At 45.6% G+C, this 72,089-nt stretch overlaps 1 protein-coding gene across 3 annotated transcripts; it reads right to left on the bottom strand.

Annotated features, from left to right (window-relative positions):
• Positions 1–39,301: 39,301 nt before the first annotated feature.
• Positions 39,302–70,956, bottom strand: LOC134614394 (caspase-3-like). 3 transcript variants are annotated; one of them, XM_063458131.1, is made up of 6 exons: positions 70,774–70,956; positions 44,396–44,494; positions 43,316–43,444; positions 42,580–42,755; positions 40,521–40,638; positions 39,302–40,027 (listed from the first exon to the last, which is right to left on the bottom strand). In XM_063458131.1, the coding sequence occupies exons 2-6, from the start codon at positions 44,490–44,492 to the stop codon at positions 39,771–39,773; spliced, it is 777 nt and encodes a 258-aa protein (XP_063314201.1). In that variant the 5' UTR covers positions 44,493–44,494; positions 70,774–70,956; the 3' UTR covers positions 39,302–39,770. The 3 variants fall into 3 exon arrangements, with proteins under 3 accessions (XP_063314201.1, XP_063314200.1, XP_063314198.1); XM_063458130.1 differs by lacking the exon at positions 70,774–70,956 and adding an exon at positions 45,812–46,726; XM_063458128.1 differs by lacking the exon at positions 70,774–70,956 and adding an exon at positions 45,080–45,335.
• Between the last annotated feature and the right edge of the window lie 1,133 nt (positions 70,957–72,089).

Below are 72,089 nucleotides of genomic sequence, written 5' to 3'. Positions count from 1 at the left end.
CATCCACTACACTAACACATGCACACTCTGCATTCACTACACTAACACACACACACTCTGCTTCCACTACACTGACACACACTCTGCATTCATTACACTGACACACACTCTGCATCCACTACACTGACACACGCTCTGCATTAACTATACACACAGCATCCACTACATAAACATCCTGTATTCACAGTACACACACTACATCCACCACACATTCAAACGCTCTGCATTCACTATACAGAGACACTGCGTCTAATACACACACTACATCCACTGCATCCACTAAACACATTGCATCTAGTACACACAAACACTACATCCACTACACAAACACACACTACATCCACTACTCAAACACACTCTGCGTTCACTATACATACTGCAGCCGCTTCACAAACACACACTCTGCATTCACTGCACAAACAGTATCTAATACACACAAACACTACATCCATTACACACATTCTAATTCACTTCCGCTATACACACCACATTCAGTCCTGCATCATTTGCAGCGGACTAGGTAGGAGTCCTGTGGGCGGACTCGTGGGCGGGCCGGGCCGGGGGGTCCAGACCTTGTGCTTTGTCAGGGGCCCCAAAATTTCTGGTGGCGGCCCTGGCTGGAATTGCAATTGCCTGAAAACAAATGCACCGGTCTACCTGCTATGCTTGCTATGACCAATAAAGTAAAGTATAGTTTACAAATAAAAAACAATAATACGTGATGCATACTGGAATAAAGTCCCCTTGTTCTTTCACATATTGATTAGAACAAGTTAGCAGTTAATGAAAGACCCGAGTCCAAAGTGGTAAAACTATTTTAACAGAAGTATATATTAACAATTCATTTTACTTTCAAGCCATATATTATTACATTATAGAACATATACTAAATAACATACATTACAGAAATTGGCAAGGGAATTACAAAATGTAGGTTAAAACATCCCAAATATGAAATACTATCAGTTTAGCTGTTTTCCATTTTGGGCTAACATTCTCCCCTTCCCTTTTGGTAAATAAACCCCACAGTTCAGAGATCTGATAAATTTGGGGTGTCCTTAACATACCTGTAAGATAACGATATAGATCTCCTAGCAGTACTGATAACACAATGCACTAATGCACTGCCTTTTACTGCTTTCTAAAAATACTTTCACTTTCAGATTTCAGGAAATTTAAATATGGTGATTCATTTCAAACAGAAGAATACTTCTAGTTTGCCCTCTGACTTTAAAATGTAAAGAACACCCACAGCATTTTTTTTTTAAATTTCAAGAACAAAAATTCCATGAAAAAAAATATAATGAGCTTGTTGCTACTTGTGTTTTTTCCACGCAATTTTTGCGAGCTTTCAAAAATAACTTTCTAAACATTGCTGCTAAAAAAAAAAGGGAAAGATTTGTAGCACTTACCAAATGTTTGCGATTAGCAGACAGAAGAACTTAAACACTCATGTGACGCTCTGCACTCTGCGTGCATGAGAGAAATAGATGGGATATGATGCACACGACACTGACACCCATGCAGTTACACAGACACATACAGATATATAGACACACAGAATGACATACAGATACACGTACCGGCACAGATACACACAATGACACTCATACAGATACACATACAAACAGATAGATCCACAGACACACATGCAAAATGTAGTTTTTTCTAGCCACCTTCCTGTTTCCTACCTTTTGGCTGCAGAAGGCTTTCCTGTCGGTGCTCCCCTCCTCTCTGCCTTCTCCTCCTGTGTGGCTCAGTCTGTTTGCTGCCATCATTAAAGGGGCTCGGTCGTGCTGTTAAAGGGCTGCAGAGCTAACCTGACTGAATATACATTGTCACCTAAGTGCATGGGTCACCCGATGGGCCCCCTCAGCATTCGATCTCCAGTAGAGCCACACCAGCATTGGTTTCACCACTGGCATTCCATCCTCGGCATCACAGTACCAAAAAAAAGCACCTAGACCACTTCATCTCCATGAAGTGGTGTTAATGCCATTTCCAAATATACAGGAAAAACATGCTTTGTGCCTATTATGAGAGATGTGGTTCTACCTAGAGGGGCTCTGTGTAGTAGGAGTGAGAGTCCAGATCAGTATGGGTAGTTGGAAACATGCAATAGAGTTAGACAGTATGCTTTAATGGGTGGATGTAACAAGGCTTTCTGTCTCTCAACCTATGCCCATCAGCGGCAGGGCACAGTCCCATCTAATGGTGCTGGTCATTCAGGTAGACATTGTGAGAGCTGGCAAGATGGCACTTAGTTGGTATGTCAGGCAGTGCATGATAATCTGCTGTCTGCGTCTCAGCTCATCCCCTTTGCGAGAGCCCTGAATGGGCTTGGATTTTCCCTTCCACAGCCCATGAATGTGTACCGCTTTTCTCCAGCTCTGTCAATGCTGTCTTCGTTGCCTGAGGCGGGCCGCCATAGGGCAGGTAGCCGCGTTTTGGTCGTGGGGATTTCGGTTTGCCTGTGTGGGTAATTTTGCAGGAGGGACGTGAGTGGCTGGCAGGAAGTATCTGTTTTTTATCTTTCAGCCAAAATGCTGTTAAGTGGCTGTCCAACCGGAGTAGTAGTCCGGACCGCTCCTCCTGGCGTAGCTGGGAGCATGCGGCCGCCGCCATGTTGGGTACGCCGTTCGTCACTTTAGCTTGTGTTTCGGCAGTACCACAAGTCTCCCACAGAGATGAGGAGCCCCCCAGGTGGGGACCGGGATAACCCCCACCAATCCAAAGGGGGATCGGGGCGGGGTAGAGAGCTCGTCTTGAGGCTGCTCTGCATGAAACAGGAGAGCGAGCGCCTCTCCCGTCCAGAGGTTCCACTAGGCCTCACCTGGCTCCTCTGGAAAAACAAGCAGACCCTTCCCAAGGAGTACAATGTGTGACAGAATTTAGGTAAGTCCCAGAGGATGCTTGGGGACAGCGCCAGAAGACGGTATTTTGCAGGGAGTAGCAATTAGCGGGGGAGCACTTGCAAGATGCGTCAGACCGCCATGATAGTCAAGCCCTGCCCCCGAATACGACCTTTTTGTGTCAGAACTTGTGTTAAATATCAAGCTAGGGAGAGCCAAGTTGGCTGCCGAATCGAGGCCCAGCTCACTCCAAACCCCCATGACGCGGGCCACCCAGGAGGACCGCATCGCCAAGGCCTTTGAGACATTCTGGGAAAAAATATCAAGTAATAACCTTACTGAGAGAGACACAGAACCGACCCAAAGCAACTTACGAACCGACAAGAATCCAAGTCTGGAACAATTTAAGGAAACCACAAGGCAGCCGGAGAGAAAGCAGACGCAACGCATCAGGCGGAGGGGCCACCCAGGGCCTGACCCGGTCTCACCCACCATACCAGCCTCAGTATGCCACCATCTGCGTTATTGCACCCTGCAGACTAAATCTAGAGCACAGAGGCCTATCGCAATTGGAAAGTGCAAGTGCCGCTTTGCCTTTAACCCCTTAAGGACACATGACATGTGTGACATGTTATGATTCCCTTTTATTCCAGAAGTTTGGTCCTTAAGGGGTTAAGACACTCGGTTCACCTTCTCTTCCATTGGCTGTCCACCCTCACTCTCTGCAAACTTCGTGACCTGACGGCTGATGTCAACAACGTCTGCTGAGCGGCAGCTGGTGCGTGCTTCAGCAAGGAGTCAGCAAGGAAGGTTCCAGCTACAGATAAGGAGAGTCGGAAGAGCAGACAGGCACAGGCTCCCCAGGACCCCAGCTGAGTGATTTGTGCAGGATCACGATGAGAAAAGCAAAATGTATACACTCATTCACTGCACAGTACTGTGTTATATTTCTGCGGAGTCTGTGATACACTCATTCACTGCAAATTACTGTGATAAAAACCACAGTCACACTCCACATCAAGAAGGACACTGCAGTGCTTAGCAGGCCAGGGGGAAGTAATCTTCACTGGCAACTTTAATACTGGGAGGAAGTGCCTGTTACAGTTACTTGTCTCCCCAAACCATGTCCATGCAGTCCTGGCAGAACTTAGGCAGCCTGTTGCTGCTTGCTCTATCAGGTCTTCCCTCTAGCCCAGGGGTAGTCAACCTTTTTCTACCTACCGCCCACTAATGCATCTTTCTTGATGGAAAAATTTCCTTACCGCCCACCAGTTTTTGCGCAAGTGCGGAATATTTTTTAGAAAGGAGGGTGTTTTTAAAAATAAAATAAATGTATGTACATTTATCTTTTTATTTCTACTTTATCCATGTTTATAATGTTTTTTTTAACTTTATAAAGTTTAATGAGAAAACAATAAAGTAAATTGAAATTACCTTTACTAGTGATTAATGAGGTCCTTGAGGTTGATGCTGCGAGACTAAATATTATCTGGTTCGATTTTCGTAAGGTGGATGGGGGGGCTGTAAGGTGGGTAGGTGTTCTGTAAGCTGGGTAGGTGTTCTGTAAGCTGGGTAGGGGTTCTGTAAGCTGGGTAGGGGTTCTGTAAGCTGGGTAGGGGTTCTGTATGGTGGGTAGGGGTTCTGTATGGTGGGTAGGGGTTCTGTATGGTGGGTAGGGGGACTGTATGGTGGGTAGGGGGACTGTATGGTGGGTAGGGGGACTGTATGGTGGGTAGGGGGACTGTATGGTGGGTAGGGGGACTGTATGGTGGGTAGGGGGACTGTATGGTGGGTAGGGGGACTGTGAGGTGGGTAGGGGGCCGTATAGTGGGTAGAGGGGCTGTGAAGTGGGTAGGGGGACTGTGAGGTGGGTAGGGGGACTGTGAGGTGGGTAGGGGGACTGTGAGGTGGGTAGGGGGCTGCATGGTGGATAGGTGGACTGTGAGGTGGGTAGGGGGGCTGTGAGGTGGGGAGGGGGGCTGTGAGGTGGATAGGGGGACTGTGAGGTGGGGAGGGGGCAGTATAGTGGGTAGGGGAGCTGTGAGGTGGGTAGGGGAGCTGTGAGGTGGGTAGGGGGCAGTATAGTGGGTAGGGTAGCTGTGAGGTGGGTAGGGGGGCTCTATAGTGGGTAGGGGGCTGTAAGGGGGGGTAGGGAGGCTCTATAGTGGGTAGGGGGCTGTGAGGTGGGTAGGGGGGCTGTGAGGTGGGTAGGGGCCTGTGAGGTGGGTAGGGGTCTGTGAGGTGGGTAGGGGCCTGTGAGGTGGGTAGGGGCCTGTGAGGTGGGTAGGGGGGCTGTGAGGTGGGTAGGGGGGCTCTATAGCTGGTAGGGGGGCTCTATAGCTGGTAGGGGGGCAGTATAGTGGGTAGGGGAGCTGTGAGGTGGGTAGGGGGGCAGTATAGTGGGTAGGGGAGCTGTATAGTGGGTAGGGGGACTGTGAGGTGAATAGGGGGGCTGTATAGTGGGTAGGGGAACTGAGGTGGGTAGGGGGGCTCTATAGTGAGTAGGGGGCTGTAAGGGGGGTAGGGAGGCTCTATAGTGGGTAGGGGCTGTGAGGTGGGTAGGGGGGCTGCATAGTGGGTAGGGGGCCTGTGAGGTGGGTAGGGGGGCTGTGAGGTGGGTAGGGGGGCTGTGAGGTGGGTAGGGGGGCTGTGAGGTGGGGAGGGGGGCTGTGAGGTGGGTAGGGGGGCTGTGAGGTGGGTAGAGGGGCTGTGAGGTATGTAGGGGGGCATTATAGTGGGTAGGGGCATTATAGTGAGTAGGGGGTCAGTATAGTGGGTAGGGGGCTGTTAGGTGGGTAGTGGGGCATTATAGTGGGTAGGGGGGCATTATAGTGAGTAGGGGCATTATAGTGAGTAGGGGCATTATAGTGAGTAGGGGGCAGTATAGTGAGTAGGGGGTCAGTATTGTGGGTAGGGGGTCAGTATAGTGGGTAGGGGGCTGTTAGGTGGGTAGTGGGGCATTATAGTGGGTAGTGGGGCATTATAGTGGGTAGTGGGGCATTATAGTGGGTAGTGGGGCATTATAGTGGGTAGTGGGGCATTATAGTGGGTAGGGGGCATTATAGTGGGTAGGGGTCAGTATAGTGGGTAGGGGGGCTGTATAGTGGGTAGGGGCAGTGAGGTGGGTAGGGGCAGTGAGGTGGGTAGGGGGGCAGTATAGTGGGTAGGGGGGCAGTATAGTGGGTAGGGGGCTGTGAGGTGGATAGTGGGCTGTGAGGTGGATAGTGGGCTGTGAGGTAGGTAGAGGGACTGTCTGTGAGGTGGGGGCGTTTGAATGGTGGGTAGGGGGCTGAAAAAGGTAAATACCTTTCAGTGTCCTCTTGGTACGGTGGGCAGCTTCCCAGTAACGTGTGGGGGTGGAGCTTGAGGGCAGGAGGCAGAGCTTCTGTTTGGGGGCGGGGCATGCGACCGGAATGATTTTAGAGTGTGCAGGGAGACTGAGAGGTCTCCCTGCAGCTGCTGGCAGCCACACCAGCCCCCAGCTCCTCCCTCCTTCCTCCCCTCGGACTGACAGGCTGGCACAGTCTGAGGGGAGGATTAATCAGAATGATTAGGTCTGTCAGCCCAGCCCCAGCCCCACCAGCCCAGCCACCCACTCTCTCAAACAGAGGATTTAGCCGCCGAAATCCCTACCGCCCACCTGGAATCCTGAAACGCCCACTAGTGGGCGGTAGGGACCAGGTTGACGACCCATGCTCTAGCCTATCCTGCTGGCTACTCTGTTTCATTTTTATATATAGATTATCGTTATGCACTTTATAGGTATAATATAGGTTATGAACTCTTGATATATTTGCCTCATTGTGGATGTCCAGAGTGATACGTGCGTCTGTTAATTCAGTCAGTCTCGTTAAACCTTAACCAATGAAAGAAATTACAGTTTACACAGGGTCCCTGTTCTTTGAGGAAGGTGCAACAAATAAAATACACGGACAAGTGTAATAAAAGAAATGTATTAGGTGTAAAGGTAATAAATTTACTGATAATACATCAGGTTAATATACAAGTCACAATGTATCACACTTGCCACAAATACAATATCTCAAATAGCAATCAATTAAAGCAACCACAATGCATATATTGATTAATCACTTGCATCATAATAATAAACAGTTCAATACAAAACAAAGACCAGTCATAAACATATAGCACTCAGCAATAAATGCATTAACTATTTGCTCTATAGTATAATACAAAGCAAATATACAGTTAATGCAATAACTCCACCTGCTCTATAATCTAATACACAGCAAATATAGTGAGGTTAAACCAAAACAACACACAATTATATAAAAACAATATAGCACCACAACTAGCACAGGAATCTACCAAGTACCACAGTCAAATATAGTTACCGAAAGAGTGTAGATCTGTATATTAAAGTCTCCCCTGGACCGGGCGCGTGTTCACAAGGGAACAATGGTCCAGGGCCTACAACATACACAAGGGCAACACACTGTGCGCCACACACCTGGAAACCATCAGAAAACTCCAATACAGGTGGTACCTTGTCCCGGAGCGGTTAGCACGAGTGTTCCCGGGCACACCCAATGTATGCTGGAGATGTGGTAGACACGGGGGGTCGATGACCCATATATGGTGGTCATGCAGCGCCCTACGACCATTCTGGGAGGGGGCCCAGGCCATGGTACAAAGGCTGTTCGGTAGGACATGGACCATACAGGTGGAGCAGGGTATCCTTTTCATGTTCCCTATATCCAGGGCTCGAGTCCTGCAGGAACGCATGGGAACGGCGTTCCTGCACTTTTTCCAAAGCAGGAACGCCGTTCCCGTTCCCAGTCCTGCAGAACCGGCCCTGCTACCTGCACACAGGGCCCATCACACGCTGTGTTTCCTCTCCAGCTCTAACTCTCGCGAAACCCGCGGCTGTCAGAGCGTTACCATGGCAACGCTCCGCACAGGCGAGTCTCGCGAGAGTTAGAGCTGGAGAGGAAACACAGCGTGTGATGGGACCTGTGTGCAGCACCTGGCTCCCCCACCGGACCACCAGGCGATCTCCCCCCTCCCTGACAAGGTAAGAAGCAGGGAGGGGGGAATAAACTAAAAAAATACACACATAAAGTTTAAAAAAAAAAATGCTCCCCTCCCTATCATCCTGCACACACACACACACACACACACACACACACACACACACACACACACACACACACACACACACACACACATCATCCAGCACACACACACACATCATCCAGCACACACACACACACACACACATCATCCAGCACACACACACACCATCCAGCACACACACACACACACATCATCCAGCACACACACACACACACACACATCATCCAGCACACACACACACACACACACATGATCCAGCACACACACACACACATCATCCAGCACACACACACACACACACATCATCCAGCACACACACACAATCATCCAGCACACACACACATCATCCAGCACACACACATCATCCAGAGCGCGCACACACACACACACACATCATCCAGCACACACACACACACACACATCATCCAGCACACACACACACACATCATCCAGCACACACACACACACACACACACACCATCCAACACACACACATCATCCAGCACACACACACACATCATCCAGCACACACACACACATCATCCAGCACACACACACACATCATCCAGCACACACACACACATCATCCAGAGCGCACACACACACACACACACACACACACACATCATCCAGAGCACACACACACACACACATCATCCAGCACACACACACACACACACACATCATCCAGAGCACACACACACACATCATCCAGAGCACACACACACACACACACACACATCATCCAGCACACACACACACACACACATCATCCAGCGCGCACACACACACCATCCAGCGCGCACACACACACACATCATCCAGCGCACACACACACACACACATCATCCAGCGCACACACACACACACATAATCCAACACACACACACACATCATCCAACACACTCACACACATCATCCAACACACTCACACATAATCCAACACACACACACACAAATAATCCAACACACACACACATCATCCAACACACACACACCATCCAGCGCGCGCGCACACACACACACATCATCCAGCACACACACACTGCATTCATTATACACAATCTGCACTAATTACAAACACACTACATTCATTATACACACTCTGCACTCATTACAAACATACTAGATTCACTATACACACTCTGCATTCCTTATACACACTCTGCACTCACTACAAACACACTACATTCACTATACACACTGCACTCACTACACACACACACACACTACATTCACTATACACACTTTGCACTCACTGCAAACACACTACATTCATTATACACACTGCACTTACTACACACACTACATTCATTATACACATTATGCATTCACTACAAACACACTACATTAATTATACACACTATGCACTCACTACAAACACACTACATTAATTATACACACTATGCACTCACTACAAACACACTGCATTCATTATACACACTGCACTTACTACACACACTACATTCATTATACACATTATGCACTCACTACAAACACACTACATTAATTATACACACTATGCACTCACTACAAACACACTGCATTCACTATACACACTTTGCACTCACTGCAAACACACTACATTCATTATACACACTGCACTTACTACACACACTACATTCATTATACACATTATGCACTCACTACAAACACACTACATTAATTATACACACTATGCACTCACTACAAACACACTGCATTCATTATACACACTCTGCACTCACTACAAACACACTACATTCACTATACACACTTTGCACTCACTGCAAACACACTACATTCATTATACACACTGCACTTACTACACACACTACATTCATTATACACATTATGCACTCACTACAAACACACTGCACTCACTACAAACACACTGCATTCATTATACACACACTGCACTCACTACAAACACACTACATTCATTATACACAATCTGCACTCACTACAAACACACTGCATTCATTATACACACACTGCACTCACAACACAAACACTACATTCATTATACACACTCTGCACTCACTATAAACACTACATTCATTATACACACTCTGCACTCACTACAAACACACTACATTTATTACACACACACTGCACTATATGCATAGGAGTGTAAAAAATTTTTTATTAAGGGGGAGGGGCGGGAATCTTGGGTGAGTTCCCACACTTTTTTCCCCAGGACTTGACCCCTGCCTATATCCCTAAGCAGAATTGAGGAGCAGATGCTGTTCCACCTGCTAATCTCGTCGGTAACACTTATAGCCAGAGCCTGGAAATCCCTGTCGATACCCACAATGGGAAATCTGCATACGCAGATCGCCCTGAACTGGAAATACGAACTCATGGCCAACAAACATCTCACCCCGAGAAAACACACGAGCATAGCCGAGGAGAGGTGGGAGAAATTTAGAGAACTAGAGGCAAGTGACGACACAGGGGGTGGGGGGGCGGGAGGATCTAACGAACATCTAACGAACAACTAACAGCACAGATAGGGCAAAAATAGCCGGGTCACAACAACTAGGCTTCAGAAACACCGTAGCCAAAGGAAACAAGTAACAAAGGGAGGAAAGGTCAGGGTAGCTAAACACAGGTGTCGCTCGAGCTCCCTACCAGACAATGACGGGAGAAGGTTAGGTTGTATATGAAGTTTCTGTATATGAAGGTTATGCTTATGGTGAACTGTACAATGATTTAAGGATGTAAAGAATGTGCAACACCCCAATATGTAAACACTTTACCTGCATTTTCCCCCTTTTTTCTTTCTGTACCCTGGCGAGCAGGCGACGACAAATTGATTGATATGGCAAAAATAATAATAAAAACACCTTCAAATTGAAGAAAAAAAAATTCTCCCCTGGACCTCTGCTTGGTAGTCACTCCTTGAAGTTCCTACCAGAACTGCCCTGTCTCTAGCCATTTTGGGCCTACATTTATACAGATTTTCCTTTTGAAGTTTCTCCCTCCATTTACCCATATCTTCCCTCAATCTACCTAAATTATATTGGGGGCATGTGATGGGTTTGGGATCAGAAGCTCAGCAATAAACTCCTTATTTCTTGTTTGATGTAAGTGGTTCACAATGGAAGTAAACAGCTATTTACCATTTAAATACCAGTTGGGAAAAACTCATAAACACCCTTTTGATAACACAAAATGAGATAAACGCAGGATAAAAACTGGTCCAATATTGTGTTCTTAAGGTATGCTTTGTTAACAGTTAGACAAAAGGCCTTTGATTTTAGAATGGATAACCCCAACTGTCCCATCTAAATTAACAGTTCGATCAAAGACTCTTTGTCCTGGAAATTACACCAACTTGTTTTTCTGATTTGCATGACACTTGTAACCACTCCTTTTTATATTAAAAGGCCTAAAGGTCAATCAAACAGATTTACATTCTAATTCTTACATTTGATTTACCTTCTAATTTAATTTACATTCTAATATTTCTTACATTTAATTTATACTCTAACATTTCTTACACCAAGATTTATTGAACATATTGAAACACTGTCTGTTATTCTGAAAACCATAATTGTGAGATACAGAATTCCAAAATATGGATCGGTTTGTTATCAAGAAACCAAAAAAAGCCAATCCCTCAGACTCATTGGCTAACACTGTGCCTCAGTACGTTGCTGATAAAAGTACCAATATGTACCAATTGATGAGGCAGTGTGTAGCAGTGTATTACAAGCCTAGAAACATAGAATGTGACGGCAGATAAGAACCATTCAGCCCATCTAGTCTGCCCAATAGAGATGTCGCGAACATAAAATTTTCCGTTCGCGAGTGGCGAACGCAAACTTCCGCAAATGTTCGCGAACGGGCGAACCGCCATAGACTTCAATAGGCAGGCGAATTTTAAAACTCACAGGGACTCTTTCTGGCCACAATAGTGATGGAAAAGTTGTTTCAAGGGGACTAACACGCAAACATGGCAAAACTCTCATGGAAAATTACATAGTTGATGCAGAGTCTGGTTTTAATCCATAAAGGGCATAAATCACCTAACATTCCTAAATTGTTTGGAATAACGTGCTTTAAAACATCAGGTATGATGTTGTATCGATCAGGTAGTGTAAGGGTTACACACGCTTCACAGTGACAGACGAAACTCCCAGTTTAACGCACCGCTAACAGTCCATTTGCACAACTGCAAACTCCCCATTTGCACAAGGTTGGATACCAAGCTAGCCATGTCCCGTTCCTTGTCCTCACTGATGTCATTGAAGGTCTCTTCTTCCACCCAGCCACGTACAACACCAAGGGTCCCCGAAAGGTGACAACAAGCCCCCTGTATTTTTTTTTTAAAATGTACACTACTGTTACACCAGATATGAGTTGCACTGGTGTGCCCTGGCAGGCCCTGAAACGCACACGTGTGAAGGAAATTGAATGCTATTATATTACAGTCTTTTTTTTAAATGCAAGCTATTGTGACACCAGATATGAGTGGTGGCACTGGGCAAGTGGGCACAGTATACGCTGTGAGCCTGACACACACGCTGGCAGGCAGGCAACTGCAATTAGATTACACAGGAAAAAAAAAAAGCAGACTGATGTTCTAGCCCTAAAAAGGGCTGTCCTTACAGCAGAGATCAGATGAGTCCTTCAGGACTGTAGTGGACACGGCATACACTAGCCTAGCTATCGATTTCCCTATTAAATCAGCAGCAGCTACACTGTCCCTCCTCTCACTAAGAATGCAGCTTCCGGGCCTGGGGCCTAGCTGTCATGGAGGAAAGACACTTCGTGTGAGCTCCCTCAATATCTCACTTTAAGCAGCTATCAACAAGCGAATTTCACCCCAGAAGGGGATGACCCAGCAATGTTGCTCCTACCTGACCGACTAGACATGCTTAATAGCGGTCAGCAACTCGACAGAGTCTTACTTACCTCCGTGTGGCAAGTGTGGCCTGGTGCTCACCGGGCGGGAGAGGCGGCCGATCTCCTGATCCTGGGATGCGCAGGAGCAGCTACCTCGGTCCACCCCTGAGAGGCTGTCTGGAGCTAATGGACGCACAGAGCACAGCCGCCCAGGCTGACATACTCATCTGCAACTCTCCCAATATGGCGGCAGCCGCGTGTCCTCCTGGTACCAGCAAAGCATGGCAGGATATTGAGTCTAAGCTGGACAGACTCTTTAATCAATTTTGGAAGCAAATAACAAGCAGGAAGCCCCAACAAGCTCCACCACAGCCCCAACAAGCTCCACCACAGCTAAGCGAAGCAGTCCCCATTAAAATCCACCAACGCAAAAGGCGTCGAAGACGGGACCGGAGGCACAAACAGAAATGCAGAGCCTGCCCCACGTGAAGCACTCGCCTCCACCTTAAACCACCGCAATCCCGCACCGGATGTGAAGCACCACTGGGACAGATCTGACCACCCGACAAAACAAGCTTCCACCACCTCAAGCCGCGAACCCGGCACTCAGCCAGAGACTTGCCTTTGTTGTTCCAGGTATCAGGGACTCCCAGGGTCTGCACCTGGTGCCCGGAATGGATCAGATGAGCACAAGCAGTAAACAGCAGCCTGCCAAGCATGTCCCACTATAGCCGATCCTCCACACCATGCCTTTGATCACATGAACTGCTCTCTGCACATTAACTAATCATAAAGTAGCAAGCATTTAAACATGTCATTATTTCACCTCCTAAAGAGTTTATTGTCGTAGTTCCTTACATGCCTTTACCTTAACCGTTCATGTATTATGTTATTCACTACATGGGGCGACTCACACTTGATTTATAACTAGTGGTGGAGCTGCTGATATAAATACACAGTTGATAACGTGCAAGCTACACCCTAAACATGACAGCCATCTTTCACAACAATGTACTGCTATATACTCATACCTCAGTGCAAATAGCCATGATATACGCACGTTCAGCCTAGCATGCTCAAATATAACACACTTCTGTCAAAAAAAAAAATTAATAAAAAAAAAAAGAATGCAGCTTCCGAATAAATCTAAAATGGATGCTGTCCAGGAGCTGGGAGGGTCTGGGAGGGAGGGTCTGCTGCTGATTGGCTGGAATGTGTCTGCTGACTGTGAGGTACAGGGTCAAAGTTTACTCAATAATGACGATTAGGGGGCGGACCGAACATTGCATATGTTCGCCATCCGTGGCGAACGCTAACAAGCTATGTTCGCCAGGAACTATTCGCCAGCGAACCGTTCGGGACATCTCTACTGCCCAATTTTTTTAAATACTTTCATTAGTCCCTGGCCTTATCTTATGGTTAGGATAGCCTTATGCCTATCCCACACATGCTTAAACTCCTTTACTGTGTTAACCTCCACCACTTCAGCTGGAAAGCTATTCCATGCATCCAGTACCCTCTCAGTAAAGTAATACTTCCTGATATTTTTAAACCTTTGCCCCTCTAATTTAAGACTATGTCCTCTTGTTGTGGTAGTTTGTCTTCTTTTAAATATAGTCTCCTCCTTTACTGTGTTGATTCCCTTTATGTATTTAAATGTTTCTATCATATCCCCCTTATTCGTCTTTCCACCAAGCTATACATGTTAAGATCCTTTAACCTTTCCTGGTAAGTTTTATCCTGCAATCCATGAAGCAGTTTAGTAGCCCTTCTCTGAACTCTCTCTAAAGTATCAATATCCTTCTGGAGATACAGTCTGCAGTACTGCGTACAATACTTCAAGTGAGGTCTCACCAGTGTTCTATACAATGGCATGAGCACTTCCCTCTTTCTACTGCTAATACCTCTCTCTATAGAACCAAGCATTCTGCTAGCATTTCCTGCTGCTCTATTACATTGTCTGCCTACCTTTAAGTTATCAGAATAATCACCCCTAAATCCTTTTCCTCAGATGTTGGTTAGGACTCTATCAAATATTCTGTACTCTGCCCTTGGGTTTTTATGTCCAAGATGCATTATCTTACACTTATCCACATTAAATGTGACAAGCCCATGCTTAGCATATACTCAATTGACTACAACAACCCTCTGTTGCCTGTCACTCAGCCACTGCCTTACCCATTCAACAATATTGGAATCCAAACTTAAAGATTGCAGTTTATTGATAAGCCTTCTATGTGCAACAGTGTCAAAAGCCTTATTGAAATCTAGGTAAGCAGTGTCTAGTGCACCACCCTGATCTATTATTTTAGTTACCCAATCAAAAAAATCAATAAGATTAGTTTGGCATTATCTCCCTGAAGTAAACCCATGTTGTCTCTGATCTTGAAATCCATGTGTTTTTTTACATGTTCAATAATCCTATCCTTTAATATGGTTTCCATTACTTTCCCCACTACTGAAGTAAGGCTTACTGGCCTATAGTTGCCAAACTCCTCCCTACTACATATCTTGTGAATGGGCACAACATTCGCTAACTTCCAGTATTCTGGGACTACTCCTGTTAACAATGATCGGTTAACTAATTCTGTTAATGGTTTTGCTAGTACACCACAAAGCTCATTTAATAACTTTGGGTGTATTCCATCAGGTCCCCTTGACTTATTTGTCTTTACTTTTGACAGTTGAAATAGAACCTCCTTCTCTGTAAACTCACATGTAACAAATGACTCATTTGTCATTTTTCCTAACTAAGGCCCCTTTCGTTCATTTTCATCTCTGAACTGCTCACTGAGAACATTTGTTCCCTTTTGAGAAAGATGCAAACCATCTTTTTTTGTACAGTTTATTTCCATTCCAAACAGAGCTACCATAAGAAATAAAGCCAAATCCTTGCTCCCGACACCATTCACAAAGCCACAAGTTAACGTCTCTAAAACCGCATCCGCCTGTTGTTGAAGTTATGCACATGCAGAACTTCAGAGAATGACAGCGTGGAAGCAATCTGCCGGATATCATTGGCAAAAACACTAAACATTTCCTTTACCTCTGAAACCTCATTGCAAGCCAAGTCATTTGTCCCTAGATAGACAAGTACAGCCAATTCCCCTTCCTGCTTTGCTCACTTAAAAATATCACAAATACGTCTCCTGTCTCTGTGAGCAGTAGCTCCGGGAAGACATCTCACAAGACCACAATTTTCCATCTCCACACCTCTTATGATAGAATCCACCAACAATAATTGCTTTCTATTAGGAATCACCATAGTCTCCAAGCCTGTCTCCACACCACCTCTACCCTCGGGGGCCTGAGCCTGTCTCCACACCATCACTACCCTCGGTGCCTGAGCCTGTCTCCACAACACCACTACACTCGGTGCCTGAGCCTGTCTCCACGCCACCACTACCCTCGGTGCCTGAGCCTGTCTCCACACCACCTCTACCCTCGGTGCCCGAGCCTGTCTCCACACCATCACTACCCTCGGTGCCTGAGCCTGTCTCCACAACACCACTACACTCGGTGCCTGGGCCTGTCTCCACACCACCACTACCCTCGGTGCCTGAGCCTGTCTCCACACCACCTCTACCCTCGGTGCCCGAGCCTGTCTCCACACCACCACTACCCTCGGTGCCCGAGCCTGTCTCCACACCACCACTACCCTCGGTGCCCGAGCCTGTCTCCACACCACCACTACCCTCGGTGCCCGAGTCTGTCTCCACATCACCACTACCCTCGGTGCCCGAGCTGGTCTCCACATCACCACTACCCTCGGTGCCCGAGCTGGTCTCCCCACGACCACTACCCTCGGTGTTCGAGCCTGTCTCCACACCACCACTACCCTCGGTGCCTGAGCCTGTCTCCACACCACCACTACCCTCGGTGCCCAAGCCTGTCTCCACACCACCCTCGGTGCCCAAGCCTGTCTCCACACCACCCTCGGTGCCCGAGCCTGTCTCCACACCACCCTCGGTGCCCGAGCCTGTCTCCACACCACCCTCGGTGCCCGAGCCTGTCTCCACACCACCCTCGGTGTCCGAGCCTGTCTCCACGCCACCACTACCCTTGGTGCCCGAGCCTGTCTCCACATCACCACTACCCTCGGTGCCCGAGCCTGTCTCCACATCACCACTACACTCGGTGCCCAAGCTTGTCTCCACACCACCACTACCCTCGGTGCCCAAGCCTGTCTCCACACCACCCTCGGTGCCCAAGCCAGTCTCCACACCACCCTCAGTGCCTGAGCCTGTCTCCACACCACCCTCAGTGCCTGAGCCTGTCTCCACGCCACCACTACCCTCGGCGCCTAAGCCTGTCTCCACGCCACCACTACCCTCGGTCCCTGAGCCTGTCTCCACACAACCACTACCCTCGGTGGCTGAGCCTGTCTCCACACCACCACTACACTTCAAAAATACAATCTCCTGCCGCAATATAGAGAACTGTCTACAGATTAGACAGCATCCAAATCTCCAAAAAGTGGAAAGTGAAACAAATGCATAACAACTATTACACTGAACTTAGTCTGCCATTTTAATGAGGTGAATTATTTAAAGCAAACAAATCTTAATTTTATTTATTTGTCCTCCTGAATACCTGTCACACACCACCCCTGCTCCTGTCAGAGGGCAGCATGGGTCCCGGCAGGCGCATATCGCTACGGCGGTATTCCCACAAACTAAGGGGAACACTCCCAAACACTCACCAGAGGTGACCTCTCCTCTTTCAGCAGCCGGGTCTGTATCATTAAGGACGCCGCCCGCTGCAGCTGTGAATAATAAAGGGTTTCCTGTTTAACCCTTAATGGGCCAGATCAATTAATTTAATATAGGTGTGTTACACACATAAGCTTGATCACATGTTTCCCTACAGCCTATCAGGAAACACCTTTTGCTATTTGAACCTAGTTTGTCCATTTCTCAGTGCCCTGTCATGATTTCCAGTTGGTTATCCGAGAGCGCGTTCCTTGTATTGATTTCTTGTGTATCTGACCTTGGCTTCCCTTATTGACTATCCGACCTCTGTATTCCTTGACTTTTGGCTAGGCTCCTGACTATTCTGATATCTCCATTCCTTGACCTTTGGCTTGTTTATCGTTTGCGTTATACCTTTGTCTTTGCTTTTCTCTATCTTGTGTCTTTTGCCTTTATACGTTAAATCCGGCCATTCTAAGGTCCGGTAATACGTCTTAGGTATTTACTTTATATTCTACTTAAGTTCTGCGTGTTGGGCATCTACAGTAATCCTGACAATACCTCAGATTACCTCCAGTGTATCTCCAGAATATCTCCACTCACACACTTAGATGCAGCACTATCCAGAATATCTCCAATCACACACTTAGAAGCAGCCCTATCTAGATTATCTCCAATCACACACTTTGTAATTCTTTATTTTTGTGTGCTAACGTAAACATAGCAACTCACAATGCCACAGTAGCATTTGCAAATCGGAAAGTATCACAGCATTTCATAGGTACGGCATTTAAATATTAGCACTATTAGCACTTTTTTTGTAAATTCTTTATTTGTTGTGCTTAGGTTTCAAACAGGCACTTTGCTGCCATTTCAGTGGTAACAAGCTTATACATATGTATACAGATAATGTTAAACGAAATAAAACATGGCATAAGGTTAAAAGCACATTTTCAGATAAGGCGTAACAGAAATGGGTAACAGTGAAAATTAGTCACAGTGGGGTTGGTCTAGCTGTGTGTGGTAGTCGGTTAAGTAGTCTGTGTGAAGCGTTGTAGTCTACTATGGGACTAGCTGTTTGTGGAACGGCTTGCATGCTGGGCAGTCTGTGTGGGTTACAGGCCCTACAGTAGCTTCCGTCAGTAGTGTAAGAAATGAGATAGGTTCTGGCGTGTTAGGGCTTGGATGGTGTCGTGGTGGTGCGCACTGCCTCGGCATGGGGACAAGACACCCCTGACCATGGGGGGGTGGTGGGGGGGGGGAGGGGGTTGTGTTTGCTGGACTATGTGTCCAGTTGGGTGCTTTTAAGGCAACCAGTCTTAGTGGTAGTATAACTCAAGTAGCGTCAGCGGAGTATTCCGTCCTACAGGTAACGATATAGTAACGTAAAATAAAAGGCATTAGAAACATAATAAAACATAAAGTCCATCGTAATTAAATCTTGTGTTATATCAACCGGTTAGTGTTCATGTGCCCAGTGCCCCCAGTTCACTTGTTCCCGGGGTATCAGGAGAAGCGGTCATGCGTTCTGTGCGTTCTCCTTGGCGTTTCGGGGTCTGGTGCCGCAAGCCAAGGGTTTTAAAAAATTTGGAGGCTTCCTCAGGCGATGAGAGGACGTGTGTTGTCCCTGCGCGGGTGACTTCCATAGACCCTCCTGCTCCCCACTTGTAGGCTATGCCTGCGGCACGTAGCTGTGTTGCTGTTGGGCCGTATGATTTGCGCCACAGTAGTGTGGCCCTAGATAAGTCCTGATAGAAGGTTAGCTCCGTGTCTTCAAAGGGCAGTGGCGTTCGGTCTTTAAGCGCTGCCATAATATGGAGCTTGTCCTGAACCGTGACGCACCTTAAGATGACGTCTCGTGCTGCCAGTGTTTTCAGGTGAGTGTATGTCGGGAGCCGGTAGATGCCGTCTATGGCGATTTTCTTTGCAGTTGCGTGGGGGAGTATGCTGGCTAGAAGACGCCTTACGTAATGAGGCAGTTCTTCTGCAGTGATTGCGTTTGGAATTCCCCTGATTTTGATGTGCATTCTCCTTTGCCTGTCTTCTATGGTCGCCATTTTAAGTGCCATAAGTTTTTGGTGATGCTGTATAGTGAGGACTTGTTCATCTAGTGTTGTCAGGTGTGTTTTAACCTCCCCTACTTCTTGCTCTGTGGTAGTTACCCTATCTGTAACCAGTTGTACCTCTGTCTTGAGGAGGGCAGTGTCAGCTGCTAAAAGCTTGTGGATGTCAGCAAGCAGGAGTTTAAGGTCCCCCTTAGTGGCTGGTGCTGCATCTTCAGGGGATTCAGGCTGCTGTACCTGCGCTGGCCGTGTGGCCTGGGGATTCTCCTGTCCCCTCCGCTCCTGGTGGTGAGCGTGAGCTGGCTCCTGTTCTCCGCCCGCAGGCATGGGAGCGGGGCGCGGTGGCGCCGGGCGTTGCAGCAGCGCGCCGATATCCCCTCCATCAGGTGCTGGTTTTTGGGATCTGCGTCCCATTGCAGATATGAGCGCTGGTGTATCAGTGGGTGAGGGGGGTGGTGGAGGTCCTACCCTCTCTGCTCGCGGCCGGAACAGAAATTCCTCCAGGTCCCGGATCACCGGCGAGGTGTAGGCCCCGGTTTTGCGTTTCCGCTTGGGGAGCTTGTGGGGATGCAAAAAAGGCATCTGCCGGTGCCTCTTGCCTTGCTGGTTCCGATTATGTGGGTTGTGGGGCTGGATGGGTGCCCGTTTCGCCGATTTTGCCTGGATTGAGTTGTAGGTTCGGGAGAGATGAGAAATGGCGTCTGGTGCCGTGTGCTAGCAGGCTCCGCCCCCCTATTAGCACTTTTTTAGGTTGAGAGGTAAACAGGCAATGCATAAACGTTGAATGTTTGCAATCACACACTTTGAAGCAGCACCAACTAAAACATATGTGAGGAAGGCTGAACTTCATGGACGCAAGTTTCTTTTCAGCTATAAAACTATGTAAGCTAATGACCACAACCCTTATATAACTCCTTAAATCACCACCTTAAATCACCACCCACTAGGAATGTTTAACACCTGGGTAGGCCTACGCTTATTTTGCAAACAATAGCTAATTAACCAGCAATCAATAGCAAACACCTAGCTAATCAAATGCCTTACCAATTGCTAGATATCTGAGTAACAGCATCCAGAATGATTCCATTATGGCCTTACATAATACTGTGCAACAAAAAATTCTGTCAGCAATAAATGGAATATATGTGTGTTGGTTATTTTAAACTTACCAATCAGAAATTTTCACACTGAACCAATGAGAGGGCATTTCCTCTTATTTCAATACAGTGCTCTGTACCGGCCGGTTCCCTTCAGATGAGTCAAGGTCTGGCGAAACACGCGCTTCAAGGGGTCCATGTAGTGCTACTCTCAATGACTGTAAACTAGCACATGGACTTGCTACCGCACATATGTTATCATTTGTTCACTTATTTACTTCGTGATCGTACTATATCCTCGTAGGGATCAGATCTTAATAACCTAGCAGGACTAGCAGTAGGTGCCCTCGAAGGCACGGGAGATAAGTTGTTTAGCACAGGGAAGCTATTGGTGGGAAATTTTCTTATTAGGGGAGCAGTGTTCTATTTACCCATCATCCACTGAGCTTTTTTTCAATCAGTTATCACAGCAGACGAGGATTTCATATCGATAGCCACAAAGCTACCAAGCTCGGTCACTACTTATTTAATACAGGCATACCACTCCCCTATACTAGACTTCAGGAGTATCAACAGGGACAATACATGATTAGCCATGGCAAGTTCTTTCCTTTTCTACGATCATGGAAACCAAAATGATTTGAGCATAGAAACATAGAAACATAGAATGTGATGGCAGATAAGAACCATTCGGCCCATCTAGTCTGCCCAGTTTTCTAAATACTTTCATTAGTCCCTGGCATTATCTTATAGTTAGGATAGCCTTATGCCTATCCCACGCATGCTTAAACTCCTTTACTGTGTTAACCTCTACCACTTCAGCTGGAAGGCTATTCCATGCATCCACTACCCTCTCAGTAAAGTAATACTTCCTGATATTATTTTTAAACCTTTGTCCCTCTAATTTAAGACTATATCCTCTTGTTGTGGTAGTTTTTCTTCTTTTAAATATAGTCTCCTCCTTTACTGTGTTGATTCCCTTTATGTATTTAAATGTTTCTATCATATCCCCCCTGTCTCGTCTTTCCACCAAGCTATACATGTTAAGATCCTTTAACCTTTCCTGGTAAGTTGTATCCTGCAATCCATGAACCAGTTTAGTAGCCCTTCTTTGAACTCTCTCTAAGGTATCAATATCCTTCTGAAGATATGGTCTCCAGTACTGTGTACAGTACTCCAAGTGAGGTCTCACCAGTGTTCTGTACAATGGCATGAGCACTTCCCTCTTTCTACTGCTAATACCTCTCCCTATACAACTGAGCATTCTGCTAGCATTTCCTGCTGCTCTATTACATTGTCTGCCTACCTTTAAGTCCTCAGAAATAATCACCCCTAAATCCCTTTCCTCAGATGTTGAGGTTAGGACTCTATCAAATATTCTGTACTCTGCCCTTGGGTTTTTACGTCCAAGATGCATTATCTTGCACTTATCCACATTAAATGTCAGTTGCCACAACTCTGACCATTTTTCGAGTTTACCTAAATCATTTGCCATTTGGCTTATCCCTCCTGGAACATCAACCCTGTTACATATCTTAGTATCATCCGCAAAAAGACACACCTTACCATCAAGACCTTCTGCAATATCACTAATAAAAATATTAAAGAGAATGGGTCCAAGTACAGATCCCCGAGGTACCCCACTGGTGACAAGCCCAAGCTTTGAATACACTCCATTGACTACAACCCTCGAGTTGCCTGTCACTCAGCCACTGCCTTACCCATTCCACAATATTGGAATCCAAACTCAAAGATTGCAGTTTATAGATAAGCCTTCTATGTGCAACAGTGTCAAAAGCCTTACTGAAATCTAGATAAGCAATGTCTACTGCACCACCCTGATCTATAATTTTAGTTACCCAATCAAAAAAATCAATAAGATTAGTTTGGCATGATCTCCCTGAAGTAAACCCATGTTGTCTCTGATATTGAAATCCATGTGTTTTTAGATGTTCAACAATCCTATCCTTTAACATGGTTTCCATCACTTTCCCCACTACTGAAGTAAGGCTTTCTGGCCTATAGTTGCCCGACTCCTCCCTATTACCTTTCTTGTGAATGGGCACAACATTCGCTAACTTCCAATCTTCTGGGACTACTCCTGTTAACAATGATTGGTTAAATAAATCTGTTAATGGTTTTGTAGTACACCACTAAGCTCTTTTAATAGCTTTGGGTGTATTCCATCAGGTCCCATTGACTTATTTGTCTTTACTTTTGACAGTTGAAATAGAACCTCTTCCTCTGTAAACTCACGTGTAATAAATGACTCATATATCCTTTTTTTTAACGGAGGTCCCTTTCCTTCATTTTCAGCTGTAAATACCGAACAAAAATATTCATTGAGGCAGTCAGCTAGACCTTTATCCTCATCTACATACCTTCCTTCTTTTGTTTTTAATCTAACTAATCCTTGTTTTACTTTTCTTTTCTCATTTATGTATCTAAACAAAGTTTTGTCCCCCTTTTTTACTGACTGTGCTATTTTCTCTTCTGTGTGTGATTTGGAAGCTCTTATAACTTGCTTAGCCTCTTTCTGCCTAATCTTATAGGTCATTCTGTCTTCCTCACTCTGGGTTTTTTATAATTACTAAATGCTAACTTTTTGTTTTTTACTATTTTTGGCCACATCTGCGGAGTACCACAGCATTCTGCTCTAACAGCATTACTCCCACTTTTATTTATTTATTTATTGGCATTTATTTATTTATTGGCATTAAAATTCTGCAGGGTCAGATTGAGATATAATACCTCTAGTCCCATTGGGGATTGGCCCACTATTATTAGTTGTTTTTTTTTTTTTTTTTATCAAGGCACAGACGTGTGCATGATGATACCTATATTGGATTTACTCTACAGCTGATCATGACCCCGTAACAGGGTATGTTGTTATTAAACCTTTACTAGTCCACCACAAAACAATGTGAGGCAGCCTATCTTATTCTTAGGCTAGTTAAATTTTGAGATCCATTTTTAGTAGCTATAGTGACATTTATGTTAATGTAACTGGTTTAATTTCATAATACTGATTACTTTGTTCACCTTTTGTACATGAGCACTTACATATACTATACTTATATATATTCTCTTATTTTTACTATATTTAATTTAAAAAAAAAAGTCTTCTTTAATTATGATCTATACCCTAGTTCCTAATCTGGTAGATATTCTGTAGCTATTTAGTACTTGCATTAAAGTACACTCTATCTATCCCAGTCCCTACCGCTGTTTGTTAGTTGGGGTTACCCCCCGTCCCTCAGTGTACCAGGTATTGACACTATTCCAGTTTCTCTTCTTTCAGTCAACAAGAATATACGATGAAAAGTATCTATAAGGACCATACGGGGGACAATTGTAGATTATGCTAATGTAGTGTACCTATAATCTTAATTTTAATAATGACAGGAGGCGAGTATTTTGCATGACTTTCTTTACTCATGCTTCCAGCAGCACAAGTCAATCATCAAAACTTGAAACCAATCATAACAGTCTACATAACCGTATATAAAGCCCTGTGTGTCACATGACTTCCTCTTTCTTTGGTGAGAGATTAGTCCATGTAATGTCTAGGAATAAACCCAAAGTTTGTAAAAATATAACAGTCCAAACTTGTTCCATGGTAGTCTTAATTTCCTTTAATCCAACTTCAAACTGGTAACTCATATCGGTATTGAAACTTGATTCGAGAGTTTCCACAGCCGATGTGTCTTATCTGGAACCAATAACGGCCATCACGCTGCAAGAAACAGAAACGAGTGTAAGAGGATGGAAGTAGACTTATGTCCACATGATATCATAGTTACAGTATCTATCCATATGTAATATCATAAATAATAACCTATCTTAATATACTATATTGAACACCATTTAAAATTAACCTATCCTCATCTATTAACAATAAACTATAATATCAGTAAATATTCATCTATTACCTCAAACTTCTTATCCCTATCCTCCTGATAAACTATAACAGTTATAGCTGATCTACAGAAACGTTGACAGAAGACAACCCATATAAACGGGAGTGGAGGGAGGGAAAATACTCGCCTCCTGTCATTATTAAAATTAAGATTATAGGTACACTACGTTAGCATAATCTACAATTTTATTACATGACAGGAGGCTTCCTATTTTGCATTTTTAAAGCTGAGGTAATAGTGAGAAAGATGCGTGTGTGGTTTGACGAAAATAAAATAGCCGGAAGGTATCTTCCCGTGTCCAGTCCGCGGAACGTAATATATCCGCTAGGGACGCTCCCGCCGAGAACGCTCGCGATGCGGCCGCGCCCCTAACAGAGTGAGCTCCGAAACACGTTTCCACTCCTGCTAAGGATAGGATCCAACGAACCCATCGCGCCAGTGTAGTGGTGGTAACCGGTTTATAAGGTTTGGTGTATGACACCAACAGTTGACCTCTATTACAAGCCCGAAGGTTTGTAGTAACCTCCACGTAACGAGTAAGTGTGGAAACTATGCATAAACGGGGGACCGTAGGAAAAAAGGGATAAAATATAGATGTCAAATTCGTTCTGGTGATATAGAGAAACCGTCCACGTCGAACGCTCGTACATCTGAAACTCGTCGAAAAGAGACGAAACATAGAAGTAAAGTGAGTTTGGCTGACAGCTGACGTAGGGATAAGTCTGCGTTGTCTGGCCAATTCCTAAGGAAACTGAGGACCACCTCTACGTCCCACATATGATTATACTTAGGTTCCGGTGGTCTGGATAGTTTGATGCCTCGCAGTAGGCGACATACCAAAGGATCCTGACCCACCGGAGAACCCTGTATTGGCACATGTGCCGCTGAAATCGCTGATCGTGCCACGTTGATGGAACGATTGGATTTTCCCTCCGTGAAGAGGTGTGACAAATAATTCACCACCGTGGGAATAGATGCTGTAAAGGGATCACAATCCCTTCCCACACACCAGCGGGTCCATGTATTCCATGCTGATATGTAACTGCGTCGGGTACCCGGCGCCCAGGAATCCCATAAAAGGTCTTTAGCTGGTTGCGATAGTCCTTCGACGGACCAGGTTCCCCTGAAAGACTCCAGGCTACCAGTTCCAGATTCTCTTGTAGCACTAGTGGATGTGGTTCCCCTTGCGGATCTGTCAGTAGGAAGGGGAAATGGTAGAAGTAGGGGATGGTCCTGTGTTAGGGCCAATAATTCCGGAAACCACGCCTGACTTCTCCATAATGTGATGAGAATCATCGAGATCTTGGTCACTCTGATGCAATGGATCACTCTCGCTATCATCGCAAATGGTGGGAATGCGTACGCTCCCTTCGGGGGCCACTGTTGTAGGAAAGCATCTACCGCCTCACATTGAGGGTCCGGAAGCCAGCTGTAATATCTTGGTAATTGTGTATTCGTCCGAGATGCGAACAGGTCCACGACCAGTGGTCCCCTGATGTCTTTCACCGCTGAGAATATTGACGTGTCCAGTCGCCAGTCGCTGCCGTCTCTCCAGTGTCGAGAGAACCAATCCGCCGTGAGGTTGTTGATTCCCGGTAGATATTCTGCCTTGATTGTAATGTTGCGGGGAATACAAAATTGGTATATCTCTTTCGTCGCCTCTGTCAGGTTTTTTGATCTTGCTCCCCCCAGGCGATTTATGTATTGGACCACTGAAATGTTGTCCATGCGCAGTAAGATGCAGCAGTCCGTCATGTCCTTGGCTAGACTGCGAATCGCAAAATGATCCCGCGATCAGTTCCAGACAGTTGATGTGGAGACCCTGTTCCTTTTGGGACCATGGACCTCCTGTGGACGCGTGGGCCCAGTGGGCTCCTCAGCCCCAAAGGCTCGCGTCCGACTCCAATACAAAGTCCGGGTTCTTCCCGAAGATGGCTTTGCCGTTCCAGGCTTCCATGTGAAGTAGCCACCATCGAAGTTCCGTCCGAGCTTCTGTGGAGACAGGAATCCAGTGATCGTATGTGTGTCCTGCCCGTAGGTAGTGAGCTTTCAGCCTCTGCATGGCCCAATAATGGAGCGGGCCCGGGAAGATCGCCTGTATTGATGAGGAGAGTAGGCCTACTATCCTCGCTAGTAGTCTGAGGGGTATGGTGTCCCTCCTGAGTATGCGTCGAATTTCCTTCCGAATGGCTATCTTGGATGCGGGGAGGCGTAGAACTCCCGAGTTGGAGTCTCTCGAACCCGAGGAACTGGACTACCTGTGATGGTGTCAAGGCGGTTTTCCTCTGTTCACTACAAACCCTAGCGATTCCAGAAAGTGAATGGTAAATCTCGTCTGAGATTGAATTCTGGATTTGGATTTTCAGAAGATCAACAGGTCGTCCAGGTAGATGAGACAACGTATTCCCCTTCCTCTCAGATGTGCCATGACTGGTTTGAGGAGTTTCGTAAAACACCATGGAGCCGAGCTGAGTCCGAATGGGAGACATGTGAATTGACATGGGCGGCCCTTCCAGTTGAAACGGAGGAAGGGTCGACTCTCTCTTGCCATGGGGACCGACAGATATGCGTCTTTTAAGTCTAGACGTGTGAACCAGTCGTGTTCGTTCAATAGGTCCCTCAGGAGATGAATACCTTCCATTTTGAAGTGGCGATAAGCCACAAATCCATTGAGTTCTCGTAGATTGATAACTGGACGATAGTCTCCCGTCTTTTTCCTGACTACGAACATGTTGCTGAAGTAACCCTGGTCGTCTGCGGCGAATTCCACCGCTCCCTTTGCGAACAGGGCTCTTATCTCCGTGTCTATGATGCGTATCTGATTCTTGGACACCCGTATAGGCGGCGGTCGTCTGGTCTGAAATGGTGTATGGGTGTCAGGGTACCTGAAGTCTCTACCTCCGAGAGAGGTAGAGACTTAGACGCTCATCCGTCCGGACGGGCTGTTTCCTCTGTTCCTCGCGGTCCATCCGGTCACGTAAACGCCGGCCGCGAGGGACTCACTTCCTTTTCTAGCATGACGTCCGGAAACCGACGTCATGACGCCAACCCGGAACGACCTGTCACTCAATCCTTCAGAGACTAATCAGGACTCGTCGGAGGCGTGTCTACCCTTCCGAGCCAGGGTATTTAAACTTGCTTCTCCCATTTGCTCATTGCCCTGTCGTGGTTCTAGTCTGCCTAGTCACACAGTGCTCTTGTATTTCTGTTATCCCTTTGGTTCTGACCCGGCTTGTTTGACTTACTCTGTTTATCTCTGTTACCCTTGACCCGGCTTGTTCCTCGCTTACCGGTCTTCTCGTTCCCTCGACCTCGGCTTGTCTTTGACTATTCTCTATATTCTCCGTACGTTAGTCCGGCCATTCTAAGGTCCGGTATACGTATCCTGTACCTGTTTGTACTCTGCGTGTTGGATCCCTGTCCCGATCCTGACAATGGGTGAATTCTATCACATACCCTCGAACGGTCTGAAGAATCCATGCATCTGTGGAGATGCGTTCCCATTCCTGTGGAAAAAGGGATAGCCTGCCAGCAGTTACACCTGAATGACATAATGGAAAACAGTTCGTGCTCACCTGAGTTGAATCGTCCCCGTCCTCTGCTCCGAGTGCCTCTGGTACGGAAGGATCCCCGTGTGAAGGTGGCTCTTGTCGATGGAAAAAACTGTTGAGTTGCGTATGGACGACTGGGGCCGGATGGCCAGAAGCGGCTGGTGACCCGACCCCTCTGCCGACCAGCCCTGCCAAAAACACTCCGGTTTGTTTGCGGGGTCCGAAAGACCTGTCTGTTGGAAGATTGGGCCTTATTTAATGTAGTAAATAGGCCAACATGTTTCTTTAGTTCCGCCAGGAAAGGTTCTCCAAAGAGCAGCCCGTCTGCCCGGGGACCTAGCTCCTTCTTTCCCAGATCCAACAGCTTGGTGTCTATCTTCAATAGAGCCGCCTTACGTCTTTCTGCGCACATGGCGGCATTAGAATTTCCTAGGAGGCAGATCGCCCGTTGTGCCCATTCTCTGATATCGTGTGCTTCGAGGGGTGTCCCCTGAGTAAGTGCCAGATCAGCGAAGTATAGGATCTTCGCCAGCGGGCCTATCATGTCCAGCATTTTGTCCTGTACCGATTTCATGCCCTTTTCAACTCCCTTCCGTGGGTCTCTGCCCGAGCGGGACATAAACACCCCTACTGTGGTGTCAAACTCTGGGGTGATGGCAATCTTGTCCGGAAGCACGGGACGCGGACACTCTGCTTTGAGTTTGGCCCGGACTTCCTTGTCCATCGGCTTCCGTAGCCAGAAATGTATAAATTGGGTCAGATGGTCCGGCAGGTTCCATTCGGACGATCTGGGGTGTCGTATCTGGCGAGGGTCGAACATGGGGTTGCCTGTCTTGTCCAGGAACACCCCGTCTTCGTCCACGTCTGTATTCGGTTTGCGAGAACCTTTGCTGCTTGAGTGGCCTGCCCATTCCTGACTTTGGCTGAACTCTCCGCATTCCTGCGGTATGTCTTGCCAGTCCTCCTCCTCCGAGGGCGAGTCCTCCGCCCTCCATTTGTCCATGATTTCCAAGGATGGTGGCGATGATGGTTCCTCATCCCCCGATGAGGGGTCTTGTGGAGGGGAGCTGTCCAGGCGCCTTGACTGGCGGCTCCGCTTCTTCAGAATCTTCCCCTCATATCTTGGGAGGGTCGTACTGGAGCCCTTCCAGTGGCGTTTGGACGCCGCTGCCTCCGGCTTACGTTGTGTCGGATCTTTATCCTCCTTTTTTGATGGCGGCATGGTGTCCGCCGACTCCGACGGTGACTGTGTTATCATTTTGGCTAACGCCTTTTCCACCGATAACGACACTGCGGCATTGATCATTGCCTGGAAGTCTACTGCTGATGGTGGAGGAGTGTCTGACATTATGTCTGCTTGTTTTTTCCTGTCTGTGGGGAGACAGAATATACGTCAGTGCGTATATGGCTACACAGTGGCTTCCACGTACAACTGGGGTTCACCCAGGTACCCTGCCTTAAGTGCCACTAGGAGTGTGACTAGTGGTCTGTAGAGGGGGTCACCCACTTATCGACCGGGGTGTGCGGTCGTTAATGTTGGGACGGAGCCCGGTAATAGTCGGGACGGAGCCCGGTAATGGTCGGGACGGAGCCCGGTAATGGTCGGGACAGAGCCCGGTAATGGTCGGGACAGAGCCCGGTAATGGTCGGGACAGAGCCCGGTAATGGTCGGGACAGAGCCCGGTAATGGGAGGTATCGGAGACCTCAGTACGCTTTGTAAGGAGTTCACCCTTGTAAATAAAATTTGCGGAAGGTTTTAGCCACTGTGAGTTGCGAGGATCACCCCAGTTGTACTATGGAGGTGCCGCATACAATAATGCATACTTTTTTTTTAAGTGTCCTGTGGGTAGGTCATCTGAGTTTCCACATGTGTGAATCAATCATTATTGTGTTCATCCAATTTGTTTTGCAATGTAGCCTGAGCCTGATGGGAGTTATCCTGCTAACTTGGTGTTTGGTAGTATACAGACCCACAGTGCAGTGTCTCCAGCCCAGGACTGTGATTAGTTATATGACATGTTAGCATATGAATCCCACATAATGAAGACTTGCATTTATTGGTGTGAAAACATTTAGATTATTGATAATTCTGTGAACTGGCGAAATTAAGATGGCCGCCGAGGATCTTGCGGTATCGCGAGATCCAAGATGGCCGCCGCTCGCGCGCAAATTTGCCGCGCAGTCCGATCGCGTATCGACGGTATCGGACGGCACCCCCTCGAGCCCCCCCACCCACCCTTCAGTACCCTGGGATATTGTTGAAAAACCTGGCGGTCCCGCGCGATCACAGTAAAATGCCGCGGACCGGCGAGAGACCAACAGGCAAGCAATCAAACAGCAACAGACCCCAGCAGGGGAGAAAACAGGCAGTATGACAAAATACACCTAACAGTCCAGGGTTTAGAAAAGGGGGGAGGCAGATGAAAGGGGTGACAGTGGAAAAGTAAATGTACAATGCCCAAAATGATTTAAAGGGACCAGAAGACAAATTGTATTACATATAGAAGAAAACAGTAGAGAGCTAATACTCTGACCTGTGCCTTGGCTGGAAGCAGCAAAGAAAGAGGAAGTCATGTGACACACAGGGCTTTATATACGGTTATGTAGACTTATGATTGGTTTAAAGTTTTGATGATTGACTTGTGCTGCTGGAAGCATGAGTAAAGAAAGTCATGCAAAATAGGAAGCCTCCTGTCATGTAATAAAATTCAAACTAACAAGTGTATGAGAAGCAGACCAACAACCCCAAATTAGTATAACTAAACCAAAGTAAACCTTTGTTAGCCTTTGAGTCCCATGAGGGTAGTAGTAATGTAAGTACTGTGAATGTATAATGTATAAGTTAGTTTATATTTGTGAGCCATATGTGTTGGCCCAAGTTGGGCTTGACATGAGTAATCCAGTCAATAGTGACACTTAGCCATGTAGGGGGCCAAGACGTAAATTAGAAGTCGATATGTTCCAGTAAGGGGCCTAATACCGGAAGCTGAAGAAGGCATCGCTGTGAAGTTACGTATTAATGAAATGCTGAATATGATAGTAGTGAAATTCGCCCTGAAAGAACATACATACAGTTAGTAGAAACCAATTAAATCAGCTGTGGGAGGCCCGACATGGCGACTTCTATGAGTACAAGGTAGGGCCGGGTCAACTTAAATATAACATGTTTTAGTATAATAATGATGTCGTCACAATATGTCTGATAGGTGTGACATCGCAACTTATCTATATCCTAATTCACCTATTAGTGTAAAAACTTTCAGACAAAGTCGGACAGCATGACAGAAAGTCAATATCTCATTGGATATCTGAACATACAGGCGCACATGCTCAATATTGAATTGTGTTATGATTGTATGCGTACAGAGGACCCTGTGAGGGTCAGCATCCTGTTGACGACATGGTTCGACAACGAATTTCTAGTCTTTCCAGTCTCTCATTTATTTACCCCTTAGAGGACACAAGTGCTGAGAACGTTGCATGGAGGTTGGTGTTGCTCGAGAAACTTGTGCCTACTGCAGCATCAGTATTGTCCGTATTAGTACGTATGAGCCTTAACAGTTCCACTAGGAACGTTGCATCTGCGTAGCTCAGTCATAATACGAGGAATGGTCCATGACCTGATAGGTGTCACCTTTCGTGTAGGTGTAGTGGACCCGACTGGAATACTGGGGATTGACATGTCATCACCTTCTTACAGGGATCTGAGACATACTGCAATATAGTAATAATTAGCTTGCATCAGGATGGTTTTATTGGTTGACTAGCTAGTGCCAAGTGGCGAGCAATTCACTAGGTTGGTGACAGTTCAGGCCCTGCTAGTTGCCAAGTGACTTGAGAGGCTCTTGGCCACTCGGTGACATTTAAATCATGAGATAGATTGGGTGTGACAAGTAAGGCCCTCTTCTCTATGACACTGTGCAAGGCAGCTAACTATGTTTTAGCCTGGGGGTGTAATACCTCATGCGTGGAGGATGGCTGTTGACCTCGCGGGACCACTAACTCCAAGGCAGATATGCGAGAAACATAACATCTATTGGTTACCTAGATCCCTATAAGCCAGTTAAACCTACTCATTAAAAAGGTCTACATTGTAGGGGAGCCATCATGGCTAAAAATGTACCTGAATTTGTATAAAAGTTTGTGTAGCTCTGTATGGTATGGTTGTGACCTGTAACTGAAATCAGTATCCCCTAAAGGAGGCAGAGAGGGGAGGAGAGATCTATAATCTACGAAAAGAACCGTAACGGACAAATGGGTGCGAGGTCTGAAGAGCAAATGATGCCCCGAATTGATAACCTGTAAAAGAATATGATTTGATAAGACATAAGGAAATGGATGTTAGCAAGACCTTGTGAGTACCACCGTACCCCTTATGTACAGGCCCGTGGCTTCCCGGAAAGCCACAGGACCAAATATCCACAGATGGGAACTGTAGTGTTAAACCATGCAATCATATTTAGGGAAAACTCAAAATATGATTAGACATGACACAAATATGTTTCTAAGCAAAACTGTAGACTGTGCAGAAATGCATTTGTAAATATAGACAGTGATGACAAAAGTCGATATGGCCTAGTGTGGACCAAATACAGTAAGCAGAATGAGGCATCGCTGCCAAATACAGTAAGCAGATTGAGGCATGCTATGTACAATTGAAATAGGCTGAATTTGCATTACTTGTAAAATTTGCCATACCCGAATGGCTGAACAAACAAACTTACGGTTTTGTTGAAAAAACAACAGTTATAGAAGCCGCGGCTGGGCTGGACGCGGCAGTGCCCCATGAGCTTCTAATGAGGCGGCTGTTTACTAGAGTCATAGGCGTGCGCAGCCTATCGCATTAGGGTGTGCACCCTAAAGCACAAGCACACGCCGCGTATATATATGTATGTATGTATATGTGTATATATACATATACACATATATACACACACACATACACTGCTGTGTGTGTGTGTGTGTGTGTGCTGTTAGTGTGATGTGTGTGTGAGGGTGCTGGTAGTGTACTATGTGGGTGAGGGTGTTTGTGTGTGCGCGCTTGTGAATGTGCTGTTAATGTACTGTGTGTGAGGGTGCTGTTAATGTACTGTGTGTGAGGGTGCTGTTTGTGTGTGTGTGTGCACTTGTGAGGGTGCTGTTATTGTACTGTGTGTGAGGGTACTGGTAGTGTGCTGTGTGTGTTTGTTAGGGTCCTGTTTGTGTTTGTGAGGGTACTGTTTGTGTGCTGTGTGTTAGGGTGCTGTTTGTGTAATGTGTGTAAGGGTGCTGTGTGTTTTTGTGAGGGTGCTGTATGTGTGGGTGCTGTATGTGTGTAGGTGCTGTGTATGTCTGTGGGTGCTGTATGTCTGTGGGTGCTGTATGTCTGTAGGTGCTGTATGTCTGTGGGTGCTGTATGTGTGTGGGTGCTGTATGTGTGTGGGTGCTGTATGTGTGTGGGTGCTGTATGTGTGTGGGTGCTGTATGTGTGTGGGTGCTGTATGTGTGTGGGTGCTGTATGTCTGTGGGTGCTGTATGTCTGTGGGTGCTGTATGTCTGTGGGTGCTGTATGTGTCTGTGGGTGCTGTATGTGTGTAGGTGCTGTGTATGTCTGTGGGTGCTGTATGTTTGTGGGTGCTGTATGTCTGTGGGTGCTGTATGTCTGTGGGTGCTGTATGTGTGTGGGTGCTGTATGTCTGTGGGTGTTGTATGTGTGTGGGTGCTGTATGTCTGTGGGTGCTGTGTGTCTATGGGTGCTGTGTGTCTGTGGGTGCTGTATGTCTGTGGGTGCTGTATGTCTGTGGGTGCTGTATGTCTGTGGGTGCTGTATGTCTGTGGGTGCCCCCACGAGGCTCTCCCCTGCCAGCCGATCTCCCTCCCCGTTCCACAGGCACCATGCGGGCAGCCGGCGTCCTCTGCGTCCTTCTCGCACGAGCACAGAGCGTTGCTGCGGTTACCACGGCAATGCTCCGGCTCTCACGAGAGTGAACTCTAGCCCTGGAGCTATGGGCTAGAGTTCACTCTCACCACTGCGACCACCATGAATTCATGGTGGTCGCAGTGTTGAGAGTGAACTCTAGCCCCATAGACACACTGCCCACACACACATTCACACATTGCCCCCCACACACATACACAGTCCCCCACACACACATTCACAGCCCCCCCATACACACATTTCCCCACACTACACCCCCCACACACACATACACTGAACCTTTCACACACACTGCACCCCTCACACATTGCACCACTGCTCCTATACCCTACTACAGCCCCATATCCCAGCAGACCCCAGTTAAGTTGTCAAACTGTTCTTAAATGGTTTGACTACTTACTCTGTGAGGAGGTCCCGGCACTCCTTGCACCATAACCACTACACAGAGCAGTGCCCCTCCCGGGATCAAGCTCTGGATCCTCCACTGGTATATGACATGTATATTAATGTGTGTATTAGTTATATACATATATATATACACACACATATATATACATACACATATATATATATATATATACACACATATATACATACACATATATATATACATATATACATATATATATTAATATATATATACACATATATATATATATACATATATACATATATAATATATTATGTCATTATATTATGTCATTAATACCATATAGACTCGAGTATAAGCCGAGTTTTTCAGCACATTTTTTGTGCTGAAAAACTCCAACACGGCTTATACTCGAGTCAATTGTCTGTATTATGGCAATTTACATTACCATAATACAGACTGGGGGCTGTGGGGGCTGCAGAGCATTTACTTACCTCTCCTGCAGCTCCTGTCAGCTCCCCGCGCCTCGGCGCCGGTCCGTTCAGCACCTCTGTCAGCTCCCAGTGTAAGTCTCGCGAGAGCCGCGGGGTCATAGTGCGGCCGCGAGAATTACACTGGGACTTACACTGGGAGCTGCACGGACCGGCGCGGAGGAGGAGGGAGCTGACAGGAGCTGCAGGAGAGGTAAGTAACAGCTCTGCCAGCCCCCCTCCTACACAGTGCCCATCCACTGGACCACCAGGGAGTGAGAGCCCCCCTCCCTGCCATGTATCAAGCAGGGAGGGGGGACGAAAAAAAATTTAAATAATACAATAAAATAAAAAATAATAATAAAAAATAATTAAATAAAATAAAAATAATAAAAAATAATTAAATAAAATAAAAAATAATAATAAAAAATAATTAAAAAAATAAAAAATAATTTTAAAAATATAATAATAAAATTGCCCACCCCCCACCAAGGCTCTGCAACACACACACACACACGCTGCACTCATACACACACACACTGCATTCATTATATACACACACTGTAAATAAATATTCAATTCATATAATTTTTTAAGGATCTAATTTTATGTAGAAATTTACCAGTAGCTGCTGCATTTCCCACCCTAGTCTTATACTCGAGTCAATACGTTTTCCCAGTTTTTTGGGGTAAAATTAGGGGCCTCGGCTTATATTCGGGTCGGCTTATACTCTAGTATATACGGTATGTACCATATGTAATGAGCAGATATTGGCCGAGTCTTGTTGCTAGGTGAAAACTCCAGGACAATAACATATTTAAAGTGAAGAGCACACCCACAGGACTTCAAAATAAACAAGATAACGTAATTTTTTTACAGTTGTGCCCTACATGCATTCACCATTTCAGTCCCATTACCAAGCTTTCCTTAATATGTCAAGGTAGTTGGACTGAAACATTGATCACATGCACGTCTGCTTAAAATAAATCAGCACTTTTGTTTATTTTGAAGCCTATCAGTGCTTTTTTTTACGTTGGAGTAATAATTTTTAATTTTAAGTTCTCTTTTCTAACTCTGTATCCGCACACTATGCTGGCGCGACGCATTATGGGGCTGGTAAATATTTTTTTCCAGAGCTGCTTTTAATTCCCAGTCCGGCCCTGGCGATACTTCCTTCTTTTTGTCAAGCATAGGAAAATAATGAGACAAAGTAGCCCATACCTTATCTCATATCTTTTGACTGCGTTGGAATTTCAGTGAAATATCAACACCGCCAATCCGAGTATTTCATACCAAGTCACTATAGGTTCCCCCTCCGTCGAGGCCCCTCCGCCACCCCCATGGTGCAGGAGGGATTATTAACTCCTGTCACTTACTTGGTTCCAACACCAATGTCCCTTGGTGCTGGCTCAGGTCCGCCTTCTCTCCTCCCCCGCCGATGTCAGTCGGCAAGGGAGACCTAATGCGCATGCGCGGCAATGGCCAAGTTAGCATTAGTTTTTCCCCAAAGGAAAGCATTATTCAATGCTTTCCTATGTGGTTTTGGGTGACACTGGATGTCCCCATGCATAGCGTGCGGACATCCAGCGTCAGTTAGGCGACCAAAAGTCGCCTAAGAGCCCAGAAGTCCCTCTAGTGGCTGTCTGATAAGACAGCCACTAGAGATGGAGTTAACGCTAACAGCTAAATATTGCAGCTTCTTGAAAACTGCAATAATTACCTGCTCAGTGTTAAGGGAACTGGGACAGTTCATCCAGACCACTTCAATGAGCTAAAGAGGTCTGGGTGCCTATAGTGTCCCTTTAAGGTTAGGAAAAGAGAGAGAATTTAGGTTTATGGTATGGTTCTAGGGGACATTTATGGTGTCAGGTGGTATTTCAGGATTTTTAGTATTCTATAGGAGTTAGGAGTAGTCTATAGGGTTAATTCAGGTAAACATTAGGAAAATAATTCTATGAACGACCAGCTTGAACTCTGTTTCTTCACGCAGTTCTTATGCCTTATGTTATTTTACTTTGTTTCTGTTATTTTTTATTAGTTTTTTTTTTTTTTTAAATAATCCAATATAGAGTGTCTACAGATGCTCCCTTTAATACACGGCTTAGCTGTACCTGCTGGCAAGTGTGGCTTACCACCATGCATATTCCTCACCCCACGACATGCACTACCTTCACCCCACGACATGCACTACCTTGTTATTCTCTCCCTGACTAAGTGGGTGCCAGCCTCTGATAAATGTAAACCGGCATAACTGCCTGACCCTATCCGATGTCTACAGAGGCAGCTCACATTCTCTACCCAGCGACATTTCATAACCCATAACATATGAGAGAGATACAATTTCCACTACATTAGATTCTACGTTAATTATATTTGATTATCTTTTAAAATATTTTGCTTCTACACTATATATAAAACAAGAGGCAGACATCGCAAACGGGAACCATGCCCGCAGCTCCCTACTATTGTTATGAATTTTTCGTATATTGGAAGGCTATACTAATGGGTCTTTAGATCAAGTCTATTATATTATTGTTGTAAACAATATCTTGCCGCAAGAAAACAAAGAATGACAAAAAAAAAAACATTAGGAAAATAGTTTAGGAATCATATTTAGAGTTAGGTCTGTCGGATTTGGTCAATTATGGATAGCACAATAAAGATTTTACAGGAGACTATCTATCTAGGGGATTATATATACTTCCAAGTTGTTCATCATATAAGGAGTAACTGCTTCTTAATAGGATTGAAATATTTATTACTGTATGCTAGCATATGGAAAACTAACACTTGGGGTTACATCAAACATAGCATTCAGTGGCAACTCATTGTAACCAGATGTAACAAGATGTTAACTGGATGCAACCAAACTGAACAACGAGGATATAGGGGGAACAGATTACTTAAATGGAAGACTACAATAGAGTAAAATGCTACATCCACAAATACGTACAAATTCAATACACTATACATAAATTTAATAGGGGTGTTAGTTCCCAGAGCCTCAACTCTTGGAGACTTGATAATCAAGTGTTATTAGAAATCATCATAGAGTATTATAATGTCCTGTCTTGACTGGGAGAGTCTAATTGTGTTGTAAACAGATCCGTTCTCTCCTTAAACAATATGAAGTCTTCCCGAACTAGGTAGCCAGCATTTTGGTAACTTCTTGAGATCTTACTGTAATTGCATTAGCCTGCATATCTGCAGATATTAAGGGGGGGCACTTACAATACACCCGGAGATGTCTGACATTGAAAATTGCACCATATTTACAAGGTCTAGTTAGACTTCAGGAAAGATGGGAGTAAATAAAAGGTGAGCAGGAGAAAATAAAGAGAGGGGCATGTCAGAATACTGCAAGCTAGAAAAAGGAGTTGGGAGGTCAATTGAATTATATAAATATATATTTATATACACACAGGGAAAGTATAATGGAACAGAGGGAGAGTGGGGGGGGGGGGAGTGAGATAGGTGATGAAGAAAGATAAGGAGAGCTGTGGAAATGAAAAGAAGAGAGCACAGAAGAGAGGTGGTGAGAGCAATGGGGAAGAACAGACATAAGAAGCAATGAAAAGAAGGGCAGAGACATTAGGTTGGCTAAATTTAGCCAACTGAGGAAGCCTGTGTTACCAGGCGAAACGCGTTTTGGCGATTTTGAGGACTATATAGCCCTATTTAAATTTAAAGTGTTACATTTAAATTTATTATTTTTTATCAGAATGTTTTTTTAATCTGGAATAAAGCACCATTCTTTTGGAAACATACCACTGACTTGGCATTTTTTGTCCGTGAGCTGGTGAAAGGTGACAATCAACAGAACCCCGCATGAAAGAAGGATCTGGACATCCTGTAATAGTCAAAGGCGCACACCATCCGAGTCATATGAGATTATGACTCCAGTCTTAATATCTGTGACACTGCCATTTTAGGAAGCTCCATCTTGTTTATGTATGTATATTGTTGATTTTAAAGTGGTAGAGGGGACACCACTTTGAGGTGTATTGAGCTTCTTATCGACTGTTTGCCACATTGCGCACATATTTGTTATATTACTTTACTGTAGTGTTAAAGTTCAAACAGAATGTACAGAATGTACACGGAAAATTCTCTTTAAGATGTTTTATAATCCCTGTCCAATAACTGAATGTAATAAACTAAATAATGCAAACAATACACCCCTGGGCTGCTTGCATTGAAACATATAAACTAATATGACTCATGAAATGTAATCTCAGTTGGTCACATGGTCAACATATAACCAGTGTTTATAGCTACTCCGGTATGTTCATATTGTCTTTTCAGTTAAACAGATCTATTCTGGTTTAGCTCAGATATGCTTTTTCTTAATTTTTTTGTAAATGATTTATTCACGGGCATAGCAATAACAACCGGAGAAGTGAGCTAAACATGCCTGTAAGTTTTTCAGTTTTTTTTTTAATAAAAACTGTGAGTTAACATATAAAAACAGTGCATAACGGATCAACATTGTGTCTATATTGGCTCTACATCCCTGCGTGCCGAGCCCACATTAATTGAATTATAAAATAAGGCAGTATTATGCATGAACATTTGTGTGCGATCATAAACAATATTAAAAAATAATAAAAAACAAACCCATGATGTCAGAGGATAGAAAGCCTGTTCACCTTCCCTAAAATCTCTCGATCGACTCACACATCATACTTTTCCCATGGACTCCACACCTTTTGAAAGTTTTTCTGAGTGTTCGTGACCTGTGCTGTTAATTTATCCATCAAGCAGTTGTCTTTCAACTGAGCTATGACCTGGGAGATCAACGCACTGTCGGCAGTGAGCCATCTTTGGGCTAATTGTATTGTATCAGGTCTAAAACTCTATTTTGTATAGCTTTACCCAGATCAACTACCTGCCGCCAGAACTCTGTCATCAGATACGCATTTTTAGTTGCATTTTTTTTTTCTTAAAAGATGGTAAGTATAGTAGTTTAATTAGCCCAGTAACCACACATGGCATTTCCTTTTTGCCACTGTTTGTGCTATTCTTTGATTCATAATCTCGTGCCACAATGTAGTTAACACGGGTCAGTATTTGTAGAAGTTCCAATTCAGTTCCATATTCTTTCAGGGTCTTACAGAGAGACTGGATGAACCATGAACCATTGAGATTTCTCCAAGCAAAGTACCCTGAAAAGGAATAGGAATCTTGTTTTCTACGAGTTACAAATATAAATACATTTTTTTATACATTGTGACAATATGCTTTTTAATTTTAGATTTTTTTTTTAAGAAATGCTGTTCGTATAGCTAACATTTTTCACAGGTCTGCATAAAGTAAAGTAGGGCCCTCCGCACTGTGTGTTCATGTACATCTAACTTGTGTTGTTGTAACTCCTTGTCTGTTAGTTCACATATTGTACAGCGGAATTTATTGGCACTTTCTAAATAATAAGAAGTTACACTGCCCTAGTGCCCCCCATGTGTAAAAGCACAAATCCTTTATTAATTTATATACAACTGAATTTATTACCAGTAAGTTAAATTATTTTTTCATGAAAATGTATTAAAAAAACATTAAATGTGTGCCCATGATGTGCACCAAATTGGCTGTGATTTAAAAACGGCATATTTACAAAAACTATTCTAGCAGCTGACTACCTTGCACAACTTTATTTCTTACCAGGCGGTGTGGCGTATGCATATAAGAAATCTTGATCAACTGTAGTAAACAGAGAATCATTTGCTTCAAAACCACTGTCTGTCTCAATACCTTGATCAAATTGCTCTCCTCTGCACGCCTGATGCATTAAAAGGACAAGCAATGTTAGTACTTTCAAGAACAATACAAATAAAAAATACTAATTAACTTAATACTGATTGTAATACAATTTGCCAGCAGAATGACATGACATTCAACTTCGAAGGAATAGCAGAATTAAAAGTACACATAAAGGTCCCTATCTTCTGTACTTGTTTAGCCATATAATAGCCATCTTGTTCGCTTTTATTCGCCCTCTGACTAATTGGTGTGCAGTATACTTCTGTTTAAAGTGCAACAATAGGCTTGTACCCTACACGTTAGCTTGCCGAGCATCGCATCATGCTGTCCTTGCTGGAATAGCAGCCTGTCAACCCTAACATTAGGCTCTCGAAGCACATATATCATATCACAGGCAAGTTACACATTTATAGCCGTAAGCGACACCAACAGAACTATAAGCGCCCCTACTCTAGCAGGTCACTATGTAAGCGACCTGTTAAGCTCCTATAAGGCACATACGCTCTCTACTTATTGGTGGTCACTAGCATTTTATACATATAATTTTCCTTTTTTTACCGTACCTCATGCATGAACTAATCCTATTTATATGCTAAACCTACATCTATATTCAAAGCTCCAATGTTGCACTACTCATCCCTGATAAAATAAAATTGTGCCAGTTGAAGGAAGGGAGGGGAAGGGGGAAGAAAGGAGGAACAGTGTATGGTATGCGTTGACTAACATAAATAACCTCTGCACATAACCTTGTATATAGTTAATTTTTGTTTAAGCTTACTACACGCTGAGGGAGATAGCGGAATGTGTGATGCTCTGCCTGGTGGCACCCTACTTTAATGAAAATATTAGCTAAGCAGACAGCCGAGGTAGAACTGCATACCTCTCTTTAGTCAGCACTGTGTAATCTATCATAACCTGAAAAGTGAATTTAATGTCTTACAATTTGTTCAGTAACAGCATAACATTCAATAGGTAAGACCTTCGCTTCAGCATACTCCTGCATAACCATATCAATGACACTGAAGTGGTGACAGTTAAAAAAATAAAAATAAATAAATCAACCTTACGCTACTGTTACTAAGCGACAAAAATTCGCACTGTTAGGCGGAGTTACCCTGCTTGTATTTAATTAGCTTGTATTATGAACTAAAAAATGTGCATTTTCTCTGATGCTGTTCAACAGTTAACTAATAAGTGCTTGTAAACTGTTTGTGGATGCTGTTGTGGCATTTCTGATATACGATTGTTAAACTATGCACAACCAAAATAAACTAATGTAGAGAGCGCCCCGGTACAAGAACATTTTTTGGGCCCCTTTTTTGCAAGAATGGTGAAAAAGATAGATCCCCATCTGTCGTACAACTCCCACAGTGCTATGCCAGCTGGGGATCCTTGCAGGGTTGTATTTGTAAGTAAACGCTGCCTGTTTGGTAAAAATGTAATGTAGGTAATGTTAAGTAGATCTCACCTTTGCATGCACTCAGTGTGGGGCCAGGTACCTAAACATTGAACAAGTCACTATAGAGTTAGGAATACATGGATAATTGATTTAGGCAAACTAAATAGTAGTAAAAATATAAATATAAGGAGGAAACACAGAGAGAGAGAGAGAGAGAGAGAGAAACTGTAAACAAATAGTGCTGAATAAAGAAGTTATATAAACTTCCTTTCAGCTCTATTACAGAATAACAATTTAATCTCATGCAGTATGAGAGACTGACGGTTAAATGACAATAAGTTAATTGTACCCATTCCAATAAATTCTCATTTACTGATTTTGCATGCAACCATTCTTTTGACTGTGTTTTATACACGCCAGGTATCTTGCCAATCTGAATCTCAGCTTCCATGCATGTCTGCTTCTCTTAAGTGTGATTCTCCTAGGCTATATCATCTACTACTACACCATCATTAGTCCATCCATACAGAGGCTGATGGAGATATGGAAGTTCTACATAACCTGTATGAAGAACAGCTTTGGCTTTCCCGCAAGACTCTTGCAGTTGTCCTTAATGATGAATTGAGTTAACCACTTTAATGAGAAGAGGCGGTCCCGTGCATATATTCCATCTTCACAGCCATGGCTCAGCACAGCGCACACAAAGCAGCTTCTCTGACTGTGATCCTCCGCAGCCACTACAATACAAAAACACATTCTTCATACTTGTAAAACCTACACTTGAGCTCTGGTTTCACAGGCCCCATCCACTTTTACTTGTAGTAACATATTATGTTCATTTCACACAGCACATGGGCCTGGGAGTAGAAGTGACAAGATGTGGATTTAACACGCTTGGTTCAGTTCTTAGGGTGGTGGACAATTGTATTCATTCCGATGGGATATTGTCTCTGTATATGAAAAATGGGCTGGGCATCTCCTTGGTATTGAACTTAAGTGGACAGCACACTCTGTTTGCACTGTTGTAAAAAACAGGGAGCCTCTGGGTAATACCTTGCCATTGTACAAAAGGCATAGGATTATCAGTTATTAAACTACATAGAGGTACATCCAGGACAAGAGGTAAGGAAACAAGGGTACAATCAAAAAAATCTACAATATAATTTCAAAATTATCTTAATTGTTCATGATGGCTGAGTTAATTTAAACAACTTAAGATAAAGTTGAGCAGCAGAGCATGAGTGGAAGCATACACAAACTGGGTTCTTAAGTATTCAATAGGTGAAAGTGGACTTACCTTTCTCCATAACAGCTTTGATTTGTACATAGGTCAGGTTTTCTTCCAATTTTACATGAAATCCAAAATCTTCAAAGGTGCTCTGAAGCGCTTTTGCATCCTTGTCTGTACCTTCTCGTTTAGGTAATTCTTTAAAATCAGTATGGGAGAATAACTTATAAAATATTATAGCAAACAAGATAAATAGTCCAGGCAAGCAATGAAATTAAATGATCATAATGTAAAACAGAGAAAATTAATAATCAGAATCAATGTCCATATCCTACCTTCCAGATAATGGGTATATTCTTATAGTATGAATGGGATGGTGGAGGTTTATTATTAGTTCAAGAATTGCAACAAACTACCATCAATTCCTGCATCACAGATTGCATGAGCAATGAAAACATTCTTAAAGCTGGTGTCTTGAGCACATGTTTCACTTGTCCTGAAGACACTCTTCATAACTAGATACTCTGTGGGCTTCACACTATAACCTGAAAAGCCAATCCCTAGTAAAGATAATGGAACAAGCAGATGTCTCTGGGAGAATTCCTATGAATCCTCGAGAGAGAGCAATAATGCTTCCTAGTAGACCGTCCTCCAAATGAGAGGACAAACTAGTGCAAATATGCAATAATAATTCAATTTTAAGCTAATTATGAATAAGCACAAATATTTGGGACTTTCCTTAATACATTAGGGGTTTAAACACCACTAAACCATTTGACACATCTGCCATAAACTAAATGAAACAAGCGATAGAAGAAAAAAATAAAATTAATGCAGAAATTTGATTTGGGATTATTTTATTACTCAAAATATGTAATAATTCCTTTTGAAAAAATTGACAGGTTGATTTCCTAGCTGCTGGTAAATAATGGTGAAAAAATGGGATGTGCACAGAAGTAAAAAAAAAAGCATCTAATATTAACTTACATGGTTTGAAGCCTTGTGAATGCCTCCCTTGCCTTCCTCTCCCCTCTGACTGATGGGGAGTAATATAAGTAATATAATTATTAAGCTAGGTGTCCTAAAGGCTTCAAACTAAAACCAGTTAGTATTTAGCTTAAATACCTGAATATAAAAAATAAGACATACCTGGACTGCTAAAGTTTTCCATGTTTAATACTAAACATATACTCTTTTCTGGATAATCCATTTTATAACATTTCGTCAATTGTATCTGACTGATCATTTCTGTAAAGGACAACATTACAAATATGAACGCTTTATTATTATTATAAATTGCAAATCAGAACACATACTGTAAACAATAACATCTATAGGATAGTAGGGTCTTTAAAGGAATACATTGTGTAAGATGTGCACGGCTACCGATAGAAAACCATGAAACATGACGCCATGAGCGCCTATATGGCATGTTACATGCTAGATTAATGGTAAATGTACTGATCCAGCATAGAAACACAAATACCATGAGTTTCCCACCCATACAATTCCCCACTTATGTCCTTTTTGAAGAAGATGTCACAATTTTTTTTTTTAATATAGGCTATAAAATACATTGTGACATATCATGGTAGGTGGTAGATTTGAAGAAGAATGCATGCAGGTAACTTCACAACTTGTCCTCTTTGTGATTTGCATACAAGTTCCTTTCCACACTTTACAAGATACACTCTCTCTCTCTCACCAGCAGCCCATTGGGTAGGGCACAGAGTTTTAAGGTGTGAGAGTAACATTTTCTTGCATGTTATTTTTAAACTCACAGTACACCAATAATACAGGTTTATTCAAACAGGTGACAAAAATGGTACTCACTTTCCAAATGGCCTTGCCTTGCCATAGTCCGTGTGTATTTTATGGCTAGCTGCTTTGTTCTGGTCAAATGATTCAATGATCGCACTTTCTCAAAATGACCTTAAAAACAAGCAAAATTACATTATTTTGCACGTTAAACTAGGTGAGTCAGGGTTTGAAAACATTATTATCGGTTCACAAAATGTATTAGTATGGCAATCTGAGAGTAAAAATAGAAATACATTCCTAATTTTAAAATTGATTGCATTGCCTATGGATCTTATACAGCATCTTATAAAAAATATTTTTTTCTGCTATTTTGTATACTTTAAAAAAAAAAAGTTTAAATTTCTATTAACGGTTTTAAGGGATACGTTGCAATATAAAGTGCAATACGTGACAAAGTGTTAATCAATAAATATTACACTTAAAAATATCAAGAGACAGTTTGTGAAGTGTTGGCGTTTAATATAAGTATGTAATTGTGTAGTGGTGGTGTTTGAATGCAGGGATAAATTCAGGTGTAGTGTTGGGGCTAGAATACCAGGGAGAATGTGCGTGTAGTGTCTGTGTGTTTAAATATAGGAGTGTATTTATATGGAAAAGGTTTGTGTTTGCAAAGAAGCATTTGTACATACTGCTGGCATTTGCATATGAATATTCAGAAGCACACACAGATATACTCAGAGTTACAAATGACACGCACAGGCATAACAATGAATAAAACACACAGTCATGCTCCTGCTTGCATACCTTTTGGGTGCAGGCGGGTGTCTTTCCTGGGGTACACTGGGCACAGCAGGTGAGGGTTGGCTGAGGCTAATGAGAGTGGGCTGCAGCAGATGAATATAGACTGAGGCTGATGGCAGTGAACTGATGCTTGGCCAGGTTATCTCCCTTAAGTGTCTTCCTCTCTTTATTCCAGCAGTAGCAGCAGGTAGGATCAGGTAGCACCTTATTAACTGAGAGCATGGACTTGGTAGAAAGGGTCAGGAGCACAGAGGAAAAAGCTAAGGAGGCAGAGATACAGCATTAGGTGTGGGGAGGCAGGGGTATGTCGTTGTGGGCTAGAGATTGAAGCCAAGTATGCTTATACTGCATGGGAGAAGTATTTGAGGGGAATTGAAAGGAGACAGGCAAAATCAGAGCTTGACAGGCAGAGGCAGCAACGCGTGAGGGTTGGGTGATAGGTGGGTGGAGTTCCAATATTTGCTGAGATCAAAGTACAATGGTCTGATTGCTGGGTAAGTTGGGACAGGTTCCTATTTTTGCCAGGAACTCAAAACTCAAGAATGTCCCAGCAAAATTGGGACTGTCAACTATAAGGCAGTTACACATGTGAAGAGCAACTTTTTAGTTGTGTAAATAGATAAGAATACAAGACTCCTTCAGTTTGTCAATATCAGCATCCCTGAATATTAGAGGGAAACGGTCAGTGATAGGAACAAAAGGATTTATAGGAATAGGCGCTCAACTTTGCAGGTTCAGAATATTTCTCAGTGGTAAACAAATAAGGAAAAAGGGGAGAGGGAGAAGCAGATCTTATTTATAATGGCATGATCCTGCTAGGGTGGCACATTTATTTTCCCGTATTGTCTTTTTATACCTATGGTGCTGTATAAAAGGAAGCTGTACTAGGTAGACAACACGTTGAAAATATTGAAATGTTTGTGTGTTAGTTTATGTACTGTTGTTTGCAAATACTTGGTCACTCCTGATTGTTGTTGTCAGGGGAGGGCTGGCAGCCTTAGGCCTGGGGGGCAAAACCAGTCAAGTGGCCCATTGCGCCACCAAATCAGTTCACCATCCATGCCCACCTTTTCCTGGTTTTATAACGGATATTGATGTTATGCTAATCCGTAGCTCTTTGTCATACCCACTCCTTCACGGCTCTGACTTTCAATGTTGTCAGAGCACAGGCTGAGAATCTCTGAGCCTGTGCTCCGACTCACTAACTGAGCACCGGAACCACGAGGGAGAGGATATGATCTGACTGCACCTACTGCTGGTGCGCACCAGTGGACCACCAGCGAATCGTTTAAATTAAATATGCTGGTGTACCCAACTTGTGAGCTGTGTTGGCTGCCGGGTGCCTCTGTTGTCATGGCACCCTGCGTGACCGCACAGCTTGCCCACCCCAACGGCTGGCCCTGCTGACACACACTGACGTTACTACTTAGACATCCCTCAATATTAATACAGACATCAGAGTAAACACCAATAAACTGTGGAAACAGAGCTGATCCCCCCAAATGTATAAATATTTGCTTAGTGGATTTGTTGTAAGAATAAATCATGCCTCCTCCTCTCTCTCCCCCATGCGCTGCTCTGTAGGCTGGGAGGAAGTGAATAGTAATCACAGTCTCCCAGCACAACGCCACCTGTGGCTGCATGGGGAACAGCTGTTTAATGTAATGCTTGCAGGACGGCCAGCTGCCGCAGAACCTCTTTGTTTCCGTCTCTGCAAAGGGCTCCAGGCACTGCTTGTTGTGAGTGTGAGCCACTGTAAATTAGGGGCAGAGGGCACAGGGCACTTGCACTGCGGTCAAGACGGGTCTGGGCAGGAGGAGAGTGCAGTGCAATCAGTGAACTCCCCTCCTGTGGGTCACCAGTAGACTGGTGCACCTGCCCAGGATCAGAGCCGGTGCAAGGATTTTTGCCGCCCTAGACAAAATATAAATTTGCCGCCCCCCCATGTGACATCACAATGCCCCACCCATATGATCTGCCATATGAACTAACGTCAGTGCTGCACACAGTGTGTGTTTACATTAAAAAGCCTGCAGGGACCAGCTATAGACACCACAACCACTTCATTAAGCTATAGTGTCCCTTTAATGTGAGGTAAATTATAGATTAGTGTCACTAATAATATACTAGATTGCCTACTTACAATTAGATGAGGATGATGATGGGCTGAAGTTTGGCTCCACTGATCTGGTGTAGAACAGGATCTCTGGAGGCTGTTTGCAACTGTGGTCACAAAATTCAATGTTCTGGGAGAATTAGAAGCAGCTCCATTTTTTGGGGGCCTCTTACACAGCTCAAGGTCTGGGCCCCAGGGCCTGACGGTGGGTATGCCCATAAGGCCCACTCATAAGTCCACTTATATGTTCCACCCACGAGTTCACTCACAGGGAGTGGAGTGTGTAGGGGATGTGTTATGAGTTATTGTAGAGGATCTAATATGTGTGCTTATGGTATGTAGTGTATAGGGATACCAGTTTGTGCAGGTGATGCAGTGTGTTTGTGTGTAGTGAAAGCAGTGTGTATTTGTGTATAAGGGATGTATTATGTGTTTCTGGTTGTGTGTAAGGGATGCATTGTGTGAATCTGTGTTTGTATGCGTAAGGGATGCAAGGTGTGTGTCTGTATGTGTGTGCATTGAGTGTAAGAGATGCATTGTGTTTCTGTGTGTATGTAAGAAAAGCAGTGTGTGTGTGTTTGCATTGTCTTTCTGTGTATGTGTGCAAAGGATGCATTGTCTTTGTGTGTAAGGGTTGCATTATGTGTGTGTGTAATGGATGCATTGTGTGTTTCTCTGTGTGTAAGGGAAGCATGTTGTGTTTCTGTGTGTATAGGGATGCATTGTGTGTTTCTGTGTATGTATAGGGATGCATTGTGTGTGTGTGTGTGTGTGTGTGTGCATATAGTGTGAAAGAGCTCCCTGCCTTGCCCCCTGTCCTATAGAGCTGTCCCTTAGAGCTTCTTAACCCTCCTACTTCTTCTTACTCCCCCTTCTTCTTACTTCCCCCTCTTCTTCTTACTTCCCCATCTTCTTCTTCTTCTTCTTCTTACTCCCCCTTCTTCTTCTTACTCCCCACTCTTCTTACTCCCCACTCTTTTTCTTACTCCCCCTTCTTCTTACCCCCCACTCTTTTTCTTACCCCCCACTCTTTTTCTTACTCCCCCTTTTTCTTATCTCCCCTCCTTCTTACTCCCCCCTTCTTCTTCTTACTCCCCCTATTTTTCTTACTCCCCCTTCTTCTTCTTACCCCCTTCTTTTTCTTATCTCCCCTCCTTCTTATTCCCCTCTCCCTCTTCTTACTCACCCTCCCTTCCCCCTATTTTTCTTATCTCCCCTCCTTCTTACTCCCCTTCCCCCTCTTCTTCTTACTCCCCCTCCCCTTCTTACTTCCCCTTCTTCTTCTTACCCCCCTATTTTTCTTATCTCCCCTCCTTCTTACTCCTCCCTCCCCCTCTTCTTATTCCCCCTCTCCCTCTTCTTACTCCACCTCCCCCTCTTCTTCCCCCCTTTTTCTTATCTCCCCTCCTTCTTACTCCTCCCTCCCCCTCTTCTTATTCCCCCTCTCCCTCTTCTTACTCCACCTCCCCCTCTTCTTCCCCCCTTTTTCTTATCTCCCCTCCTTCTTACTCCTCCCTCCCCCTCTTCTTATTCCCCCTCTCCCTCTTCTTACTCCCCCTCCCCCTCTTCTTCCCCCCTTTTTCTTATCTCCCCTCCTTCTTACTGCCCCCTCTTCTTACTCCCCCCTCTACTTATTCCCCCTCTCCCTCTTCTTACTCCCCCTCCCTCTCTTCTTCTTACTCCCCCTTCTCTTCTTCTTACTCCCCCTTCTCTTCTTCTTACTCCCCCCTCTCTTCTTCTTACTCCCCCTCCCCTCTTCTTACTCCCCCCCTCCCCTCTTACTCCCCCTCCCCTCTTCTTACTCCCCCCCTCCCCTCTTACTCCCCCTCCCCTCTTACTCCCCCCCTCCCCTCTTACTCCCCCTCCCCTCTTACTCCCCCTCCCCTCTTACTCCCCCTCCCCTCTTCTTACTCCCCCCCTCCCCTCTTCTTACTCCCCCTCCCCTCTTCTTACTCCCCCCTCCCCTCTTACTCCCCCTCCCCTCTTCTTACTCCCCCCCCTTCTTCTTACTCCCCACCTCCTCTTACTCCCCACCTCCTCTTACTCCCCCTCCCGTCTTCTTACTCCCCCCTCACTCTCCCCCTCCCCTCTTCTTACTCCCCCTTCTTCTTACTCCCCCTCCCCACTTCTTACTCCCCACCTCACTCTCCACCTCCCCTCTAACTCCCCCCTCCCCTCTTCTTACTCCCCCTCCCCTCTTCTTACTCCCCCCTCCCCTCTTCTTACTCCCCCCCCTTCTTCTTACTCCCCACCTCCTCTTACTCCCCACCTCCTCTTACTCCCCCTCCCGTCTTCTTACTCCCCCCTCACTCTCCCCCTCCCCTCTTCTTACTCCCCCTTCTTCTTACTCCCCCTCCCCTCTTCTTACTCCCCACCTCACTCTCCACCTCCCCTCTAACTCCCCCCTCCCCTCTTCTTACTCCCCCCTCCCCTCTTCTTACTCCCCCCTCCCCTCTTCTTACTCCCCCCTCCCCACCTCACTCTCCCCTCCCCTCTAACTCCCCCCTCCCCTCTTACTCTCCCCTCCCCTCTTCTTACTCCCCATCCCCTCTTCTTACTCCCCACTCCCCTCTTCTTATTCCCCCCACTCCCCTCTTCTTATTCCCCCCCACTCCCCTCTTCTTATTCCCCCCCACTCCCCTCTTCTTATTCCCCCCCACTCCCCTCTTCTTATTCCCCCCCACTCCCCTCTTCTTATTCCCCCCCACTCCCCTCTTCTTATTCCCCCCACTCCCCTCTTCTTATTCCCCCCCTCCCCTCTTCTTATTCCCCCCCTCCCCTCTTCTTATTCCCCCCTCCCCTCTTCTTATTCCCCCCTCCCCTCTTCTTATTCCCCCCTCCCCTCTTCTTATTCCCCCCCTCCCCTCTTCTTATTCCCCCCCTCCCCTCTTCTTATTCCCCCCCTCCCCTCTTCTTATTCCCCCCCTCCCCTCTTCTTATTCCCCCCCTCCCCTCTTCTTATTCCCCCCTCCCCTCTTCTTATTCCCCCCCTCCCCTCTTCTTATTCCCCCCCCTCCCCTCTTCTTATTCCCCCCTCCCCTCTTCTTATTCCCCCCTCCCCTCTTCTTATTCCCCCCCTCCCCTCTTCTTATTCCCCCCCTCCCCTCTTCTTATTCCCCCCCTCCCCTCTTCTTATTCCCCCCCTCCCCTCTTCTTATTCCCCCCCTCCCCTCTTCTTATTCCCCCCTCCCCTCTTCTTATTCCCCCCTCCCCTCTTCTTATTCCCCCCTCCCCTCTTCTTATTCCCCCCCTCCCCTCTTCTTATTCCCCCCCTCCCCTCTTCTTATTCCCCCCCTCCCCTCTTCTTATTCCCCCCCTCCCCTCTTCTTATTCCCCCCTCCCCTCTTCTTATTCCCCCCTCCCCGCTTCTTATTCCCCCCTCCCCGCTTCTTATTCCCCCCTCCCCTCTTCTTATTCCCCCCTCGCCTCTTCTTATTCCCCCCTCGCCTCTTCTTATTCCCCCCCTCCCCTCTTCTTACCCCCTCCCCTGTAGCGTGGCCGAGCTGCTTTCCGGTCCGCGATGCCCGGCCGGAGTGATAGGAAGGTGCACACTGAGTGTGCACCTTCCTGTCAGTCCGGCCGGTTACAGGAAACAGAAACTCCACGCGGAACAGGAGTTTCTGTTTCCTGTAACCGGCCGGACTGACAGGAAGGTGCACACTCAGTGCACCTTCCTATCACTCCAGCCGGGCACCGCGGACCGGAAAGCAGCTCGGCCACGCTACAGGGGAGGGGAGGGAGGGAAAAGCTGCTGCAGCCGTCTGAGCGCTCTTTACAGAGCGCTCGGCGGCTGCAGCATTTAAAGGGCCGGCCCGCCGCGGCCGGTCCTAAAAGAATTTCGGGCGGCCTGGGGGGCAATTGCCTCCCTGCCCCCCGGCCCAGCCCGCCCCTGGTTGTTGTGTCTGAGTGTATAACAGAGCTCCACAGCAATAATATTCACAGCCATGTGTCTTTAACCCCTTAAGGACACATGACATGTGTGACAATTCATGATTCCCTTTTATTCCAGAAGTTTGGTCCATAAGGGGTTAAACTACAATAAATGTGTTTGGAAGTCAGTCTGTGTAAATTAAATACATTGTTCTTCTTCTAAATTACATTCTAGTTGCATAAACTGTTAATATTCACTTAAATTGTCTGAAAACAAACTTGTCTCTGGTCATATCCTTAAAATGAAAGAGTTAATCTTTGTCCACATGAAATGTTGGTAAGTATATATATTTAAGTCATTATATAGTTAATGCATTAAAAATATTGCCCAAAGGTCACATATATATATATATATTTTTTTTTTAATGCATACTTAAAATCTAACAGTCTGTCCCGGAGATGCAGATTCAAAGCATGTGACAGGATTGTAATTCTTGACTTGAACCAAATTAACCCTCTTTTGCATACTAATGTAAAATCGTTCTTGTCATCTAAAAATGTCCAAATTAATTGTAATTTGTTATATGATGTCTGTCAACTCTGTCATATAAAAATAAAGATTATTTACAAAAAATAAATAAAAAAGATGACATACTTTTTGCCCAGTCTCATTAGAACCAATTTACCTGGGGGGCGGGGCCTGACCGCCAGTCGGATCAGACGTGCCTCGTCTGAGCTCCTGCTTCTGAGCTTCAATATCGGAGCCAACGGCGGGCCACAAACAGAAACTGACCCGAAAATGCGACTATAGCATTGTTCAGGCGATGGGGAATCCGGAGATACCCGAAAAGAGCACCAACGTAACCCGGTAGAGGCCTGAGGCCTACAAGCTTGAGCCTGGGTGAGACGGCCGCTCGCCCGGTTCTCCGACCGGCGCTCTGCCAGCCCCCCCCCCCCCTGGACCGGGGGGGTCATCCCGGTCCCCACGGGCTGCCATCACTGTATGCCGAAACACCTCCACCCCGGTCCCGCCGAGCATTGCGGTCCGGTCAGCGTGTCCCAAGATGGCCGACCAGCACCTAACACACGCACAGTATGGCGGGGACACAGAGCAGCACTCAAGCGACCTGCCGCTCTCCCACGGCTGGATACCATGTCTGCGGGCACCACCTGGAGGGAGCTGGCGAAACGGCAAGTGGAGACACGAGCCTCGAGATAGCACTCATCAGGAACACACTCCAAACCACGAGGTACTGCTCCCCGGCCACGCGATTCCCAACATGGCGGCGGAGAAGGAGATGCTCAGTTCCGAGCCTCGAAATGGCATCGAAGACACCTAAAAGGCTGACCAGAGCGACACACAGGCTGAGAGCCCCAACCTACCGGAGCATGTTGTGGCAAGATGACAGGCAACGGGCCCCTGAACTCAGAGACTGTGTTGTGTCCCCTGCTGGCATGGGCTGAGTCTGTCCCTGAGACTGATCCGTGAGGGGTAAACCCTAAATAGCACACCGCAGCAGACCACCCACGAGACTGTAATGTTACGTGCAAATATATCATAGCCTGTGTGGTTAATGTTATGTATAGCCTACCTAACTCACCTGCTTTAGCCTGCTTAATTACGTAGCACACTGTACTCACTTATATACCTTCCAGCGTGATACTTGCAATCAATTTCATCCTTATTGTTAGGTTGCCAGCGGAAACCCAATGGCTTACATGCACCATTCGCCCTATATGCTAAGTTTAAGTTTTGTCTCACTCAATTGGGCATTTATTTTTACAGCGTGCGTTGACCTATATAGGCATTTTAGACCGTAAGCAAGCTGCAGACATCGACACGCACACACCCTCTCTGATAGAGCTAAAGTTAAAGCTAATGTTCAGGATAATGTTAATGCTTAAGCTAATGTTCAATGTGAATGCCACTTTGGTGCGGACTTCCTGCATTAAGATGCCGATGGCGCACTATGCCTGGTGGAAACCTACTCTAAACGTACTCTAATAAGCGTGTAACCCTCTAATTATACGCCATAGTCAGTCGGGAAATCACACTGTGTACCTAATGAATAGTCACTTATAACTGACAGGTTGCTCTATAGCTTGAGGAAACTTCGTAATATAAAATTAAAGAATGATCTAAGTAACTACGCATGCGCAAACTAAAAAATCGTGCTTGTAATCCGTATGTCTTGACTTTCAAAAATCAAAAAATGTGCACTGTTTTTGATGCCATACCAATGTTTCAAGATGTTTACGTATTTGTCTGCACCAGCTGTTGTGGCAGTGCAAACGGTTGTTACCACTATGCACGAATAAAATAAAGAATTTAAAAAAAAAAAAAAGAACCAATTTACCTGGATATTTCGGACTAGTTTTTACAAGATTTAGGGGGCATCTGTTTGTTCTCTTTTGAATGTAACTTTTTGTTTGCAACACTAAAAAACACATTTTGATTTGTTTATCCCAGGCATACTGTTGTGGATTTACCATCAACATGTTTGCAACACCTTCTGCATTTCGTAATGAGTCAAAAAAGCACCTGCTAGATTTGTTTGAATGAGTAACTATTTGTTTCAGTATACTAGCTAAACAGGTTTTATACAAAAAAAAAAAAAAAAAAAAACATTCAATGTGAACTAAAAAGGAGGTTTAAATTAGTATAGAGAACTTCAATGCAACAAAAATAAATATGTAGATATATTTTCACCTGCCCCCATTTAAAAAGATTTAAAAAAATCCTTATAATTAATGTCGAGGAGAAGTGACGAAAATAATTTGGATGGCCATCTGAACTGAAAAATCTCAATTTATCCAGTTACAGAAAATAAAATTTGAGGCATTACTTATTTTCTGTACATTTATCCAGTTTATTCCTAAGAGCAACATAAAACAAACCTTGGACTCTAGCCACGTGTGACACATACACAGTGGTTCTTCGTGGCATTTGGAATACCAGTAGTATTGATACCGGAGAAACTGACGGAAGCCAAGCACAGAGAGATGGACACAGGTTTCTTCAGGAAGGAAGAGATTCTTTATTGGATCACCGATCGGGACTCAGAGGGACTAGCGTCACCAAAATACAGCAAAGTCTGAGCCCCGGACAATAGTGCAGGCTCCTTATATAGGCATATAACTCCTCCCATATTAAGCTCCACCCGCACATTCTCTTGACCAATCAATACAAATAAGAATTAACTTCCTGTTTGACCGCATGGCTTGTCCAGCACAATGGAGGAGGGGAATACTATATCCTGTATTCTTGCACATGCTCCGTACACTACTGATCGTATCTTGCCTCGTGCAACCAACTGATCGATACGTCAGCATATGCACGTACACATGCCACGTGGTAATCTCGGCCTACTAAATTTATTTTTACCGAGATTCCACCACATTCCCCCCTTTGATGCCTCTTGATATTTTACAATTACTTGAGGCATCACTTAACCTTGGTTTGCTTACACCGCAAGTTACCTTGAACCAGACCAGACTTATCTTATGATGTGAATCTTTTAACACTCATCTTCCTGCATTTGTTCTCCTTGATCTAAAGCCTTATACTTATAAATCGCCATTATCTGTGCAGCAGCCTTCCTCTCTGCTATACTTCCTATCAGGCTTTGCACAGACCTAACTACTAAGGGTATAAGACACGGCAGGAGTAGACACAACAGTAAAATCAGTAGGACTCCACCTACCACTGCCTTAAGCCCTCCAAACCATTCATACCAGCTACCAAACCAACTACTTGGATTATACCCTTTCCATACCTGAGTAGGCACATGCGCTAGTTTAACCATATGGCTAGTAAGCTCAGCTATTGCCTGCCCTTCGTCGTCTATTTGAAGACAGCAATTGCTTAGGTTAAACTTCCCACATACACCTCCCTCTACTGCCAAAAGGTAATCCAAGGCTAATCTATTTTGGTAGACTGCTGTCCTCATCCTGGTGTTATGCTTCGCTAGAAGATTGAGCGCTTGTGATGTCTCATTTGTGATAATCTCAACCACCGCCTGTAATCTTATAATACGGTTGAGCATATAAATAGGGGTTCTGTAACCAAAAGTACCATCCTCAGCCCACGTGGCTGGCCCATAATAATCTATGATACGCTGGGGAGGCCATTCATTATCTTCCCAGGTGCCTATCTCTATGGGTCCCCTTTTCTTCCTATGATTCACATCATACACTTTAACACCTAAAGTCTCACCTGTTTCAATCGGTAACAAGAAGAAGGATGGTTTGAGCATACCCAACACACATGCCCCTTCCCAGTCCTGTGGCAACTCCGAATAGGCTTTCTTACCACAGATCCAGTACAAATTTGCTGGGGCTCTCCAGGTTGATGTGATGGATAGATCAAACCACACGTCCTTTAAATTGGCGTATCTAGCAAACGGGTTAGATGGTTCTGAGACATTTGAAGCCGACCACCAAGTTGTATTCTTTGTATCATCATCATAAGCTTTTTGCCCTAGACAAGTTAATTCTCCTACAGAAGTATTATACATTATTCCTTTCCTTGCTATGCAAACATAACCTATGATGGAGGTCTTTAATCTCCACTCAGATTTACCTCTAACACTCATATGATAATCGGCTTGTGTAGATATTAATTGGTCAACTGCCTCAGAACCGGACATTACCTCCTTTGCTTCCCAAGGCCATTGGTCTCCCATGTTAGTACCTCCACACACATAGCAGTTGGTAACATTAAGACTACCGGCAATACTTTCAGCTAGGTCTATGAACAGGTTTTTAGCGTTATGGGGGATCTTATTGTCTATACTCATCTCTTCATAAAAGGAATGGTATACTTGATGAGTCTGGGAGGATACCGTATCAGTCTCTATCCCTATAAACAATAATGTCCCAGGATCTAAACCCGTCCCGTATATCTGAAACCCAAATAAATTTCCATACTTATCTAAGAACTTGTCGGGGTTATTAATGAGTATATGGACTGGGTTGCATTCCATAGACTTACAATAAGGGCTAGTCGGCAACTTAGTCACTATCATGTCTTTGTCTACTGTCTGTCCCCAAGTCGCCCACCCCACACAAGACCAATATGGACAAAAGTTATAGTCTTTATTTGGGCATCTAGGACTTACATATTTATTTTTGCTACTGGGACAAATGTATTTATCGTTAGACCCATACGTCCTCTCCCATCTAAGATCCCCACATACATTCCACGGCTTTCTACCACTCGATATCGCTTTACACGCATCAAATAGCAGAACACCCGAAGAATGTACGGATTCTAACACCGTCTTATTAATTAGGGTCCCCTGAGGATCTCCATTCCTGAGAGTCAACCAAATTGTACGAGGTTGATACTCCGGACTGAAGCACTTAGGTTCTCCTACTCCTAAATGGCACACACTATAGTCTATATTTAAGTATCTACATCTCGATACATCTCCTTTACACTCGTATTGTGAATGCCAAATTAGGGTTTGGGAAATATGGTTACCTGTTCTCGTAGTCTTAATGCATACCTCACAGCTAGGAGTGTCGGTACCTCTACCTTCCTGAATATAAAAACACATATAAATAAACACAATCAAAAGCACATCTTTCGCCGTCATCCTCAGTCTTCGTCCGTGCGATGGAACCTCAGCTTCCAGGATGTGAGGGCTGCAGGGAATGGAGTTCTGCTCGTCTTCACAGGTGTCCCTTCGAGACTTTCCTGGCTTATACACTATGTGATGGTAAGCGGACAGGCTTTATTATGGCCTTCTCACTCACACCTGTAACAATAAAATTTGTAATCCACAATAATTCCTCGTTACTCCGACTGAGTAGTGCGTTTTAACCGGATCTTGCAGGGATTCTCTGGATCTGCTGTAACTTGCCAAGAATCAACTGCTGCTGGCTTAACCCTGGAGTGATGTATCCACGGAGTCACTTCTGCTACTTTTATCGCTGTAGGGGTAGACAAAAGAACAACATAAGGACCTCTCCACTTGGGCCCTAACGGTACATTATTCCACTCTTTAATCCACACTTGGTCTCCTGGATGATAACTATGAACAGGGGGATATATATTCACAGGTAATCTATCTTGTACCCATTTCTGTACCTCCTCCATAGTCTTACCCAACTCTACAACCTGCTGCCGGGTAATTCCTTCTCCCAACTGACTCAAATCCCCCCTTAAGTTACCAAGTACGGGAGGTGGTCGCCCATACATAATTTCAAAAGGAGAGAGACCCATCCTTCTGGTAGGGGTACTGCGGATTCGCAATAGAGCTATAGGTAAGAGAACGTTCCACTTAAGTTGGGTTTCCTGACACATTTTAGCCAACTGGTTCTTTATAGTTCTATTCATTCTCTCTACCTTACCAGAACTCTGGGGTCTATATGCAGTATGAAGCCTCCACTTTATACCAAGCATATGAGTCAGTTGTTGTAGGCACTGGTGAACAAAAGCTGGACCATTGTCCGATCCTATAGAACAGGGTAGTCCATATCGGGGTATTATTTCTCGTAGCAGGAATCTCACAACTTCTCCTGCTTTCTCTGTACGAGTAGGACATGCTTCTACCCAGCCTGAATAGGTGCACACAATTACCAGCAGGTAACGATGTCCACCCGATTTAGGCATCACTGTAAAGTCTATTTGTAGATCGGACATGGGGAGTCCCCCCATAAACTGGACTCCTGGTGGCTTTACTGGTCCTTGTCTTGCATTATTCTTAGCACACGTTACACATCTGCGTACAATGGCCTGAGTCAAGTTGGACAATCTTGGTATGTAGAAATGTTTCCTGAGAGATTCTTCAGTACTGTCTCTCCCAGAATGTGTCCCGTTGTGATAATTTTGGACAATTTCTACCGCTAGTGATGCTGGTATGACTATTCTTCCATCTTCTAGCTGATACCACTTGTTCTCCAAATACTTTCCCGGTTCAGTCTTTAACCACTCCTCTTCTTGAGCTGTATAAACTGGAGTCCATTGGGACAGTGGAGTTGGTATAAGAGCAGCTATATGCCCCACATACTCCTGTCTTCCTGATTCAGCAGCACGCTTAGCTGCACTATCTGCCATCCGATTTCCCTTGGTTACATCACCATCTCCTCTCAGATGCGCTCGACAATGTATGATACCGACTTCTTTCGGCTCCCACACTGCTTCCAATAGTTGTAGGATTTCAGCTGCGTACTTGATTTCTTTGCCTTCTGAATTCAGTAGTCCTCTTTCTTTATACAAAGCTCCGTGGGCATGAGTGGTTAAAAACGCATACTTAGAGTCCGTATAGATATTCACTCTTAAACCTTCAGCCAATTGTAACGCTCGTGTTAGTGCTATTAATTCTGCCTTTTGTGCTGATGTTCCTTTTGCCAGTGGCCGAGCTTCTATCACCTTGTCTATTGTTGTCACTGCATATCCTGCATAGCGGATCCCTTCTTTCACATAACTACTGCCGTCGGTATAATATTGAACATCGGGGTTCTGGATGGGAAAATCACGAAGATCTGGTCTACTTGAGAATACTTCATCCATTACTTCCAAACAATCATGTTGACTTTCAGTAGGTTGTGGCAAAAGGGTAGCTGGATTTAAGGTATTTACAGTCTCTAAATGCACTCTTGGATTTTCACACAACATTGCTTGATACTTGGTCATACGGCTATTACTAAACCAATGATTTCCTTTGTAATCCAACAACGTCTGTACTGCATGTGGGACTCGTACATAAAGTTCTTGACCCAGAGTGAGTTTATCGGCTTCAGCTACTAGCAGGGCGGCTGCAGCTACGGCTCTTAGACAAGGTGGAAGTCCGCTGGCCACTGCATCCAGTTGCTTAGACATGTAGGCAACAGGTCTTTGCCATGATCCCAAGTACTGTGTCAATACTCCCACAGCCATTCTTCTTTGCTCGTGTACATATAAGTAGAATAGTCGTGTGTGATCAGGTAGACCTAATGCTGGGGCACTCATCAAAGCCTTCTTCACATCTTCAAATGCCGTTTGCTGTTCTTGGGTCCATAAGAAGGGGTCGTGCTCTGTACCTTTGATAGCTGCGTACAGAGGTTTTGCTAGTATCGCATAGCTGGGAATCCATATCCTACAGAAGCCTGCTGCCCCCAAGAATTCTCGCACTTGTCTTCTATTCTTGGGTATTGGTATTTGGCAGACAGCTTCTTTTCTCTCTGGCCCCATAATCCTTTGACCTTCAGAGATATGGAATCCCAGATACTTGACAGTTGGCAAACACAACTGAGCTTTCTTTCTAGACACCTTGTATCCTGCCTTCCAGAGAATGTGTAGTAGATCGTGCGTTGCTTGCTGACAGATTTCTTTTGTAACTGCTGCTATCAACAAGTCATCTACGTATTGTAACAAGACACACTCTCCTGGGATGGACTCGAAATCCAGTAGATCTTGACTTAGGGCTGAACCAAATAGGGTAGGTGAATTTTTAAACCCTTGGGGCAGTCTTGTCCAAGTCATTTGGCGTTTTGAGCCCGTTACAGCGTTCTCCCATTGGAAAGCGAAAATACATTGGCTTTCTGCGGCAATTCGGAGGCAAAAGAAGGCATCTTTGAGATCTAAGACTGTGAAGTAAGTAGCCCCGCCCGGAATTAAAGCAAGCAGGTTATATGGATTGGGTACAACTGGATGTATACTAACAACCGCATCATTGACTGCTCTCAAGTCCTGCACAGGTCGATACTCATCTGTACCGGGCTTTTGAACAGGCAGCAATGGGGTGTTCCAGGGGAAAGTACAGAATTTTAGGATACCATACCGTATGAACTTATCCAGATAGGATTGGATGTTCTTCTTAGCCTTCTGTGGGATGTGGTATTGTCTTAGGCTCACTGGATAAACCCCAAGTTTCAGTTCAATTTTTATAGGTGGAATATTGCGGGCCAGTCCTGGTGGGTTGTTCTCTGCCCAAACTCCTGGTATGTTAAATAATGTCTCATCACTCCTAGGGTTTTGGCTAGTCAACACTGTATAAAGTCGCCACTCTTCTTCCTTTGGTACGGATAAAGTCATAATACCTGAAGGTCCATTAAACTTTAAAGATGTTGTTCCATTTGGTAGGAACGTAATCTGCGCTTGTAATTTGGATAACATATCACGTCCCAGCAATTGGACTGGACATTCAGGCATATAAAGGAATTGGTGTTTTACTACGTGGCCTCCCAATGTACAGAGTCGACTTTTAAGAACCGGTCTTTCAGCACTTCTTCCAGTTGCTCCTATCACAGTAATAGTCCTTCCAGATGGAGGAGCAACTAGATTAGTCACCACTGAATGTTCAGCACCAGTGTCGATCATGAACGCACTCCTTTTCCCCCCTATTGATACATCGACCATAGGCTCCGCTCGACCAAGGGGGATGGAGCCCGGTCGGTATCAATAGTCCTCCATGACCGTGTCAGCCAATCCTACGAAGTCCCTACCTTCTCTATCGCGGGACCTTTGCGCTGCTGGAATATACCTGTCTTCCCTAACACTTCCTCTGTTCCCATTACTCCCTCTATAACCATTACTCCCTCCGGGGCCTCCTCTACCTCTCGCTCTGCCTCTAAAGTTTCCGTAGCCTGCCCTGGGTTGGTCTCTCTCGTACTGCTCTCTTTGCGGACATTCGTTCCTCCAATGCCCTTCTTCCTTGCAATACGCGCACTGATCCCTACTCAAAGGCTCCCTACTCCATCTATTATTGCCTCTATCTGGGCCCCGTTTATCTACGCCTGCGAACGCTACCGCTAGCATATCAGCCTTTTTACGCATCTTGCGCTCCTCCTCTTTCTTGCTTTCTGTTTCCCTATTCATATAGACCTTATTAGCTACCTCCATTAGTTGGGAGATTGACATACCTGCAAACCCTTCTAACTTTTGTAGCTTGCGCTTAATATCTCCGTATGCTTGGCTGACAAAGGCGGAGTTAACCATTCGGGAATTGTCTGCGTCTTCCGGATTAAAGGGGGTATACAAGCGGTATGCCTCCAATAATCGGTCATAAAAGACACTAGGCGCTTCATCGCTTTTCTGGATCACCTCAACTGTCTTCGACATGTTAATGGCTTTCTTTCCTCCGGCTTTCATGCCAGCAATTATAGCGTCTCTATAGGCTCTGAGTTGAACCATATCAGCACCATTTACGTTCCAATCGGGATCAGTGTTGGGATAATGTGTTGCGGCCCATGCTGCTGGATTAGCTTGGTTCAAAGCACGGGCTCTATCTTCTAATGCTTTAATGGCTGCTTGATTTATTCTTGTCCTTTCCTCATTGTTAAATAAAGTCATTAGTAACTGCTGGCAATCAGCCCATGTCGGATTATGCGTCTGTACTATTGAGGTGAACAGATCAGTCATGGCTTGTGGTTTCTCAGTATACGAGGAATTATGGGTCTTCCAGTTTAAAAGGTCAGTAGTGGTAAATGGGACATATACGAAGACTGGGTCAGCGTGTGCCATTTGACCTGCGGCATCGATATAAGCTGACCCGGGATTTAGGCGAAGAGGCATCTGATAGTGCTTTAATTGTTGGGCACCAGTCAACTGTCGGGTTTGGATGGGGCTACGTAGAGAGGCGTCAGTCATGGGTTCCGGTCGGGGAGAGATAGGGTATGGGGATGTGGGAGGTTGGTTTTGGGAAAAGGTCGTAAATAAAACACTTCGAGCCGAGCTAGATGAAGCTTGACCGGAAGTCTGAAGTGGCGCCAAATCAGGATATTCGTTTTTAATGGGGGTGGGTTCTGGTTCCGGAAGGGGAGATTTAGTACGAGGGGGGGTGGATCCTGTACTGGAGGAGGAAGCGGAAGTGGATGAGGGTAATGAGGGGAGGGGTGCAGGGCTTCCTGCGTTTGCGTCACTTCTTCTTAACGGAAAGTAAGGGGGCGGCAAAGGGATCTCGGACTCAGGGGGCGTGTCCAAAATGGGCCTAACACCAGTCCTAGTGGACGAACAAGTCCTAGCTACCATGAGGCGACACTGCTCCTCGTGGCATGTCTGGAGCCATTTTGGCGAGTCATTTACGGCCTGTCTCCAACAGTCAATATAAGGAAACTGGCCGTAAAGTTCAGGCCTACCTGATACAGCCACGTGTAAGCGCTGTACCAGAGTTGGATCCAAACTGCCACGTGGCGGCCATGCCGCAACCAAAGTAGGCCACTCCCTAGTACACAAAGTGACCAAACGTACAGGAGACATCTTAACCCCAAAATCACAAACCTTGAATCCCTTTTTAAAATTCTTAACCATACATCCTAAGGGATCCGGAATCGTTGACTGCGACGCACCCATTTTTAACAATGGAACGTCGTCGACAACGATTACTATACACGCGTACTATTCAACAGTCACACCCGTTTCCTCTGGCAACAGCACCACGTGGTACGGTTACCAAGTGAAACATACACAATAACAATAAACACTCAGGGAATTCCCGTACACACACAGCTGTTACACCAGTCACTATATAATCAATATTATGCCCTTTGGCGTAACTATACAGTCACCCACGCTATAATTCTCTATATACGAATTACCCGTCTATAACACACCCCAGTAACATCGTCTTTTACAAATAGCGGTTACAGTACGGTTAGCATAGGTCAAAGCACAAGTTAAGGTCACAATACAATTATTAGTGGTTATGGTGTTAAACATGCAATGAACGACAGTGATTAGTACTTATTATACAGTGTCAGTAAATATACAGGGTTATGGTACCGTGCACTATAATACAGCAACACACTATTAACACTCTCGCTAGACGGCTGAGCTCGCGCTATCTAACAAGATATACACTTTACTAAACAATCGTTAACACATTTACAATTCCCAACTAAACTATTGGCCAGTACCTTGAATGGACTACCTAAAACTATATACACCCGTTTTGGTTAGCCACACTGCCCAATCACCACATATATAGCGAGCTAGAGAACCGAATTTACACAGGCGCCTCTTAGTCGCACTATACAACGAGCTAGAGAACCGAATTTACACAGGCGCCTCTTAGTCGTACTATCAAAAGTCTAGTGGGTTCCAAATTTACACGCCTTCCCACTTAGCCCAGATAGGATGAGAACTAGCGAACCGAATTTACACAGGCGCCGCTTAGTCTCCCGGTCCCTCCGACCTAGCGAACGTAATATACACCCTAGAACGCTAGTCTAGACAAGACACCGGTGTCCGGCTAGGGCTATTTACACCAGGACCCCGCCTGACTAACCAAATCAAACGGTCTGACTAAAGAGCGTTCGATCGAGCGGTGCGCCTTCGCTCCTTCCCTCCGACAGAAGGGGCAGATACAGATTCAAAAACCCCTTTGGGCCTACCGCACAATCGGTATACCCCTAGCGGGTCCTGCCGTCTAAAACAGCAGTTGTCTTACCTCCTCGTTCCTGAACCTGAGTTCACACTCATCGACGGGGACACCCCAGCACTTCTCACGTAGAGGCCGATGATCTCCTGGACAACGGCCCAGTGGCGCCGAGACGAAGGGAGGTCCACGCAGAAGTTCAGGGGTGCAGCCGTAGAGAACGTGGGCAAAGATAGACCGTCTCACGCCTCTGCCTCTCAGCTACCGTTGAACGATGAGCTTCCCGGCCAATGCACCAAATGATACCGGAGAAACTGACGGAAGCCAAGCACAGAGAGATGGACACAGGTTTCTTCAGGAAGGAAGAGATTCTTTATTGGATCACCGATCGGGACTCAGAGGGACTAGCGTCACCAAAATACAGCAAAGTCTGAGCCCCGGACAATAGTGCAGGCTCCTTATATAGGCATATAACTCCTCCCATATTAAGCTCCACCCGCACATTCTCTTGACCAATCAATACAAATAAGAATTAACTTCCTGTTTGACCGCATGGCTTGTCCAGCACAATGGAGGAGGGGAATACTATATCCTGTATTCTTGCACATGCTCCGTACACTACTGATCGTATCTTGCCTCGTGCAACCAACTGATCGATACGTCAGCATATGCACGTACACATGCCACGTGGTAATCTCGGCCTACTAAATTTATTTTTACCGAGATTCCACCACAGTATAGTATAGCAGAATAACACAGCCAATGCACAAGCATGGTGAGAGTTTGATAGCAAGGATAGTCAGTGGCGTACTAAGGGGGGGGCGGTCCGCCCCGGGTGCCATCCAGTAGGGGGGTGCTACACTCTGTCCCTCCTGCTGGTCGTCCTCTCCCTCGCGGCTCAGGCGCTCAGTGAGTGAGTCAGAGCACAGGGAGGGGATTCCCAGCCTGTGTTCTGAGTCATCACTGAGCACCAGGGATGCTGTTATGGAGTGTGCCTGCAGGGGGCGCAGAGCTGCATTCTGCCAGGTTTCTCCCCTGCGGCCACTCTGCCTGCACCTCCTGCACTGCCTGGGATGGAGAGAGTCAGCCCCTGAATCATGGTAAGAAATTATTGTAAATTCACCCTCACCCCCTCCCTCAGTCACCCTGTCACCCTCCCTCACCCTGTCACCCCCTCACCCTGTCACCCCCTCCCTCAGTCACCCTGTCACCCCCCTCACCCTGTCACCCCCCCTCACCCTGTCACCCCCTCCCTCAGTCACCCTGTCACCCCCCTCAATCACCCTGTCACCCCCTCCCTCAGTCACCCTCTCACCCCCTCAATCACCCTGTCACCCCCTCACCCTGTCACCCCCTCCCTCAGTCACCCTCTCACCCCCTTCCTCAGTCACCCTGTCACCCCCCTCAATAACCCTGTCACCCCCCTCAATAACCCTGTCACCCCCTCACCCTGTCACCCCCTCCCTCAGTCACCCTGTCACCCCCCTCAATCACCCTGTCACCCCCTCCCTCAGTCACCCTGTCACCCCCCTCAATCACCCTGTCACCCCTCCCTCAATCACCCTGTCACCCCCTCCCTCAATCACCCTGTCACCTCCTCCCTCAGTCACCCTGTCACCCCCTCCCTCAGTCGCCCTGTCACCCCCTCCCTCAGTCGCCCTGTCACCCCCTCCCTCAGTCACCCTCTCACCCCCTCCCTCAGTCACCCTGTCACCCCCCTCAATCACCATGTCACCCACTCACCCTGTCACCCCCTCCCTCAGTCACCCTGTCACCCCCCTCAATCACCCTGTCACACCCTCCCTCAGTCACCCTGTCACCCACCCTGTCACACCCTCCCTCAGTCACCCTGTCACCCCCCTCAATCACCCTCTCACCCCCTCCCTCAGTCACCCCCTCACCCCCTCCCTCAATCACCCTCTCACCCCCTCCCTCAGTCACCCTGTCACCCCCCACTCAGTCACCCTGTCACACCCCCTCAGTCACCCTCTCAACCCCTCCCTCAGTCACCCTGTCACCAGTCACCCCCCTCACCCTGTCACCCCCTCCCTCAGTCACCCTGTCACCCCCTCCCTCAGTCACCCTGTCACCCCCTCAGTCACCCTGTCACCCCCCTCAGTCACCCTGTCACCCCCTCCCTCAGTCACCCTGTCACCCCCTCCCTCAGTCACCCTGTCACCCCCTCCCTTAGTCACCCCCTCCCTCAGTCACCCTCTCACCCCCTCCCTCAGTCACCCTCTCACCTCCTCCCTCAGTCACCCTGTCACCCCCCTCAGTCACCCTCTCACCCCCTCCCTCAGTTACCCTGTTACCCCCCCCTCAGTCACCCTGTCACCAGTCCTGAGTCACTCTCTCACCCCCTCAGTCACCCCTATTGTCACCCTGTCACCCCCTCCCTCAGTCACCCTGTCACCCCCTCCCTCAGTCACCCTGTCACCCCCTCCCTCAGTCACCCTGTCACCCCCTCCCTCAGTCACCCTGTCACCCCCTCCCTCAGTCACCCTGTCACCCCCTCCCTCAGTCACCCTTTCACCAGTCACCCCCCTCAGTCACCCTGTCACAGTCACCCCCCAGTTACCCTGTCACCCCCCTCAGTCACCCTGTCACCAGTCACCCCCCAGTCACCTCCCCTCAGTCACCCTGTCACCCCCCTCAGTCACTCTGTCACCAATCACCCCCCAGTCACTCTGTCACCCCCTCCCTCAGTCACCCTGTCACCCCCTCAGTCACCCTGTCACCAGTCACCCCCCAGTCACCCTGTCACCCCCCTCAGTCAACCTGTCACCAGTCACCCCCCAGTCACCCTGTCACCCCCCCAGTTACCCTGTCACCCCCCTCAGTCACCCTGTCACCAGTCACCCCCCCCAGTCACCCTGTCACCCCCCTCAGTCACCCTGTCACCAGTCACCCCCCCAGTCACCCTGTCACCAGCCACCCTGTCACCCCCCCTCAGTCACCCTGTCACCAGTCAACTCCCCAGTCACCCTGTCACCTCACTCAGTCACTCTGTCACCAGTCACCCCTCAGTCACTCTGTCACGCCCTCCCTCAGTCACCCTGTCATCCCCCCTCAGTCACCCCCTCAGTCACCCTGTCACCCCCCTCAGTCACTCTGTCACCAGTCACCCCCTCCCCAGTCACTCTGTCACCAGTCACCCCCTCCCTCAGTCACCCCCCCTCAGTCACTCTGTCACCAGTCACCCCCTCCCTCAGTCATCCTGTCACCCCCTCCCTCAGTCACCAATCAACCCCTCCCTCAGTCACCCTGTCACCCCCTCCCTCAGTCACCAGTCAACCCCTCCCTCAGTCACCCTGTCACCCCCTCCCTCAGTCACCAGTCAACCCCTCCCTCAGTCACCAGTCAACCCCTCCCTCAGTCACCCTGTCACCCCCTTCCTCAGTCACTCTGTCACCAGTCACCCCCTCCCTCAGTCACCCTGTCACCCAGTCACCCCCTCCCTTAAATGTCCTTAAATATGTCAATCCCACATAAGGATAACAAATAAGTGAGTTATCTACTAAACAACCTAAAGATTAAAATTAAGAAAAAGGCTTTTTAAATTTTGATCTTTTAGCTGTTTAGTAGAGAATTCCCTAAATTGGTGCCCTTATGTGAGATTCCATATGTAAAGATACCAAATTAGGGTGCTGTTTAGCAGATAGCTCCCTTATTTGGTGTCCTTCAATATGGCAATCCCACATAAGGATAAGAAATAGGGGAGTTATCCGCTAAACAAAGATCAAAGTTAAGAGGTGTCAGCCATCCCTGAAATCTAGGTGGCTAATGTGAATTCTATGCAAATGTGTTGTCTGATGCCAGCATGCACAACATGCTGTCGTCAGACAGCCAATGGCATTACATTACCCCATTACCTAGTGAAAATTATTCATGCTTCCAGCCCCCACTGTTTATGTGCCTCCCCTATATATTGTTCCTAGAGTCACCACTGCTTCAGGGGCCCAGTTGTGCGCTGTGGTGCTTTAATGGTGCGACCAGGCTTCTGTAATAATATAATGGCAGCCCTGGGGGAAGTGAAATTCAGTCACTTCCTCCCAGCTAACACTGAGACACGCAGGATGGAGGGCGGCACTGATTGGGAGAGAACTAGAGCCCAACTCCCAACAGCCTCAGCCAGCAGGTACTAAACAGGAGGATGGCATTGTGTCTGTGTAGTTGCATGTGTGTAAATGTGTGTCTGTATCTGCATGTGTGTCAGTGTGTGTATATATCTGCATACATCTCAGCATCTTGCCAACACTACACACAAACACATCCCTGCATTCCGGTGCAAACACTACATACAAACACACCTCTGTATTAAAACATCACCATTATATATAACCACACCACTGCATCTCGCCAACACTACACACAAAAGCATGCCTGCATTAAAATGCCAACACTACATACAAACACACCCATTCATTCACTCACACTCACTCCATACAAAAGCATGCTTACATTGAAACATGCAAGCACTGCTCAATGCTACATACATTAAAAAAATTGTGGGTGTTTTGTACATTTTAAAGTGCAGGGGGGGGGGGAGGGGTGCCAGAACTAGGACCCGCCCCGGGTGCCATATGCTCTAGGTACGCCCCTGAGGATAGTACATCTATTTTTGAGCTTGGTGATGCAATATTTGTTTCGGGTTACACAGCTGTCATCCACCATCATGCATTTCTTATTCTAAGCTTAAACTCTTAATTTTTTATTTTCACTGTTTAGTAGATATATTCCCAAAGAAAACATGCGTTTATTTTTTTCTGCATGTTTTCTTTGGCGCATATGAAACAACATTCTTAAAGCTGTAGTCCGGCTGTCTGCAACCTTTGCAAGCCCTCACCTCTTCCTCCAGCACAGACTTTCGGTTTGAGCCAAGGATTTGACTAGTCACAAGCTTTTCATTGAGAAGCAGCTTTTCAAAGTTTCTCTGTGAGCTGTAGGCAAGTGGTCTACAGTCTAGCGTGCCTGCTGGAAGAAAGATGTCAGATTTTCAGCAAGAATAATGTGGTAGGTGGCAGCACTGTAACATGACTGTGTAATACAAAAGCAAATACAAACATACCAAATTAAGCCCAGTGCTCAAACTCACACTACTCTTGGGACCCCGTGTTTCCTATTAAGGGTTAATAAGTGTGTCAGGGTTTAGAAAACAACTCCTCTGTCTCAGAAATTTTACCTTTTAGCTGAAAGCAACTAGGTGAATTGTTAGTGTAGGACTCAACTAACAGGTTCTGCTGTGACGTGGCAGGTGAGCTTACATTTGAATGATACTAAAACCCCAAGTTATTTGGGGTAGTTCACAAGTAACTTTTTCCTTTGATTTTTAATGTATGTATTGAGGATGATGTGTATTATAGTCATTCCCGACCCCCAGGAGTAGTGGGAGTTTAAGAGCAGGGCTTAATTTAACACATTTATAAAACTTTCAATGTTCTAAATTGAGAGAGGTGGGGAGGGGCTTTGAAACTTCTTGTGCTCGCTGCAGGTGTAGAAACAAATTATACCTGTGCATGTGGAAGACAGATGTACTGTGCACATACAGATTCCTAACACCATGACCACTTCTAAAAGTATAGGATGAAAGAATCAAAGTGTATTGTTAGCATAGGACTCCATAGTTTTCCTGCATATGGGCACGTGACACTTTGATGTTACCTGTTGCAGGAGTAAAACCTTATTTGAAAAGAAAATCTGGGAATAAATTTTAGTTTTTTTTGCGCTTTTTAAAGTATACAGGTAGTTCCGACTTTACAAACTAATTGGTTCCGAAGCCTAGTTCATAAAGTGAGAGTTCATAAAGCGAGAACTAATTTCCCATAGACTGCAATGTAATAAACATGGGTTCCGTTCCTGACCAACACATTTTAGCATTGAAAACCTACATTATTAACCCCTTAAGGACCAAACTTCTGGAATAAAAGGGAATCATGACATGTCACACATGTCATGTGTCCTTAAGGGGTTAAATACAAAATGAAAGCATAGCAAATACATGTATGTTGTAGGAACGTTAAAGGAATACATAACATACTGAAATCTTCATCAAATTATAATCAATCATCATCACCCTCAATGAAGCGACATGCCGTACTTGTTGAATGGCGACACCTCTCTACAGCCCTCTTACTTATTCACTTTCGTCTCTATCAACTTCCCCTCTCCTTTACCACCTTTCTTTTCCTTCTTTTATTTTATACACTTTTCTTTTACTCCTTTTATTTTTACTCCTCTCAAACTCACTTCCTTCTCCTCTGTCTTCAGGCTATTCAGTCCTCCTTCTCCTCACCAATGCTGCCTGCCAAACCATGGCCCAATGGCAAACACACACACAGCAATGTCAGAAACACAGAAAAATCAAGTAAAATCTCAACTCAATAGTATACAGTGCAGTAATATTAGAGGCATGCCCATGAAAGCGCAGAAAGCCTACAGGACAGTCTAAACCCGTTTTTTAGACTTGCTTTTATCTTTAGGAACCGTGTTCCTTATCCTCTTATCTCTTCTTTTCTACTCCTGGACACAAATTCTACTTCTTCTCTTCTTGTTTGTGCTCCAAAGTACGCTCCTCTGTTGTGATCCACGGACCACTGACACAAAATGGCGGTGCATCCAGGAAAAAATTCACAAAGGTGGGAGTTCATAAAGCGAGAAATACCTGTACTAGAACTCACCAACTCAGGACAGATCTTGCTTTCTTTCTGCTTCTCTGGGTTTAGATTACGGTATATTAAATGTTTCCTCTTTCCTAGAACCCAGCCTCTTTGTAGAGAAATGAATGCAAACTGACTTTAGGTATTTAAAGGGAGGAGCCAGCGTAGGAGAAAACAATATCATAAACACTATATAAAGGAAGTGAACATAAACATTTTCAGTTATTCTTCAAGGTGACAATAAGAATGGCATGGCATCACACAATCTCCCCACCAGCTTCACTCAGAGCAGCATTCTGGAATTTCACTGCTTAGGCTTGGTAAAAGGAAAAACACTGTGAATTCTAAATAAAAAGGAGTGGTGCAAGCACCATAACCACTACAGCTCCTTGTGGTGTTAATAGTGCAAAGTGTGCGAGGATTCCGTCCTCATTGTTTGTTCAAAATAATTTTGATTTAAAAAAAAAAAAAAATCGGATTCTCATGGAGCTTGTATTCTGGTTCTTGCCTTCCACTAGTAGGTAGTGAAAAGAAAATCATAAAATACAAAGTTAAAAATTGTTTTTAGGGGCGTGGCCAACTGCAGTGGTTGGATGGAGTAAGAGCTCCGGACTTCATTGAGCCCATAGCACAAATTTAGTGGCTAGTTTGCAAATAAAATAGACAAGCTGTTGGTGCCAATCCTGCTGACATAGATGGCACCCACAAAACAATTAAAACTCACTGACCTGGTGAGCAATAACAAAAAAAAAAACAGCCACCGGCAAAATCAAGGTGGCGGCGAAGCTGAAGCAAAATCGCCTATGTCTGAAGGGATTCCTGATTCAGAGTCAAATTCTAGCTCCCCCGAGGACGACCCTATTACAGAGAAGAGCCTCCATACTATGCTGCAAGAACTTCGGGCCACATGGCAGGCAACTTTCTGCTGATCTCTGCAAGGATATGGTGGAATTAAGCGGGAGCACAAGCCATCTGGAACAAAGAACCGAGGAACTCTACGAAGCGCATAATGAAGTGGTCGAGAGGCTACAAAAGCTGGAAGACCATTCAACCCTGAAGCACAAAATGGCAGAGAAAGGGAGAAAAAGTAGAAATAAAATTTAAAAAAAAAGGGTTAGAGATAAAGGGGGGCGGTGGGGAAAGGTCATTGCCTTTATGTTTATGTTTCATTGTATGCGTGACAAGCCACTCCGCTCCCCAATAATGCCAGACCTGAGTTGACAACAGGGTCATACGGGCTCCTAAACATGTCAAGTATCACTGCCCCCAACAGGGCCGGACTGGGAAAAAAGATTCGGCCCGGGGGCGGGACCAGAGAGGGTGTGTAGAATATTGCA

This window comes from Pelobates fuscus, chromosome 6, assembly GCF_036172605.1.
Source record: "Pelobates fuscus isolate aPelFus1 chromosome 6, aPelFus1.pri, whole genome shotgun sequence".
Lineage (NCBI taxonomy): Eukaryota > Metazoa > Chordata > Amphibia > Anura > Pelobatidae > Pelobates > Pelobates fuscus.
This window is presented reverse-complemented; position numbering and strand designations above follow the sequence as displayed.

Coding starts and splice junctions, on each gene's coding strand:
- LOC134614394 (XM_063458128.1), bottom strand. CDS start 45,104: ATGGCAAGGCAAGGCCATTTGGAAA. Junction 44,495..45,079: donor AAGGCAAGGCCATTTGGAAA/GTGAGTACCATT, acceptor TGTCCTTTACAG/AAATGATCAGTCAGATACAA. Junction 40,028..40,520: donor TGCATACGCCACACCGCCTG/GTAAGAAATAAA, acceptor ATTCCTTTTCAG/GGTACTTTGCTTGGAGAAAT.